At 40.2% G+C, this 51630-nt stretch overlaps 2 protein-coding genes across 2 annotated transcripts; both read left to right on the top strand.

Moving 5' to 3' along the window:
* Window positions 1-23257: 23257 nt before the first annotated feature.
* On the top strand, window positions 23258-32119 carry LOC130186554 (aquaporin-3-like). The gene is made up of 6 exons (XM_056403744.1): window positions 23258-23365; window positions 25011-25137; window positions 26594-26731; window positions 28600-28718; window positions 30495-30712; window positions 31388-32119. The coding sequence occupies exons 1-6, from the start codon at window positions 23258-23260 to the stop codon at window positions 31572-31574; spliced, it is 897 nt and encodes a 298-aa protein (XP_056259719.1). The 3' UTR covers window positions 31575-32119.
* A 13581-nt stretch (window positions 32120-45700) lies between these two features.
* On the top strand, window positions 45701-49645 carry arid6 (AT-rich interaction domain 6). The gene is made up of 6 exons (XM_056402751.1): window positions 45701-45862; window positions 46528-46684; window positions 47074-47126; window positions 47447-47544; window positions 47640-47796; window positions 48113-49645. Exons 1-6 carry the CDS (start codon window positions 45848-45850, stop codon window positions 49457-49459), a joined length of 1827 nt encoding a protein of 608 aa, XP_056258726.1. The 5' UTR covers window positions 45701-45847; the 3' UTR covers window positions 49460-49645.
* Window positions 49646-51630: the final 1985 nt, after the last annotated feature.

Below are 51630 nucleotides of genomic sequence, written 5' to 3'. Positions count from 1 at the left end.
GTCAAGGGGTGATTTGAGGAATCAATATGTAGGTTTGTTAGATTTTTTTATGCATGCTACACAACTCTAGGGGTGTCAGCGTCAAATGGTCCGGACTCAAATGTCTCAACAACTCAAATCAAGTTTAAAACAACCGGAGTTCACCAAAGTGCTGTACAATAAAATAAAAAGAAATAACGTAACATGTTATCAGCCAATAGGAAACAAAAGCAAGGAGATAACATGTGAGATGAATTAACAAACTATCCCATAAGCATCGACAGACAGGAAACAGTTTCAGATATAAAAATACTGAAGGCTAAAAGAGAAAAATAAAACCTTAAGGGCACTCAAAAGTCTGAGAAAACATGTGGGTTTTCAGTTTAGCCTTAAAAGCGTCCACAGAGGGGGAACATTTAATTAAAAGAGGTAAACAGTTCTAAAGCTTTGGGGCGGCTACAGTGAACGCATGATCACCCTTTCCTTTAGCCTCGACCAAGGGACAGCCAGGAGCAGCTGGTCTTGGATGCATTACCATGACATTTGGTGCAGATGCTCATGGTCCCCATAGGCTGAACCCTAATGACTTTGGAGATCCTGAGATTTGATCTAGTCATCATGAGGTCAAAATTTCAACTGTCCAGTGCTTTGACTTATGTCCAAATACCTGCAAACCTAATGACATTCCCATTAGCATAAACTCTGCTATGTGTTTACTTTTATGTTGCAAATGTTAGCATGGTAACACACTAAACTAAGATGGTAAATATTACACCAGATTAATATCAGCATATCAGTGTTGTCATTTTGAGAATGTTGAGCATGCTAACGTTAGCCAATGCTATGGCTAAGTGCAGCCTCACAGAGCTGCTGACATAGCCATAGTCTCTTGCATGTGGGCTTTTGGAAATGCCATGTGGACACTGGACAATAATCTACTGTATACCTCTCACAGAAGGAGGTGCTGTTGGCAGAATGCTTTTCCATGGAGTGCAACTATAGGGAAATTTGTCATTCAAATTGTACATCATCTCTGCTGATTTTTGATGGAGGAAACTGGAAGCAACAGAATAGAGGAAGCCATCATTGCATGAGTCACACATAACCACAACATCGCCATGTTTCTGTAGTACCATCTATTATGTAAATGTCAGTGTCTGAAGTGACCAGGCACTAGTTTCAGTAAAAGTTCCCAAAGCATGAGATAAATAATTCTGATAAGCTTTTGCTGAAACAAAATATAGAGCACATTTGCTGTTTCTAAACATGGATCTAAATAGTTTTAGTTGGGTAGTTATTCATGTGCATGAGAAGTGTGAGTGCACAGTGTGGCACACTGCAAAGATCAAAGCCAAATGTGGAGCTTCTTTTTGGCACTTACAAAACCTGCCATATTTCATTTTGGAGGGTATTTCAGTGCCCACAGGTGGAGGCTGAGGTGTCAGTGGGGCTGATAGGGTGGAGTGCAGCAGAAGTGAGGGTAGCAGCGGTGGTTGCAGCGTGAGCAGTAAAGTAGCAACAATGGCTTTGAGAGTGATTTACTGCTACTACTTTATTATAGTGTGAGTGTTGGGTGTGTGATACAGTAGGTGCAGAGTGTATAAGTTGTCTGCATAAACTACCATATCCTCACAGGCCTTTTTTAAAGCATATAACAGAAATTTGTCAGACATTTATAACATCTCCTCTGAGCAAAGAATACAATGGCATCCAATGATGGCTTTTGAGCGATAATGAGAAAAACCACACCTGCGACAGCACCACAGGTTTGATTGTAAGTTATACTTTTTTATTGTCTTTTAAGAGTGCATTGTGCCCTTCTAAAAAGTCCTGTTGCAGCTTGTAAAGCCTGGAGCCACAGATCTTTCATAGGAGAAATCACTTGACATTGATAAAACATCTGGAGCAAATGAAAGAGGAAAAGGGTGGGGTGGAGGGTGGGGGGGGTGAGGCAACAGAAGCAATTTTATAGCTGAAGTGCAAAGAAAAACACAATTACTGTGGGAGGAGAGCTGGGAAACAGGTGAGTGATGTGCATGAGTGAGGATGTTTGACCCCTCTGCATTGACTGAGGCTGAGGTTCCACCTCACAGGACTGATTACAGCAACAGAAAATGTATTGAACACCCATTTCACGGCAAGGACTGTTGAGTCACTGCTATTTCACACAGTTATTATAATTGTCAATGCCACTCTGGAGGCACAATCATGCTAAATGGTCCTTGAGCCATTATACAATCTGACTTACTGTATGTCAGGCTTGTAACATGAAAGTGTGTATGTCACTTGGCATTTTGCACGGTATGGATCACTGACATTTGAGCTGGGTTCAGTAAAAATTGTTTAAATTATGAAAATAAATAACTGGAATGTGAATGTATATGGAGGTGAGAGATACAGAACATTTCAGACAACACAGCAGAGGTGTGGATGTAAAGGTGGAGTCTGGCTCACAGCCTCTCTTCTGATTGGCTCACTGACCTATTATTGCTAGAGCTCCACAGAGAAGCCTGTTACTGGTACTTATAACCATAAATATATCTTCTAATGGATATCAAATCCTCGAATAAAACACCTAAGAAGTGTAAAATATGGGACCTTTAAACATTTGATACTTCTGTGCATTTATATGCACATTAGATCCACTGCACTAGACATCCATACCCTTTAACATATTAAAGATGTAATCTGTTAGATGGTTTTTGGTTTAGATCTTTGATCAGTCATGATTCATCCCTGTCAACATTTTGTGCTTGGCAAGTTAACTGGAGTAAGACGAGGTTCAAAAGGTTGCTGAAAAACACTGTGGCAGCTGAGATCAGCTGCTGGATCACGTTCCTCGGCTTTCTCAGGGCAAGCTCCACAATATTCATCTCTATTACAAAAAAGAAAATAACAGCATCTGTTACAGCTTTAATGCAAGCTCCACCTCCAAATTACTGACTTATTATTGTGTACAGCAGTGAGTTACAGTTTTCCTGGTGTGGATTAGATTATTCTATAAGGGCTGTTGTCCAAAATATTTTTTTTTCCCCATTCATGACCAGATTGTCATGTTTTCTGAGAAAAAAAATATTTCAGCATTTTCAGCCTTTTCACTAAATTAGACCACAGGTCAAACTGGCTGCATTTGCTGTCTGAATTGCTTTGCTTTGATTGCCCTCATTCAGAGCATTCACTCAGAGTGCTTTGAATGCCCTGAAGTATTGATTGAATTAGACAAAGAACCCTCGTGAGGAGGAGAAAAAAAAAAAAAAAAGACCGAATGCAATCATATTCCCATTACCGCCAGGCTGGGTGTGAGAAGCGTGTGCTGGCCTTTATTCTATAGCCTTCCTTATTCAACATTAATTACTGTTCATTTCACACATTCTCTTCTTCTACTCCACACCATTGTCAGCCCAGCTCCTCTGGTTGGTTTCCCCTAACTCCTTTGAATTAAACGCAGAATATGGTCGATGGTCAGATTATTTGGCTTTTGAACCCCCCCACCACCACCACCACCACCACCACCACCAAGTCAGAAATGAAATTCATAAGTGTGAAATAAATTTGATGTCTGCTATGCACACGGAATCAAACACTGCAGAGAAACAGCGGCTTCAAAGAGCCATTGAAGGGGACTACAGTGAGAAATACTTGGTGTTACACAAGTGCTTATGTAAGGATGGAGAGAATTGTGTCCTTTCTTTCTGCCAATAGCACCTACAGCTTTTGTCTCTGAGCAATTGTCTGGCTGTGTTTTCATCACTGTCACGTACCCTGCAGATTTCACTTCAGCCTCTGTCTTCACATGTGTGACTCATATTCCAAATGTTGCAGCAAAACTCTGTGGCTTGGCGGTTTAACCTTGATGGAGTGCTGACGTGCTTGAGGTTTATTCAGCTGAGAGGGTTGAGGTGGAAAACAGCTTAAACATAGATAATATATAAAAATACTAGGTGGTCTGATTTTGAAGTATTTAAGAACAAAGTGTAGACATTGTCAGGAAATGTGCTGCTTCCATCAAAGATTGTTTCATAGTGCAACAGTTTTACTCTAGCACAGGCATTGGACAAAGGGAAACTCTTTTCTTTCACATCAAAGTCTGTTTACAGGTCTTGAGATGGGCTGTACCAGTGCACAGGTGAAAAAAAAAGTGAAATTCTCTTGTGGCTTCAAAGGGAGATCTGTAAAATCTAATAATTGCCTCAAGTGAGGCTACATTAGCTGTTATTAGTTTAACACACCTACATCTCTGACCGAGATGCAAGAGGTGGAGTTGTGTTGTGGGTAACGCAGGCGTCACGCTGTGATAAGGAAGAGAAATGCAAGGAATAAAAAAAAAGACAATATCTTTTGTTCTGCTGTATCAATTTTGATCCTTTTTTTTTTTTAATATTGACAATACTAAATTGGTGGAGTACTGTTAAAGGTGTGGGGTTTTCATTGTAAACAGCCATGTGCTTCTATGGTGTTAAGATCTCTCACCAAAAAGCTTTGTGTGTTTCCTTAAAGTGAGATTTCAACTTTTGCTTAACAGCAGTCATTGTTATCAAAGTGCCATTTAGCCTACAGGATGATGGTAAATGTAAAAATGTAGAGTAACAGTACCACAAGCAGAAAAAAATTATTAAGTCACCAAACAGGCTCAGTAGTTTCAGTTATGTCTACTGTCTTAAAAGAGCAGTATGTACCAAAAGAAGTTCAGCTCCAGTTGTGGTCCACAGAGTAGCTTTAAAATATATTAATTTACTGTTCTTTTGCATAAGGTGTCGCTGGTAGCATGACTCTTACAAGGGCTACGTCCACACATTCTCATTTTATACCAGATTTCTAAACCTAACACGATTTCCGTCCATTCTAACACCACTGCATGACCATCAATGTACACTGAGCATTCGCATGCTGGTGTAAACAAGAAGCAGCTTGTCTACTCTGTAGTAGTATCCATGTTGCATTCCCTTCTGGTAGTTGAGGCTGTTAAGACCCGATCAGGGAGCGAAAGTGGGTGTCTGTGTCATCGTTTCCAGAGGTCTATATTTTTGCCTGTCCATATTACAACGCAATCCCAGAGTTTTCAAACTAAAAAAGAGTCAGCATGTTTCTGAAAGTCTCTGTTATAGCGGCTTGAAAACTTCAGCGCAGTGTGGACGTCAGGCGCAAACAACAGAAAAGTGATGCGTTTTAAAACTAAAATGTATTCATGTGGATGTAGTCTAGGAAACTGAAGACCCATGGGTATAAAATACTTCAGAAGACAGCACGTATTTCCTGAGCCTTCATCAAGGACACTCATTAGCAATAGAAATAAAATACAATCCAACCCATCAGATCACTCACTGAGTGAGAGAGACAGGGCTGTCACACAGCTCAACTAACTACAATGTAAGATGTTACATGCAAACTTGTAGTGAGTCGTAGATTACATTTTTATTTAAGCTGGCTAAAATTGCATGAGTTGATGACTGAGGATACACGCTTGGAGTGTTCAAGGAAAGGTTCACATTTTTTAGAGTCAGTCTTAAAACAATAGTCACGTACATACACAGTGATCATCGTAATTTTCCTCTGGCCCGTACTGGCAGTGAAGAGATCCCCTCCTGATGCAATTTCAGTTTAAGAGATGAAATCCACAAAAAATCCACAGTCGTTGAAAAAAATATGAACCTGTCCTTTAAATAACACATTCAAGTTTTCTTCTCATCACAGAGCAAAGGTAAGTCACTAATGAAGTGCAACACAATGCCACTTCTGGCTGAACCAAACACATTTCCTTTCTTTAAAAGCTTCAGTAATCATATAAACACACAGCAGACGCACGCACGACCGCGATGGCTGATGTTAATGTCACATTTAGTGACTGAAAACCTTCTTCCTGACAATCTGGAAACACCTGTCTCCTGATGGACCTTTGCTTTGTTGTTATGATAATGTAGCAAGTGAGCGCTAATTGGCATCTACAACCCTTCCACTAGAAGAAGCTAACTACCTTCAAAACAGATTTTGTGTGTGTGTGTATGTGTGTTTCTTTCTTTCTATTTTCTTTTTCTTTTTTCCTCCCTAGGTTTATATTCATTATCATAGCCATGAGGCTTTCTGTCTCGGGGACGAAACATCTGCTGTTTGGGCTTTTTGTTCAACTGACAATTATCCACGCAAAGATGTTGTGCACAAATATTTTTCATGCTAATCCTTTTCCCCATCATCGCACATTCATCATTCCTTGGAGTCTATTGGTGCAATATTTCAGTGTGATGCCAAAAATGTCAGTAATAAAATGCATATGTGAGTTTGATTGTTTTATTTTTCTTTTTAATGAACTATTTGGCACTCTTCCACAACTTAAGCAGCTCTGATGTTTTGCGTGACATTTTTATATGGTAAACAACAGTATGATTTGCAGCAAACTGTAATGACTGAGGGCTCCATAACAGTAAACTAGGACTGACATAAGCAAGGAGGGACAGACCGGCAATTACATCATTACTTTGTGTGCGGAAAAAAAAGAAAACACTCATTTGCAATGTGTCCTATTTTCACTTGATTGTGTACAAACAGATGCCACCAAGGTTTTCAGCCAAAACAGAAATCGTAATGTAGCTGTGTGTAGACGTGTCAAACATATATACCCAACATAATCACACAAAAACATTTCAACCAACCTCCTTCGAGTTATATTCTACTCCTTGGAAAGGAAGGGGGAAAAAAGTGTTGCTTGAACTGTTGATAGGAAGAGAATTACTTTTGACAATTCGTCCGTGCTTTGAGAGGAGTGTGACTTTTCTTAATGAACACAGCTTAGGCCTTACACAGCAGGGTAGCACTGGGCAGACGCTCTTTGAAGAGGTTTTTACTGAAAAGCTTGCATCACTGCTTTGCCTACAGCAGGGACGGTTTGTAACAGAAAACCTGGACTAGCATATTCTAGTGTATTCCATACAAGGCAGAGTGCTCTGTCTGCTGGAGGTCAAAGTGACACTCAAGAGGAAAGTAAAGTTACTGTATGTGTCTTGTGGGCTTTAGATGATATAGCACAGAGCATTTCTGCTTCATTCAGTGAATATAATACTATTTCAAAAAATCTGATCAGCGGTGTGGACACAAATATGCACACAGACTGAAGATAGAGAGGTCAACACACTCCTTCAAGGTAGGTTCCTTTAGAAGGTAAAGCTCAGGAGTAATTAGTGACAATAATAATGGCTTCATTCAATTTATGTGAGCCAGTCGCAGGGCCCTGATATACTGTATATCCTGGCTCACTGACATGGCTTGAGTACTATGCGTGATACTGGAGGATACCTCTAGGGGGCATTGTAGAGCACTCAGACTCTAAAGAACTACCAGCTTTGCATGATGTAAACAATAAACATGGCGACACTCGAGTAGGTTACCAGTTTGTTAGTTCTGAGATCACAGCGACGGTGCCCTAAAACTAGCACGTCATGACTACGGTGAGTACGTTTCTCTTGTTTTGCCCGAGTGAGAACTCGACTACTAGAAAAACAACTTTTCCAATGTCTGTTAAGGCATTTGATGATTTCCTCCGTCGAATTAGCCCGCTCATTATACACCACAACACACACACTGAGCCTGTCACTTAAGCAGAGCTGCTTGCCATCATCAAACAGTAGCTTCTAAGTCACATCCTGCCCCTACACTGCCTCTAGAGTTCATGTGCATATTGTATAATGAATATTGCATACGCATATCATTAATGTCTGAGGATGTGCACTATGTCGCTCCAACTGGACACAGAATACGTGCCACCATTAGCATGCAAACTTAAAAGCAGCTTTTCTAGGACACATCAATGGAACGGAGCCATCGTTAATGTTATTAGTTACACCTGTGCTTGATTAGCCACAAGTTACAACAGGCTTTGAAAAGGACCCATAAACAACTTTCCAAGCAGCGCCACCGTGAGCTGTGCACTTGAATACGGGGAAGAAAACACACCAGAATGACTGAGAGTTTATGGGTGATCAGCACAAGATGTTTTTGTGCTATGAGCAAAAGTAAAGGGTGAAAATTGTTTAATGAAGAGTGTAGATGTTTGTCGGGCTCTATGACCAAAGCTGTGGTGATCAGTTTGACATGCTTTTTATGAGTATCAGTGTGAGACAGAGGTGGCAGACTGGCTCTGGATGGAAAATATGTCCTATTGTTACCTTTATAATTTCTCAGAGGGAAGAAGATGTCCAGAATTTTTTATTCCATGATGCAGCAAAGGAATAAAACTTTCTGTATCCTGTACTGTTTTGCTGTCTTCTGTTTCTTCTGCATGAACCTAACACTATAAGTTTTTGCGTGTTTTTGTCCAGTGTTGTGTATAATTCGATGATAAACTCAAGGAATTTCACAAATTCTGACATCACCAATATCCAGAATCGGGGGGGGGGGGTCTCTGCTCGTGACTTGGGCAGGCAAACAGTAAAGCTGGATATGTACCTGACACAAGGGGTTAACAGAATTGCTGCTGAAAGCTAAGGCGTAGGTTTTGATTTATAATTCAGCATCAGATTTCACTTGATATCACCACTGGGTTGTATCGTGTTTCATGATGCGAGCGACAGTGGGAAGCTCTGCCACCTCCTCACTGAATATGAATTCTTACACAAGTGTTTTCACTTACTTTTTTTACTGATTAGATCCTCTCAGGAATGTGTGGGTGTGTACAGATTGAGCTCAACTGACATCTCTATCACCTTCCTGACAGTTGTGACACTTTTTAGGGTGGAACAAATTACACCTTTATCAACTCTGATTAGTATGTTGAGTCTGATGACCACACCTAATTCCATGCACAGCTGATTATGTAAGACAATGTTTATTATTAACAGAGTTGTGACTCTTGTATCTCAACAACAGATGTAAAGCTGAAGACTGTTGCTCTTGCTGGATGATTAACTATCGTACTGTAGGTCTATAATAAATTTTACACTTTTATCACACAATTTACCATGATGGATCATTTTAAATTATATAGAGCTAAAAACCGTCACAGGAGACATTAATGTCTTCACCTTGTTTTAAAGATGCCTCAGGTAGAAAGTGACCTCTCTCTCTCTCTCTCTCTCTCTCTCTCTCTCTCTCTCTCTCTCTCTCTCTCTCCAGTGTCAGAGCTGAAAGCTCTATTACACCCTGCTGGGCCTTATAATGTAATTTCTCACAAGGCAAAAGCTTATAATGTATCCTCATATTCGCTGAGGTCAGTTTAACACAATAGAGTTTTTCATTTGCACCCTTCTTCTGTTTGGTCGCAGTAATAGCTTCTGAAACTGTTCATGATGGAGCCACAGTGAAAGTATTTAATGCACAGGCATTGACTCTGGGTTATGGTCTTTATTCCAAATGCCAGATGAGGTTATGAAAGGTTATTCATAGCTTTTCTCCATTTTGATAAACAGACTACCCATAATTTACTTTTATCGATTGCTATTCACAAATATGATATTGTGATATTAAATGTTTTAAACACAAATGTATGGTATTTTTTTCAATTTATTATAATTTTGTTTTTCATTTTTGAAAATATATTGTTTTCATTTAGATTATTTCTTCCCCCCTTTTTAAATTTTTTTTTTCGTTTTCTAAATCTAGTGGAATCTTTCACTCTATTGTGTGCCTTTACTGAGACTCATTAAAGTCAACACCCAGATGTTGTTTTATATTATGGTAATAATGGCAATGTACTTGACTAACTGATTATTTCATTCAACCTCACCCTCTCCAACATTAACTTAAATCTTAACTTTAGCCGTAATTAAGTATTTTATTTGAAGCCTGTGCACTCTTTGATCTCCAGATATGCACATCAGAAAACACAATTATATTCAAATACTATAGGCATTAACCTTTTGTGGGTTGGGTACAACATCCAAATAAATGTAGTTGGGGCTGAACTCGTACTGTAATTTCAATCTGAGCTAAATTTGGGAAGTGCTGCTCCCAACACATTTTTGTTTCCATACTGTTTTCTATCATCTGCCCTGGGCATAAGCCTGCGACAGCGATGGCTGACAGTGATGGATTGACATGGACAGATTAAACACCAGCTGTCAGACAGTCTCCTTCCTCTGCAGAAGAGCATCTATCCGGTGTTCTGCCTCTCTGCCTCACTCGATTCCACAGGTTAGAAAGAATCAAACCTCTAAGTGACTTCAGTTAGTGCGCAGCCATGTTCAGACAGTGTTTGATCATTAGAAGGCAGACAGGGCTCTGACACTCAGAGACTTAGTAGTCTGGTAAAATTATTCAAATGGGGTTCAGAAACAGGTCACTCTCAGGCACCATGCCATTGGCGAAGAGTTGGACGTTCAAAGAGGAATCATGCGCTCAGTTCACCTGCTGCACTTTCCTTATGCAAAAGTACTGGGTGAATGTTCTAGTAGCATAACATACAGACTGGAGTAGTGTGTGGTGCGCCCAAAGGGTTGTCTAAAGATAGGAGGCTATTAGAATTTAATCCACGACAAGCTGTGCTGTTATCAAAAAATAATGCACCATGCCAGGGCAGGGTTTGCATCCATTGTGTCATTTGAACCTTCTTTTTATCAGAAAAAACATAATCTATATTTTATTCCAGAATTTACGTTTACGATGAAAATGGAACTATTTAATGATGAATAAATACTGCGCTACTTGCTCAATGTGCAGACACAGTCTTTGTGAAATATTCCCAAGAAAATTCTAAAAGAATACAACAACCAATCCTCCAACCTGAACAACTATATAGGTCATTTTTTTCTGATACAACCCATAGGAGTTGTCTCTTGAAATAGCCCCCCTACAGCAGCAGGCGTACCAGACCTAAGCTGTCGGTTGGCCACTAGATGTTGATAACAAACATAACAGAACTATGGGTCATCATAACTTGCTGCACAAAACAAAACAAAAAAGATTGTTCTCTTAGAGACCAAATTTTTTCATGATTTTTTTTTTTTTTTGTATATCATTCAACCCTATTTTAGAGTTAGATGAGATGATTGATACAACTCTCTGTGATGAATATGAAGCTACAGCCACAAGTCGGCTATTTAAACTTAGCAAGAAGATTGAAAACAGGGGGAAACAGCTAGCCTAGGTCTGTCAAAAAAAAAAGCACCTCAAAAAAAACACCTCACTAATTAACATGTCATACCTTCTTTGTTTTGTCCATTAAAAAAAGTCACTCAAAAACTTCTGCTAACTTGTAATTTTGTAAACCATCACATTATCTCCTATTATTTAAATAAGCTGGTTTCTGAAATGTGCGAGTTAGTTGTGATATGATTCAGAACTCAAGCACAATGTGTACGTACTGTGTATATTGTTCATGTTTCTCTGACGGTGGCCTTTTGTGGCAGTTTCCACTCGACCTAAAGACTTGACAATATCATCAGTAAAGTGTTGCACACCAGCCTATGAGGCATCGAAACCACAATCTCCCACAGAGAAAATGATAATACATGGCTTCAAGGCAGACTGGAGCAAATTCTGAAGATAATTCGTGATGCCTGCCAAGCAGCAAAACAATATGGCGGGACACTGCTAAGCATCACAATGACAGTGAGCCTTGCAAACAGCCAAACATTATTATATACAGTAGCTTCTCGACAGCTTAAAGAATGCTAAGCAATAAGCATTGTCTGCCAGGAGGCAAAGCTGCTGTGCAAGTGGCAGTCAGACAAGTGGTTCTTGATCCTTTTAGGCAGCAAAGTGGCTTGACGTGTCATTTTGTTGCCCAGTGCACTGCCCCAGCATGCTTTGCAGCCTGGAAATGTCGTGGCCATTATCTGGTTTTCTTTAAGCTGTGCAGAAGCTGTCTGCAGTTACACAGATCTCTGTGCAGCTGCAACAGTGACTTTCAGGGGCACAGGGTTTCTAGGAATTTTTAATGGTAGTATGATGATGTTAATCATAACAATTTTGTATAGTTTTTATTTTTAGAAAAACAAGACACTGTAAAATGTGTTTGTTGATTTACAGTAACACTGTTATGCCTCTCTTGCCCCTGCTCCTACTTCTTTATTCCATAGCTCTAATGGATTTAAATTCCAATCCAATTAATATCAATGTATTCATCCCCTCAGGGGTGATTAATAGGTAGACAAAGTTAAACATAAAAAGAATAGATGACTTTCTGCAGACAGAAAGGTTTATTGCAATTTGGGAAAAACATAAACCTTTAACATCACATCAGGATTAGCAACATGCTCAAAGTGATGCATATCCCGCATGTAGTGAATGGCCTCTGGTGTGATGTTTGACTGAAAGCAGTGGCGGCACCAGAGTATTTTTTCTGGTTAAATGACAGTGGGGCTAACCCATACATCGGTGAGGCTCAAATCAATGTCATAATTTCAATGTGAATGCATAGCCGATATAATAGCACCCCACCCCACAGCGACAGACGGAGCCAGAGAGCATGAGACCAATAAAAGATCAGAATGGACCAATAAGGCAAACTTTGATAAACAGATCACCCAATTCAACCCCACACATTTCTCTAAGTTGTTCTGAAACTACATGTTGTCTACCCACACCACAACAGCCACAACAGAGTCAACACTATAGACCGTAAATAAAGATTGACGTTGCCTCTGTGACTTCACTCAGAGGTTTCTGAAGAGCAGTTTTGAAGCTCAGAGTGAACAATTTAAAGGAGTGAGTTCTATAAAAATTCACCCTAGAGTTGTCATGAAGGACGAAATTAGCCATAGGGACCAAAACTGTTTGGTACCAGGCTGTAAACATGGTCATTTCTTTTGTTTAGTTGGGCATTTTAACATGGGCGTCTATGGGGATTGTCTTAATTTTGGAGCCGGCCTCAAGCGGCCATTAGAGGAAGTGCAGTTTTTGGTACATCAATGTTAGCTTCATTTTTCAAACTGGAGGTTGCCTTGGTCAACACATCACCAACAAAACAAATATGCAAATTAAGCAAACAAGACCTCAGCGAGAGAGAGCGACAGAGAGAGAGAGAGAGAGAGAGAGAGACAACACACAAAACGCAATAACAAAGCCAGCACAGTTTCCATAAGTAATAAAAACTATATTCACTCACCATTGAAGTTTTCAAAGGAGTACAATCTGCCGGTTGTTGTGACTGGAGGCAAAAGTGTCAATGATGGGCTGGACATCCGAAGCCTTTATCTTCCGTTTGTTGATGGCCAACAGGGCCAAGTTGCAGTTTCGGGCATTACCGTTGCTGCTCCGTGGAAACTTCTTCATGCGACGGAAGCAGGAGAAACTGGCTTCCACGAAGCAGAGGTCCTAGGCAGGGTCAATGAAATACAGATGAGTCGGTATAAATCCATAAAAGCATCCCCGTACGATCTCATTAAAGCGATAAATGCACCCAAACATGTCGGCAAGCGAAACAAAAAGCTGCATCCATCTCAACCGAATATTCAAGCCAGCTGAGTGTGTCAAACCAGGCAGCATTAAAAGATCCCTGCTGGTTACCTATTAGCCGTGAATGGTAATTTTTCCCGATTGGGCGCCGAGGTCCATCTCCAGATCGTTGGCTAATGTCAGTGGTAGCATTAGCATCATGGCTAGTGCCCGAGTTTACTGGCGGTGGCTGGCAGTGCTAGTTCCTTCCCTGCTCCTCCTGCTGCTGCTCCGTCTCCTCTTCCCCTGGCTTTTCCTCGTCTTCCTCCGCCTGAGCCAGGCAGGCGGGAAAAGCGGGGCCCGGGCGTTCCTCTTTCCCCGCCGGTGTCAATGACGTGTCGGACTCGGTAGTGACCGTGACTTTGTCCAAACGTCCACCAGTCGCGGCCGCTACCGGCATCTCTTCTTCCGTCCGATGGCGTTTGAAAATAAATTTATCCATGATACAATTTCAAAGCATGGTAACGCTAACTGAATACGACTATAGGCTAGCTCACTTGCTACAACAGCCAGATAGCTTCTAGCCTCTAGCGTACTCGTAAAGCGCGTCACAAGAGTGACGTACGAACGTCACGCATGACAGGTTCCCCACTGTCACTGATCCCAGGACAGTGACGGCCTACGTTGATTAATAATGGGGATGCTGGAGGTGAACCTAATGAACCATAGACGGAGCGAGGGGGCGACTTATGGGGCTCCAGCCCTGGATGTTTTCTCACTGGACCAACAAATCAATGGAGCTCTATTAGTACTGTACTGGGGAATTAACCATTTATTTTATCATTTATTTTTTTACACTTTCATAGAATTGATTAAAACTGAGTGACACACATTGATATTGTGGACAATGGCAAACTGAGAAATAGAATTATTGAGCACAGAATATAGTTTAGTTTGCTCATGTTACGTTATTATTTGCTCAAAAATATTTTTTCTTCAAAATATAATTTCTGTGTTTGCAAAATGTATTTGTCTGTGCACAAAAAGTCCCACTGTGCACTCAGAAATGAGGCACCAAAATAACTCAACACTTTTACAATAATTACGATAAATGTATGCTTAGAATATAAACTACAATCATGGTTTCCCTTTACTGATATTCAGTTTGTGATATGCAAACGTTTGTGTTTGCCTATTTTACATTCAGGTCAGTAAATGTGACACTTTTCACATCAAGAAATGAACATTTTCTAACCACCAAAGTAAATTCAAAGCCTCAGACGCTGACGAACTTACCTCCGGTACCAGGCAGTTGATTTCTTCGTGTAGACAGCATCTACAGCCTGGTGGACGCTTCAGCGTGTTTTGACCTCGGACTGTTCTCAGAGCCAGACATGGGCCAACTGCGACCTTCTTGCTTTTCCTCTTCCGTATTTAAAGCAAAGTTGGCGCCTTTCGGCCGAAATGCCCCTATATGCGCAGTCCATTAAAGCAGGCAGATGTGCGCACCTGTCACAGGTACGAAAGGTTTCTGCGTTTGTTTGTTCCCCAGTCTACTTTTCTGATGCTGTTATTCATATTACTCTGGCGAAGACTCGGCCCAGGTCTGGGCCCAGAGATCCGGGTGAAGTGCGGTCCGACTGGTTTGAGTCCAACAACCCACAACCAGGCCTGAAGCACGCCAAACATGCCGGGCGGCAATTACTCTTCTGGCGGTGGGCCTCAAAGGCGTTTGTTAATTTCCTACTATTTTCCCCACGCCAGCCCTTCCCTTAGATGCAGCATGGAATCAGACTACATAACATGTTGTTTAATTAAAAGACTCATTTACACAACACAAGAACTCCCATTCTCATGGACACAGAGTAAACCAGCATTAAGTCCACGAGCAGCGGCAAAAATCAATAAACAGGAGTGGTAAGTAAAGGTAAAATGCAAGTATAAGTCCAACAGCAGCTGTGCACGAAGTTCAAGCTATTAATAAATAATAATCACAATGTTTTTAAACAAACAGTTCATTAATATGAAAGTAGTTTTGACTAGATGAAAGGCTTAAATGTCATATGTTATTCCTGGGCACAAGGAGAGTTAAGTCTGAATTATCTGTCCTAGAGCTAGAAATTGGAGAGAATCCATAGATTAACAGAAGGGGCACTGACTATGTGAAGAATCAACAGATGTGTATTCCAGTAAAATATTGATTAAATATCAGGAGAAAAAATTTGAAACACTCATTTTAGTGTAAGAAATTACACAAATATTTTAAGGCCTCACAGCATCAGAGCCCCATTCATTGTTGCAGAGCAAACAGGGATGATATTGCACATTTAAAGGTTCTCCCTTCGTTTCTTACATTAGAGGAGAGTGCAGCGTGTTCACAAATATTCACCACAGGAATAATGTGAATCCTTAAAAAGGGTTGGATTCTCCTTTAAACGCACAATCCATGATTATGATATAGTGCTCCATCCTCAAAGCATCTGGAAAAATAACAGGCTATAATTATGAATATTAAAGTCATTATAGAAGCCTATTTGGGACCATTAAGATGATCATGTAAACTTGAAAATGAAAATGTGATTCCATGGTAGCAATGTAATTTTTCACACGTGTTCTAGGATTATACTGGACTTTACTTGATGAATATGAGCAAAGCAGCAGAAGCAGTCAGCAGGACATTTCCTGGGACAGATGAGATGAGAGATTGAAAGAAGAAGAAAAGAGGAGGGAATGAGAACAGACTGATCAGGAGTAGATCAAATAAAATATTGTCTGATAATATTACAGTACATGTCCTTGTTGTTTATCCTATGATGCTATTCTTTAAAGAAATTTAATATCATTACAGTAAATGTTCTTCTGTTGGCTTAATATTCAGTTCAGAGTTGTGAAGACATTCACTTGGCCTTGTTGTGGTTCCATGTCTGCTCAGTTAGCACAGCACATATTATTATGGTCTGGATTTAAATGTAGATTTGTCTTCTAAACATTAAATCCGCAAACTCTCCTCCAGCATAGTGTGACAAAAATAGGTGTCAAGATTAGTGATGCTGTTTATGCCAAGTTCATTCCCCACCTATGTCATGTAAATTCAAAATAGTCACATCAGACAATCTTTGCCTCTTTTTATGTGAAAATTGTCAAAATCTGTTGTGTTGTGGTTTCAGAATGATGGAGACAGAGAACAATTAGATTCAAAATATGATGCAGGCTCTGGATGATTTTTTTTCCAGGGCAACTTTTATGTTTTTCCCAAATGATGTAAAAATGGCTTGATACAGTAAACAGTGCATGTAGCTGCTGTGAATAGGGAAAAAAATCCCCGGGGGGAGCATGTCCCCTAAATATAGACTTAAGTTGGGGCTAAGCCCTGAAAGTTAACAATGTCTGGCTCCGCCCATGAACCCAGATCAGTGTAGTGTGATTCTGACAGTTGTCACTCCCTCATGCTGTTGCAACGTGGAGGTGCTGTTGGACGCCATACATTTCATGGTTGTTTTTCAGTGGGGCTAAGACAACTCAAGGTGGGGCTATAGCTCAACAAAGCCATACCCTGGCGCCACCCATGACTGGAAGTATTTGTTTGTTTATCCTTTTAGCCTTGTGGTTGTGGATGGTGACCAAATATGTCTTATTCATTTGTTTTTTGATCACATTCTGGGGGTTCCTATTATTCTGAACAAAACAAATACAATACAAGCTGTATGTAAAAGTTGTGATGATTCAGGAGCTTCTCTGAGTTCACGCTGCTCTGTATTCCTGCAAAGCAAAGCTGTGCTACTGCAGCATGTTTAAAATGCTACATGAATGTTTTTGTTTTATTACATGGACCATAATAAATCTGCTCCCATATAACTCTAACACGCTGAACAGGCTTTATATTTGTATGGCATATACGTCTTAGAGTTAATTATTTGTTTGCATTGCATTCAGCTGAATTGCAAATGATTATCTGCATGTTACATAAATAATATGCAGCATAAGGGAAAGTTGTAGGAATTAGTTGGTCACTTACTGCAGAACATGCTCTATATAAACTGGAGTTTTGTTTTATATGAGCCATGATAAAACACCAACACTAACCTTCATGTTCATTCCAAACATCATTACCTCTGACTGTTTCTGCCAGGCACCTATTAGTTAAATAAAAGAATACATAGTCATTATGTCTGACAGGCTGAAAGGATGACTGGGGAGTCTGTGAATGTGCTGCTTTCTTATCTTGCCTTTACATAAAACACTTAAATGAAATATTATTGTTGGTCCATTTAGAGCTTCATTATGAAGACTCTAGAAAGGCCAGGAAAGTGTTGATCACAAACCGCACTGAAGCACTGCGGAGTGAAATATAACTTCACTTCACAGAGAGAGTATAGACGACTCTCTGGTGGTTTTATTAGTCCATGCTGAAAGCTCAGGGAGTTTACGGCTCTGTATATGCATTACGTCTCAGCATTCATGTTTCTGCATACAGAATCAGCTGAGGAGGGTTTTTTTTCCCCTCCAGTTTTATTGCCTTTTGCTTCACAGTTTCCCTCACTGTCATATACATGCATCTCCAAAACACCAACTTTTTTCATGGGCTAAGAAGTTTTTAGCTGTTAAAAAAGCAAGAGAATTCCACTTTAAAATTCATGGTTTCCTTGGATGGCAACTGCATTTCTTTCCTGTCTCTGTGGACCCTTTCTCCATTAACAAGATGGCAGCAAAGTTTAGAACGTGGTGAATGACAACTGCAAATTGCCACATCGTAGAGTTTAGACATCAGCTTTTCTCCATAAATGGTTTGTCAGCTAACCAACTGAAATCAAATTAACTGCAGATATGAATTCTTTTACAACAAAGGTTAAGTGCTGGCAAAAAAATAAACCAAATCTGGACCCATTTCTAGCTAATTGTATTGTATTGTTAATTGTTTCAGTTTAACTATTTGTCTGCTCGTTTTTGCTGTTGTTTCTTTTTAGACCGTACATCTGTATATTCTTAGCTAATTATATGATGTTATCGATTGTTTTATTTGTTTTATTTTTGCTGTTGTTGTTGTTGTTGTTGTCTCTTCTTAGACTATACATCACAATCATTTTTTTCTGTATAGTACTACACTTTCATACATTTTTCTTTCTATTGTTTTTTTTGTTTTTTTGCCTGGCTATTTTATTTTAATTTTTATTTTATTTTATTTTATTTTTTTTTATAGACAACTCCCGAGAGGCAATTGATTTTGTTTTCTTTGGCCAGGTTCATTTTTCTAAAGTTTAGTTTTTTTATAAACCACTCCAGAGAGGCGAGTGATTCTTTTTTCCTGGGAAGAAATTAAAAAAAAAATTAATAAAAAAAGTTTTTTTGTTAACTATTATTGATTTACTTAACTTCTTTTTAGTTTTTCTTTATTTCTATTTCAAACCTTTCATTTTTTAAAAAAAATCTAAAAACAAACCTTGAGAGGCAAGTGAAAAAATATGATCCCATGAACCCATGATAAAAAAAAAAATTTTAAAAATCACATGCCTCTCAGGGCTTGTTTTCACAGATGAAAAAACAAAAACTTAGAAAAAGGAAAACGTTAAATAAATAAACGAAAACTAAAAAAAGTGAACTTGTCCTACTGGTCCTGTAACCACAGTCATACCTGCACCACATGTTGCTGGAGCTCTCATATGATAACACTAGAAGATACCTAACCATTGTCCCACTCACCACAGTAGAGATAATGCGCACTCTCGTTACAGTCCATCACCTTTTCCAGCCTTTTGCTCGATCATATTTTACCCTTGTGGGCTGCAGAGTTGCATTTTCTTTTCTTTTTTTCTTTCTTTTTTTTTTTTGAAATTCCATTAGAGTGTGACTGCAGCCTATATAGACATGGCTGATTGGTGATATTACCAGATACCTCTGTGTTTGAGATTCTGAGTGCCACACTAATATGACAGTAGGAATACTGATTAGCTCGATTCAGGGATGTAAGCTTGACATTGATGTTATGCTAATGCAGTGCCACTCTCCTGACCGTGTCCACACACACTGAGCACCTTCCAGCATTAGCCGTGAATTTTCATACGATCCACCGATAATGGAAACTCATTTTATTCAGAGGAAGCTGTGGAGTGCACGAGGCATAATCATGGCTATGTAAATAATAAGCTTATACCCATTCATCTTCGTCTCTTACCTTTTGTCTACTCTAACTCAACCACATAAACACGCAGCTGTCCCACTGAAGCACATTACATGTTCTTTTATAAATAACAATATACAACCTTTGATTTTTCAACACAGAACACAACATAATGCAATTTGAATCCAGCTCAGGAATATGAAATATAAAGCAGGAGTATGTGTGTTTAATTTTTGAAGTGCGAAGACGGGATTAACCCTGCACTGGCTGTGGTTGACAGTGGTGGGTCACTGGGGTAAGCGGAGCGAGCGTCTGTGTGATCTTTTATTTTCAAAATCAGTTTATCTTTCACGCATAAAGCTTGGGCTAAACAAACCCAGTGTTTTAGCGGAGGTGGCAGCCTGCTGGTTGGAGCATGCTGTGTCTTACATGTCCTGACGGAAGAAGGCGTGCATGTGTTTCTGTGTGTTTGTGAGTGAGCTGCAGCAAGAATTACACTTTTTTTTATATTTGATGTGAGAATGCAATTACTTTTAATGACTAGAACTATTATTTGTTTGAGTTGTGTACTTTCTGAATGTGTGTGTGTGTGTGTGAGAACTTTGAGAAATCTGAGAAATTTTATTTATTGACTTTTTATTTTCTTATATTTAATTTTAAGCCACATACACTTTTTACACCTTGGTTGTTTTCAACTTTATATTTTAACCAAAGGCCCTTCCATGACGCCTCGTGTCCACTGTAGCGTCGACCAAATACTGACTTTAAACGTGAAACTGCTTTTTTTAGTGTTTTTAACGGTTTGATTTCCTGAATGACAGACACTGAAAAAATCCAAACTGAGAGAAGCTTACAGGAAAGACAACAACTCCCATGATCCCATGCTATTTCGTAATGTCACCCAACGCTGTCTTTGGTTCTTGTTTTGATTGAGAGACCCCCTAGTAGCAGAAGTTACATTCTGTGTGATTAAGGTGTATTTTTCATAATAAAAACACAACAATACCAAACATATTTAGATCTCATTATAATTGAATATCATCTTCTCCAACATATACTGCAGGTGTTGTGGCTCACTGAACTTCACCCAGGATATCATTTTGCTTTGATTCTCGTACCCTTGCACCTTTCTTCCTCAGCAAGGTGAGTCGACAACACAAAAATACACAAACAGCAAAAATAAAGGCAGCGGCCTCATGAGAGAATATTGTGAAAACAGTGGTGGAAAAAAAAAAGTCAGATAAATACTTAGATCAGTAAATTAAGCAGTATTTGAATGAATATGTTAATTGGGGTTATCACGGGGGGGTGTTTTCTGCATTGTGCCGAAACAGCAAGTCAGACCAATTTGAACAAATATCAGAGATAAACCATCACAGCTGTCTCCTCCGTCCGTTCCCATCGCACTAATACGCTGAACAAAGCAGGAGATGTGAGCGTCTTAATTACTCTCAGAGAATGATAACAGTTGCATTAGCCTGCTCGAAGAGTAGTATACACACACACACACACACACACACACACACACACACCTTTGAGTAAACGCCTCTTTGTGTTTTTTTCTTGCTTCCCTCATAGATTGACACTCACAAGGTGATTTAGTAACTGAAGGTTCAACACTTCAGTTAAATTTAAACAAGTTAGTTGCAAGCTCAAGCTCTTCATCACCGGTCCACAGATAATCGGGATACTGGCCGCTGGGTTAGTTTGTTTGTGGAAATTTGATTATGCACACTTTTATTCAGGAATATGTGAGCTCAACATAACCTACAATCATTAAAAGGACACTTAGCTTTGCACATTTTCGATGCATCAGCTGCAGCAGCAGCAGATGTATTGTCGTTTTTATTCCTCACATTCCTCCTGGCATCTACATTACAGAGTTTCTCTAATTATCACTACTGGTGCACAGTATTCAAACAGTAATCATATCTGGAAGAGACAGAATAGCTGTATCCTGTATACTTGAAAGTGAAACTCTATGGCTCAGCCTCATCGTGGCGCCTGTAACCTCATCCCATTGATCCGGAAGATTTGTGGAGGCTTAACTAAATTAAAGATTGTCCTAAACTGGCTACAGGCTGGTGTCAGTGGACTATAAAACACACAGTCACGCTCCACTGGCCCTGATGGATGCACACGTGTCACAGGATGGAGTAAAGATCCTACAAGGTTTTTTTTGCAAACATTAGTTTGGCCACATGAAGCTTAGCTAAACCTCAGTCTGGAAGTCTGCCTTTCTAAGTCACAAGCATGTTTCTTCCTCTCGTCTTCATCCAATCACAACCTGACACGCTGGCCTTTAGCCAATCACCAAGCTGTCAAACTTCTTCTCTCTCTCTCTCTCTCTCTCTCTCTCTCTCTCTCTCTCTCTCTCTCTGCCGTCATTTCAGCACTGCAAAGAATCTGTGACCCACCTCAGTCGTGGATGCCTGACCATCTCTAATCAAACCATCCGATCAGAAGTTTCCCTCTCATGAAGTCTTATTCCTCTTGTTCACAATAAATTTCTCACACACTTTTGTTCTTCGTATTAGTCTCTCCTGGTTGAAATAACCTTTCTTATATTTCTCTTGCATGTTTTCATGTTGACTTTGGACAACAATAAAAAAAAATAAAAAAAACATTACTCTTTTTCAAAATGTATTCAATTTATTGGAATTCAGTCATGTTTTGAGGATGTTTTGCTGTCTAGTGTTTTGCACACTGTCAGACATGACAGACAAGCTGAAGGACACGAGGACACACAGCACCGTGAGATGCTCCCCTCAAAATAACAACACAATGTTGAACCCACACCGACTCTTAGTCTCTCAGTTAAGAGCCAACGTGGATCTGAACATTGTTAGGTAGCGAGGAATTAGTGCGTTTACACTGAAACACCACACAATAGCTCCAACAGTTGGACGAGCACAGGATCTATCAGTATCCATGGCGACTAGCTCTTCCCACTTACGGTGGAGGGTATTGTGTGCATCCCACAGTTTACCTGTTTATTTATACATGACCCCTTAATGTGGAGAGCCCTCCACAGCTGTGAGTGTGAAGTGCTGGTGAAGAGAGATCAATCTGGGAGAAAGCCTTTTGTCATCTCATGTCCCTCAGGATCAACTGCTTTGCTTGATAAATCTGCACGACTGTTTCTAAAAAGACTTACATTTTAATTGGGGTTGGGTATCATTTAAAAGTGGGGAAAGGGAGCTTGAAGCCCTGAGAGAAGAGGTTCCTAACCTGCGGGCCGGAGCCCACTGGTGGGCCGCAAAGGTATTGCAAGTGGGCCGACAAATCGTATGCAAAACAGTATAATTTCAGTGAAAAGATCTAATTATATTTAAAAAAAAAAATGAAAATTGAAGAAATGAAATGAATAATTTTAAATGTTTTACAGTGAAATGATCTCTGAAAGAGTCAAGAGACAGATGGTGACTCCCCCCTCATCAAACAAAAAAGAAAAATTGAGCCTCCTCTGCTTTCAGTTCAGTCCTGAATGTTCAATCTGTATCTTTATAATGAAAAGGCTCTGAGGAGGTATTATCTGGCCTCCATAATGTTATGAAGTTGGATGTGTGCCGCCAACAGAGGTTGGGAACCACTGTTCTGGAGCAAATGTGCAACTTCATAGCTTTATTTTCATATTTGGCAGTAGTGTGGAGAGATAAATGCTGAAAGTAAGTCAAATCAGAAGTTCAGAAGCCACAAAAACTCTGAGGCAGAGATGGGGCAGGCGGTCTGAAGGAGATCTTTTTTTTCTCACTAAGGGAGGGATCCTCAGGAGACCCCTAAAAGCTGATGCACAGCCCCCTGACACACATTCGTTATTAGACCACAGAGCCTACCTCAAGATAATCTTATTATAACAGCATCATGGGGAAACAAAAAGACATTTTGGAGAAGCTGGCAGGGATCTTTCAGATCCGACATGTGCTCCTCTGCCAGGCCCTGGCTGAATGCCTGGGAACCCTCATTCTGGTGGTGAGTACAGAGTATGTTTGCATTCATCTTGCAGGATGCTGAGAGGATCAGGTTGTTGGTGTAAAACAGAGAAAAGGCCAAATTACTGAATGTTTATTATGCTCAGAATAAAGTAGTTAGAATTTAATGCAGAGGATTACCTTCTGATTATTCAGATTATCCTCTGCTACTGTTAAATAATTGGAATGTATGCTGTGCTAGTGGATTATTTAGTTAATGGAGGAAATTAAATATTAACTAGTCATGTGAAATATTAATGAAAAGTGGCTTTTAGAAACCTGTATAATCTAGACTTGAATCTACACCGAGAGCTGTGATTGGCTTGTTCTTGGTAGCCTATCAATGAAAGTTATCTAATTCACGTAGAACATACATACAATATGAAGCATATAGAGATATGATCAAAAGGAAATTGAAGTAGCACTGCTGAATGTGCCTGAGATAAATTAATTTATCCATCAATTAAAGATGATAGATGGTGAGCAATATAATTATTGTCTACAATTTATCGGCACATCATGATAAACGGCTAACGAGATGCAAGAGGTAATTTTCCCCACCAAGAACATATTCTAAAGTCTTTTCTGTTCAACATGAGTAAAGAGTAAAAGATCTTTTGAAAATGCCTCCAGGGATTCTGCATCCTCCTTGTCTAACATGTTTGTGTAGAGGAAGAGGTGAGGATGTTATCGTGTCTAGCAGAAGTTTTAGTCGTCTGATGACAAAGTAGGGAATAATTTGGGTTTTTTGTAAGGTTCTCTGGGTCTCCTCTTTAAGACTGATTTGATGTTCAAAGGCTGCTTTTACATTATGCTAAAAGGTAAAGAAACTTTAACTGCTGCTCCCCTCACATTAAATTTCTGCTCTCATAGATGAAACGGTGAATAATTTTAACTTTATCCGTAAGAGCTTTAAAGCTGAAGCCTCCTCCATCAATTATCCCCTGCATTCATTTTCTCCTAAATTACACACAGAGAGCCCTATTGTTTTATATCCATATTCTAATGATAGACTTCATACAACGTCTGTAGTCCCCACTGAAACCTGTGTCCACACATGAGGAAGCCACAAGATTCTCTCAAAATATTTTTAGCCAGTGCAAAACAACTTGGAATCCCTCTGTTTCTCATGGTGACCCACGGGCAACAAAAATATCAGGAGAGGTCGCCGACGGTGAAGCGCCAGGCCATTTGTTGTGCAGCTCCCCGGGTGTGACTGATCTGTTAATTCCGCAATACCTTTTGCTCCGCTGGCGGCCGGGCCCCTTCGGCGGTCAGAGCCGGCCTGCTGTGGAGGAGGGCTCCGCGGGTGGAGTCAGATTGCTGTCTGCATCAATAGTCCCACACAAAGCCCACCCATAACATACGCATGACCTCTGAGGTCACAGAGACACACCCTGGATAAGACAAAAAGCAAGACTCAGCTGGACACCTGACTCCAGGTCAGGCCACTGCAGGGCTTTATTATTCTCTTTGAAGTTTTTCTACCACTGTCTGTCTACAAAAATAACTTCATCTCCAGGTTGTTTCTTCAGTTGACAACATATTGTCAAGTCTGTGTTCAAAAGGCAGATGTAAAAAAGGTATATGTGGTCATTAAATGACTCCAGATTGTTTGTCTGAATTGATTTCTCTCTTCTATCCAGATGTTTGGTTGTGGTGCAGTGGCACAGCTGGTGCTAAGCCGAGGATCCCATGGCACATTCCTCTCTGTTAACTTTGCTTTTGGATTTGCTGCAACATTGGGCATCCTTGTGAGTGGACAGGTCTCAGGTGAGGATGTATTACTGTATATCAGTTTTCTTTAAAAAAAAAAATCTTTTCTTCTCTTTAACAGCTAATAAAACAAGCTGAATGTTGTTGTTTTTTTTTGTTTTTTTTACTAATTTTATGAGAATTGCATATAAACATGAAAATGTCACTGTGCATTTTACACAGCACTATCCCAAATCCATAGAGTGTAAATAAAGGATGGACGTAGCCTTTGTGGCGTCACCCATAAGTTTCTTACAAGCGGGTTTGATGCTCAGAGTGAGCTGCTCTACCGTCGCCACCTTGGCAGTGCCTGACTCTGCCTAACTACCGGCTAATCCAGCTGTGTGAAGCCAAAACTTTGGTGCATGACAGTTTGTGGCAAGCATACGCTCACCCGCCTGTCGTTCAAAGCAGCCACACCCTCAACTATGCATAATTTTAATTTTAAGCCTTAATAAAATTTAAACGGGTAAGTTTAAATTCACCCCCGTACAATTGTCATGGAGAATGAAATTAGCTGTAGAGACCAAAACTGGGGTTTCTTTGTACCAGGCTGTAAAGTTTTTGTCAACAAAACATATCAGTTAACTTTGGAAAAGAAAGGAAACTCTTATTTTAATCAAGATAACCACAGTCATTTGCATCACTGCCACTTAGTGTTTCCGAAAGACTCAGCATTTTGACATCAGCTTTCAAAGGCAAAACGAGGTGTCATTATGACTGATAGCTTGAACTAAAGGTAAACTGGCAGTTATCTGAAGTGCAGTATTTACCACCGCCGCTGTGTTAGCCATAACGAATGACAGCTCGAGGCAGCAGGGATGCAGAAGAGGAAGCGATGGCCAAAAGAATGCAAAGTTGAAAGGAGACGCACACACACACACTCACAGCCACAGAAGGAGGGGACACTCACCCCTTAACTTGAAAACGACGTGGTCTGTAATTGAAAGGAAAGTGAGCGAGTCAATCCTCAATGCCGGTATCTTCTGTCAAAAGCAGCAACACTACAAAGGGTTCTGTAGTTTGCTCCTGCTCACTTCTTTATAATGAGGCTGTCCCCCCTCTAATACACATTGCAGCTGAGAAAATAAGCTCTTATAATTAGATAGCTCCTATCCTGACACGATTAAGATATGAATGCAAGTGCGACACCCACATGAGTGTGCCATCAGAGCAGCTCCTTCCCCCTTCAAGGTTAGAAAAAAAAGAATACTTTTCTGAATCTTTTCATCTTTCCAATTTAATTTGTGTCACAGAGACACTCCATCCTTATAGGACTTTACCGAGGCCGCAATTACTGAATAGCCTATATGGTACGCTCAGAACTCTGTCTACCTGAGAAAAAGGGGGCCCTACTGTACGCAGTGGAGATAAAACAGCCTCCATCTGTTTGGTTTCTCACTGTGAATAAGAAAGGATCTGATACATGTACAAAAAAAAGTACCATGGTTTCTATATTTTTTCTCATCTTCAGGTGGTCATCTGAACCCGGCGGTCACCTTCACACTGTGCTTACTGGGGAGAGAGCCCTGGAGGAAGTTCCCGTTGTTCTTCCTCTTCCAGACGCTCGGGGCCTTCCTGGGTGCAGCGATCGTATTTGGCATGTATTCCGGTACGTGAAACTGAAGAGGGAGTGTTAGTCTTTAACCAGCTGTCCGCCTCTTGTCCTTAAACAAATCAAAATTGTTGACAGGTGTCAGCGCACTCAGTAGTTTTATGCGGGGTCGTGGGATGGGACAAAAGCTGGATGGACCCCCGGGGAGCCAGAATACAGAACTGAACTTTCAAGAATACAGTAGCTTGATGGTGACATTTAAAGATTTACTTCATGTTGTAACTTCCTGCTTGACAGATTGAACAAAGCCAAATGGTTGTTTGCTCTGAGCAAACACATCAGGGAACAAAGGAGCAACAAAAAAAAAAGCTTAAACTTAAACTTAAAAAAAACACCACAAGTCTCTGCTTTTTAGGAAGAGCAGAGGAACAAGACTGAGAGTCTACAGCCATGATAACAGCTCCGTGAGATGCATATCACAGACATACATCCTCTGGATATTTGAAGATATAAGTTTATGACATGTATGAAATACACATAATGTATGTATATATGGTAAAATAAATACCTATGTGATGAATTTTTATACACTATATAATATCAACATTTACTCACAGGCTTTAAGGAAGGGTTTGGGATATATATTTATGTAACATATGTCTACAATGTGAGCACACATACATAAACATACATATTTGTACGGGCTAGACGTATGTCAATATATGAAATTGTTCAAATCTTTTTAATTTTATATGTAGATATATTACAGCAGTGCTCACTGTAGCTAAATGCTAATAACAGGATGCTAACACGCTCACAATTACAATGCTAACATTTGAACAGATACACTGTGTATTGTGTTAAACATTTTAGTTCAGCGTGTTACAGGGATTGACATCTTTCCATGAATGTCTGTACCAAGTTTCATGGCACCCTGTGAGTCCGAGGACATTTCAATCAGAACAACAAAATGTCAACCTCATGGTGGCGCTAGAGGAAAAACAAAAGATCGTCAAAGTCATTAGGATGCATCATCTGGGAACCATGAATGTTTCTACAAAATTTTATGTCCTTCCATCCAACAGTTGTTGAGATACTTCAGTCTCAAAGAGGGAGACCGACCTACAGAGCCATCCTTACCGCCATGCAGCTAGCATGGCTTCAAATCGACTGTGGTTATACCTTTATCAAGTTGTTCAGATTTTATTCTGAAAAACAACAGTGGAAGCCCATTGAGCTTATATAAGACTCCAGGTCCCATTTGCTTTTTTAGAAAGAGGGAAAAATACACTGTGAATCACATGACGACTGAAGAAAGTCGGGACTCATAGTGAAGCATATCTTTGGCTCTCTTTGGGGCATTGGGTTCATACATGAATTCATGGATTCCTGTTCGTATTGTGTCATGTGTGCAGTACTGTGCAGCTGTGTTATTTGTGTGACAAGCTAAGTATCACAGTTTGTACATGTTGTTTTGACCTCTGTATGCAGGAGCTGCCTGCATGCCTGTATAGCCATACCTCTCTATATGTTTGTGCATCCTTGGCTCCCATTCAGTGCTGACAGCAACTATGTGACCGAGCAGAGAGGAAGAAGAAGAAACGGAAACACCTAGTTTATTACTGTTTGCAGTAGCTGTCAAAAATAAACTTTATTAAAAGTTAAGAATATTTATGGGGCGTCGTGTAGCGCAGTGGTTTAAGCAGGCGCCCCATGTGTAGAGGCTACAGTCCTCGCTGCAGTTGGCCCCGGTTCGAATCCCGCATCGGACGGCCTTTCGCTGCATGTCATTCCCCCTCTCTCTGCCTCCCTGTTTCCTGTCACTCTCCACTGTGCTGTCCATTAAAGGCATAAAAGCCCAAAAAAATATACTTAAAAAAAAAAGTTAAGAATATTTTTTGATGATTTGCACAATGTTTCACCAGATGCATTATGGGACTTTGGCAAGGGGGAGTTGATTGTGGTGGGGAAGAATGCCACAGCTGGAATTTTTGCCACATATCCTTCCAAACACCTCACCCTGCTTAATGGAGTCTTTGATCAGGTAACAATGACTTGATTTTCTTTTTTAAGTATTTCACCTCTAAGAAGTGAAAATTTTTCTCTACACATCTAAAGCTTTCTGATTTCTTTAGACATCTAAACCTGAGCTTTAAACAAAAAAAGCAATCATAGACTTGAATTGATACTTGAGGTCACAATGGTGCACGTCAGGTTGAGCTGAACTGACTGCAGCACTGACTCAAGTAAAAGTTTAGTTTTCAAGCGGTGGATGAATGAAGAGCTTAGTCACGTCCTCTGAAGACAAAGTGCACTCAGACATCAGTGTGGAGGACTTTGCATTGCTTCACTCCTGGAGACCAAAGGTCTTATCAGTCAGAAGTACTCTGTGGAAAATCTGGCAATTCAGTAATGGTCTAATAGCCAATCACATCACTTCAGCTCCTCTCATCCTCTTTAACCTGTTAAAAGCAGCCGTTAAGTGTAATGAGCAGGTCAGTGCCACTATTCAAATGATCTCATCGCCTAAACTCTCAATCCCATGGAGCAGCGTCGTGAGTGGGAACAAAAAGGAAGTTCAATGGTGTGTCGGAAGATAACGCGCATAATCCTGCTGCTGCAGCTGCTGCTGGCGACACATATGTATCTCAGAGAGAACTTACGTTTCTAAGACAGGCATGAGTGACATTTTTATTTCAGAGCCCACGAGGCAGGGAGTTGTTTGATAGGTGGTTTGAGCAGACAGAAGCAAAAGCCAGGGTGTTGATATTCCACATTGTCAGCATGTACTGTGAGGGGCCTTTTGCCTGTGCAATTTGCCTGTATTTGTTACCGGCGCTACACCTGAGGGAAATCTGGACCGGCGGCAAGTGGAACAGAAGCTGAGGAACGCACCGTGAAGTCAACATACCAACTGTGTATGGGTAGAGAAAGCATGTTGCCCAGGCCAGAGCGTGTTCATTTCTGTACACAGTTTCATCTTAATACTAATTTACATCAAATAAAGAACACACTAACCAAACTTACAAAAGAATATTAGAATAGTTTCAGTTTTCAACAGGATGTCAAACTTCAAATTGTGCTCTGGCAACAACCGTTAGCAGGTATACATTAACCGTGCTTAACGATCATCGGAAAATGTTATAACATTACATTTCTGCCACACACTCACTTACTAAACAGCTTCTCTTCTCCTGACTGGTTTTGTTTTTCACTTTATCTTTGAGGAAAATTTCCAAGACCCCTGTTGTCACTGAAATGGGACTTCCTCTGTGCTGGTGTCGGCCATGCGGTCTCTCTCTTCTTGCAGCTCTGTTACATTATTTAGCAGTGCTGCCCCTGCTGGCTACTAGCTGCTGCAGCACTCGTATAGATCCTTGACATGTCGCAGCATGTGCAGTAATCTATAACATATCCATCCATATGCTGTGAAAGCTGACTGTTCAGCCGGGCTCTCCTTGAGCTGCCTCCGCTGTCCACTGATGCCGGGATACTTCAGTGGACAGTGGAAGTTATATGAAGTTCTAAGTTGTCTAAGATGTTTCTCAGTCTTTCTCAGTCTCAGAGTCTGTCAACTGTTTTAGAATAATTCCACTCTGAATATCACAAATTAAAAAAAAAGAAAAAAAGAAAAGGTGATTAAACCACACAGGAATCACAAGACAAATAAATGTGCAATATTGAGGTGTGTGTGAGTATTTAACATCTTTTGATTGCTCATGCAACAGCAGAACTATTTTGTCTCTGATGAAAGAAATTAAGGATCATATCGAACTATTTAAAGTATGAATCGATTCACTGCACCTGCTCTCTGTCTCAGATTATTGGAACAGCTGCATTGATCGTGTGCATCCTGGCCATAGTTGATCCACACAACAACCCAGTCCCTCGAGGTCTGGAGGCCTTCACTGTCGGCTTTTTGGTGTTGGTCATCGGCCTGTCAATGGGCTTCAACTCTGGGTATGCTGTCAACCCAGCCAGGGACCTGGGACCGCGCATCTTCACGGCTCTTGCAGGCTGGGGTGGAGAGGTTTTCACGTGAGTAAAGCAATATTTTAGTCTGTTAAGGGATGTAATAAAGCTTGGATGTGATGATTTTTAGCATTTACAACCCTTCACCTGTCAGTTACCAGAGCCAATAATTCAAATGTGCTCAAAGTGGAGGGAGTCTGGGTGGAGCAGAGGAGGAGCTGGCTAACAGCAAGCCACCGTGGCTGCGTTTGATGGGCTGAGACACGTCGATGAAAATAACCAGAACTTTTCTTTATGCCACAAAAATCTGTTTTCTCACAATTCCCACCAAACACCACATAAGAAATTAATGGTTTGAAATTTTTAAATAAAACCCAAAGCAAATATTACTGTATTACAAAATAGAATTACACATTTAGATATATTTTTGTCCTTCACAAACACAGCTCCCTCCAGAGCCGCAGAAGACATTATTTAACAGTTTTTAAAGGCTGATTAGCCTTGAAATGTTTCTTTAAACACGTTAAACCATATCATGATTTACATATTAGTATGTCACCTGCATTACTGACATGACTCACATGCTGTCAGACCTACAACACGGCATCTTTGCCACTTCTGACACGCACACAAATACTTTATTCAAGTCTGTAGTCAGTCAGTAAAATACATTGAATAGAGATTCTGAAACAACATCTTGCACCTTGTTTTTGTTTTTTTTCTTCAATTCTTCTCTTATAGTGCAAACACCTACTGGTTCTTCGTGCCCATCTGTGCCCCCTTCTTGGGCGCAGTGGTGGGTGTGCTGATGTACCAGCTAATGATTGGACACCATTTAGAAGGAGAAGTGCAAGAGAAGCAGAAGGAAGAGGAGGAGGAGGAGGAAAGGTTCAAACTTTCCAACATGGCAACCAATGAAGATGCATGAGCTCATCTCTTTTTTTAACAACGATGTTGCAGTTGGTAACATTCCTGCCTAACACCTATATCTTCTGACGTTTAGGATGTTTCACATATCGCTTTAATTAACATCACTTTTTGGAAAACACACATCAGCGATCACAGAGGCATCTCTGATGGCACCTCGTCATAGGCAGGAACTGTTTCTGAGGAAATGATGACACCTGCTTTTGAACTCATTTTCACTTAACTCTTGTGAGTTCTCTCATTTCTGCGTGAAGCACAAAACATTTTCTTTCATGTTTCGTTTCTGACAAAAGAATATCAGCTCAGAGAGGGAAAAAAAAAACACAGCTAAACAAAAAGGCAGTTTAAGTTGAAGAGGTATTTGAAAGGGGGACTTGTTTATTTCTGTCTAAGGCGGAGGAAACTTTCAAATCACCATCAAATCAAAAAGCATTCACATTCATTTTTATCCAGTCGAATTTCTTTCCATTTAAAAAGAAGCGTGAATGGCACTTTGGCAGGGCCCCTCAGCCGGACGCACACTTTTCTTCTTGCACAAACCCAAATACAGACGCATGTTGTAAATCAATAAAAGCATTGTTAAAGACGCTGTCGATAATGGCTGCATAAAAACTCAGATATTTGTGTCACATTCTTCAAAGTGTTGCAGCTTGTCTTCTTGTGTGCTCCCGTCACTTATAAACCCTGTTACAAGTATTGCTTGGTGTTTGCCCAATTAAAAAATTGGTTTGTAAAAAATGAATGTCTGCAGAAGTGTCTAATACTGTGACTTACAGTGAGCTTTGGCAATAATCACATGCATTTCTTTTTTATAGGGGAAACTGTTGCACAAAATCTACACAGATTCAGCACTATGCATACGCTACACAGAATTAATGCAAGGTAAATACAGTATAATGATTTAACCATAGGTTATGTCCTGAATAAAATTAAATATGTGCATCAAGTGCATCAAGCTTCATCAAGCTTAAAATCCCGCTCCTGAATTTTATTCCAGGACATTTTCAGATTCCCAGACCTGAAAGTGATGATTCAACAGTTCAGGAAAATATGCTTAGTCGTTATTTTGCCGAGACTTAGGCGAGAAGATCAATACCACTCCCATATCTGTTCATTAAATATGAAGCTGGAGCCAGGAGACTGTTAGCTTAGCCTAGCATTCAGACTCGAACCGGGGGGTGGCGGGGGGCCCACCTATCAGAACCTGTCAAGCTCGTTCATTAACAATGGCGATCCTAGACGCTAGGGGGCTCCCAGTAAAGAAGCCCATTGTAGAAAACCTCATGCTACAATTTACAGATGTTCCCTGAATGCCTTACATGCATCTGATGGGTAGATGCTAGCTCTTACAGGGGTTTTGGGGGCAGCAGCAGTGCACTGTTTAATGTCTGTATGGGAGGTTTAAGGGGATTTATAGTTGTCATTGCAAAATGCGCCAATATGAGGGGCCATGGGGGGGGGGGGGGGGGGGGGGGGGGGCTTTTCCCCTTAGGTCCCCGAGCATTTGCCTTGTTTGCGTCCCCTGACAGTGCACCTCTGCTCATTAACACGTTGCATGTCGTTTGTTTAATGCAAACAAAAACCGAAGAGCAGAAACGACAGATTGTGTGTTTGGTTTATGTGTCGGACCGTTTATAGCAGCGCAGTGACTTCCTTGTTGTCACATTGAGTTTGCCAGGCAGCAGAGACTAAACAAGGATTAAACACATGCAAACACAGAATTACTGGTAAGTTGATTTCTTTAGTTTAGGACAGAGCTGGGTGTTTCCCCCCTGTTTCAAGTCTTTATGTTATGCTAAGCTAAGCTAACCTAAGCTAAGCTAACTATCTCCTTGCTCCAGCTTTGTATTTATCATATCTGCTCTACTGTCACCATTTCACCGCATCATGCCGTAAGTGTTACAGAGCGAACTTTTCATGATCTTCACTATGTGTGGAAAATATGTAAATGTCCTACTTTGGCGCCCCTCGGTGGCGACATCAAAGAGGACACTGTGGCAGATGGCCTCGCCCCGCTCCCTCTCTCTCTTTCCCTCTGAGACACCCAGAATAAAAACAACACACCAGGACTTTCTTTTCATTTTACTACCTTCAGAAACTCTTTTTTACAGACAAAGGTTTTAAAATAAAATCAATTTTTTGATTTGGAACTTCAACAGTGCATACCTCTTCCAAACCCATTTGCTTCTCTAGTTTCCCAGCATGCTCCTGGCACACAAATGTTGCATGCTCTCTCTGGACCTAATTTAAAGATTGTTTCAGCTTGCAGATGGCATCTACTTACCTGTGTTTAATCATTTGTATCTTAAGGATGACTGTATCACTTCAATCAGACACGTCCTTAGAGAAAATGTTACAAAAATATGAAAAAGGTTGTTGCGTGTTCAAATGAAAAAACCTCAAGAATGTAGTTTTATTGGTTTGGTTTGTGAGCAGTAGCTTTCCTTAGAGAATCACTGACATGCAAATAGTGACATTTGCTACATTACATCCTCCAAACTGTTAATATGCCCCTTCTGGTTTTTAGAGCCTCAGGTGGTTATCGCTGTTTGAGATTCGATCTTGGTTTGAAAGGGCACTAAGGACAAAAAAAGGTCAGGGGTGTTTGCGCAAAATAACGCTCCCAGTACAATTTACAGAACAAAGCACAAACTCACACATGCGCATCAGGATCATATCACTGAAGCAGTGTCTTTCACAGATGACCGTCAGTGCACAATTAGCATTATCGGAGAAGCAAAAGTATATTCTGCATCAAAATATCAGTAATGACATTTTTCGAGTCTGGAACAGAATATCAATCCGTCAGATCTTACAAAGGCTTAAACTTCAGAGACGGGTGTTTGACATTTGGAGTCTCTCTTTGGCATGACCTTTGCAAGCAGTTCACCAAACATATCTAGTGTCAATCTAACCATTTGCCTCTGAAATTATAATTTACCTTCCTGTTGACTTCCACAAGAGAAGCAGAGGAAGCAGCAGCAGCAGTTAAAGATGTCACAGCAAAAAAACAACAAAAACGAGATTCAACCATGTTTTCACAAGAAAAAGTTTACAAGGCATAACAAGGTCTGTTGATTTGAAACAGCAGCATAACTGCTTAGTTAAGCCAGATATGCTCTTCCATTTCCTATGCACTGGAGTCGGATGCTGGGGCAGGAAAAAAAGATGACAGAAATCCAAAATGTTATCTATGACCAGAAAATAAAATCAGCAACATGAACTGCCAGAGTAATAAGAACCCTCTCTATGGTTGACACGTTTGTTTGTTGCCTACCTCAGATAACTACCAACATATACAGGGCGCACTATGAAATATAAAGACAAACATGCACACGAACCGGTGGCAGGTTTTCAATTAAGATTAAACATGTGGAATATTATATGTCACATCCAGCCCTAATCTTAAATGTCATGTCTCACAGGCGTGTCAGTGCAGCAGAGAATGAGCAACATGAAAGCTTTAGCCACAGCTCCACCGTGTGGTGAAGTGATGAACTTGTGTTGTGTTTTTCTACGTCTCTCTTGACTAATTCAGTGCATGTGCTCAATTAAAACTAAACTGATATTTAGTCATGGTTTAACCAGTGTGTGGGACAAAGTTTATTTAAGTAAATTCTAATGAATTTGCCTGGCTCGAAGTTTAATTCATGTTCAGTCATGAGTAACGACAAAGTTATGCACACCCCCTCAGATATATCACTATCTAAACAAAAATCTGTCCTTCACTGTTACTTACCCTTGGAACAAATCACATTACAATCCGGGGCAACAGGTTCATCCAGCAACTGTCTGCACAGGTGTATACACAGACTTAATGACAAAAATGTGAAAATGAAAAGAAAATTTAAACAAAAAAGGGCTGATTGTCTTCACCTCACTGTAATTTCCCAGGTGCACTAAATGCCACCATCTCCACTGTCTTGCAATGCAACAGGGTTATCATGTTGCACGGACGGTGAAGGTTTCAATGTGAAGTGCTACACTAAGGTTCTGTACTGAGATACTGCCACAGTAAACACATTAAATGCTCCAGGAAGCTTTGAGTTAAATGCATTCTAGGTGATTACCCTGATTATCACCTGCTGTGGTGGCGGTTTATGTGTAAGTCACAAGTCACTCTCAGCTGGTCAGTCTCTTCCTTTCTAAAAATGTCTAAAATCCACAAGTGCCACAGCCCGACACTGGCAGTATTACTGACAGCATTACTAATGCTATCGGGGAAAAAAACTCAGCAACATGTAGGTCCACATCTCAGTTCTCCATCCTTTACATCTCATCTTTATATCACAAGAATCTTTAAGTAGAAGATAAAAAGGTTCTTGTAGATTTTTTTTTTTGATGTTTTTGTTGTTTTGTTCTTCCTGTTAATTTATTTAAATTGTTCCGATTATTTTCATTTTCTTTTCAAGGCTGGACAAAGGAGGGAGAAGACCACACATGAGTTATAACTTAAAAATAAGTTAATTGCACACAACTGGAAAGGAAATTAATCTAAAGACGAACAAAACAAAGTGGATGCCAGAGTGGAGAGAGAGAGAGCCTGGCTGACTGCCAACAGTTTATATAGTGCAGCCAAACCAGGTGAGCTGAATCTCCCCGACGACCGGACTCCACCCATCAGGCTCCTGCAGCAAGAGGCCTGCTCACACGGGGTCATCGTCGTTTTGACATCATTTCATTGTCAGCGTTTTAATACCGACCCCAGGAAAAGTAGCTGTTGCCAAGTTTCCTATTTACTACTACTATTAGTAATATGGAGCAATGCTTGTAAAGGAGCGTCCGGATTTAGTTTTTCCTCATGCACCTGGGGATACACACGTTACACATATTTGTGCAATCAGAGTCATCGCAGGAGGGGTGCGAGGTCCTGTGCAAACTTTGAATGGGACGCTCTTATCATCCCTTTTACTGAGGCGTTGTCATTCTAGTTCAAGGTCAACTGTGGAGCACAATTTAGTAGATATGTATCGTGCAGAAATTTTTGCTGCATATCAGTGATTTATTACAAAACAACAGGTATAAGAGCACAAGTAACACAGTTTTTTTACAATTATGTTTTCAATTAGTGTGGTAGCAAAATGAGAAAATGTGTTCGCTTCAAATATTTTTATCATCTATAATTACAGGAAGCGTTTCAAAAATAAGTTTTTAGATGAATGAACTTGAAATTGAAGTTTAATTTACACCACTGACATTTATTCATTAGTAAAATCTTGTTTTTATTTGTGGATCATCATGCATTTGTGGCCTGTTCAGAGACTCATTCCTCTCCACAGAAATTCCCCTGTTGCATACTGCGTGTGCACCAGTGCCAAGACACTGTCACAACTATCCTTTGTCAACATCAGTCGCTCGTTCTTTGTTTTCATAAACCACTGAAACAACAGCCTCTTTGCAGGCCTGTTACACATATATCTGATTCTGTAAATGGCGCATGTGAATACCAATACCAACATAACATACCACACAGTGTTGTTCTATTTCTGTAGATTATATGGTACACTACACTCCTCTATCTGATAATGATGTCACCATGCTTGACTGTGGTTACGCTCCATTGTCCTGTCTGTACCCCACCCACACATGCAAGCCTGTCATTTTCTTCAGCCAGCGAAAAAGAACAAAACAATAAAAGACTGATTAGTAAGTGTGCAGCAGTAGTCCTTGTAAATGCTATGAATCTTTTCATAAACAAACAAGTCACAATAGTGAAATTGTGAATGTGAAAAATGTTTAATTGGCTCTATACTTGCATATTTGATAATAAAGTTTGAGCCTAACTAAAGCAGTGATTTGATTAATTCTCAAATTCCCTCAGACTATAAATAAAGTAATTAATCTACTGTTGGGACACGTGTTGCAGCTGATGATACTGATATTCTCATAAAGTGAGCTTAATTTTTGGCATGTTGTTTAAGGGTACAAAAAAAAAATCTAAAAAACCATTAGCTGAATTTTAATTTCTGTTTCAGCATATAAAGATGATTACGCTACATAAATGTATAATTGTTGTGACATGTTTCATTTGCATTGTTGGCCAGACTCCACCAACAGTCAGCTAAACAGGTAAAGCAAGCTTGCTATCAAGTGGTGAGATAGCCACGGCTAACGTTAGCTAAAATTTATCCTCTATTTGTTGAATGTAATTGAAATAAAAAAAAACCAAACAGCCATTTTGTGAATCAACTGTTATTCTATATAACTAAAAGAGGCTAGTTGCTAAATCCACTATGCTAGTGCTAATTAGCTTAGCAGAGTAGAAGTAACCACCATCGCAGCTTTTACAAATAGAGGAATTCATGTGATACATTGTCATTAAACTATATTTTAACGTATAAAATTGTAATTCATAATGGTTTCAATCTGAATATTGATAGTAGACGGACAGACACTAACAAAACAACTGTAAATGATCTAAATACTAGCTAGTCAAATGGAAAGGAAAGCTAAAAGAGCACATTTCATAACCATTAGCCAAAGGCAGAGTGCAGCACATTTTCAAGGTATGTCGGCTCTATGGCAATGATTTTTTGGAGGTAACATATTCAGCCTTAAAAAAGGGATGAAATGGAAATCCTTACAACCTCTCTATCTGAAAACTTAAAACACTTTTTTTTTTTTTTTCAACTTCCCCCGCCTCTGTAGTGAAGGACAGTTATGTTGAGGAGAGATGAAAAGGAACTATTCCCACAGCTCGAAATATTAAAAGCACAGGATTTTAAGACGCCTGCATGTGAACATTATTAAAGCTGTCCAGATACATAATTATGTAATTTCTCTTTCCCTTCATGTGACAAATCCCAAAACTACTGTTCAGAAACACTGTGCTCCCCAATCGCAGTACAAAACATAATTAAAATAATTAAACAACGAGGCCCACGTCTGCTGAGGGACACTTACACCTTTTTTTTTTTTTTGTCCTGGTCACTGAAGCTTGTCATGGAGTTTCAGTGTATTGCAGAAGGAGCAGAAAGGAAGACCACACCCTTGGGTGAATCTCAAATCTTCCATTATGGGAGCAGCTCAGTTTCGTAGGCATCTGAATACGTGATCAGCAATCTGATGCATGAAAGGCAGAAATATATTTAAACACTTATAATACGTTTGAGCTGACAAACAAGGCAAGTAGGTCTATTTCAACACGTAATGCTAATTTGATTATGTTGCAGGACAAGGCGTACATCAATATAAAAGGACAGAAAGAGAAAACATGAATTTTGTTTTCATACAAAACAGTGATCCCTTTATTTACCTTTTTATTTTCCTTCAAAATCTCAAATGAAAAGTATTGCGAAAAAGGTCATAAGATTTTTTTTCCCACAAAGTAATTCCAAATGTCTATTTTGTTTGAAGTTGCCTTTTTCATCAGGAAATAAGAGTGTCATCAACAAGTACCATTTGTCATTTATCAGCTGCACGATCTATGTGCTTTCGATCGCTCAGCACTGAACAAGCCTTCATTGTTCAACAGGTTCAACCGTGGAGAAAGAGCAAAGTTGAGGAACAGGAAGACAGTTACTGAGAGTTAGAGGAAAGCACTGAGAACATTAATCAGATAACATTTTAAAGACAAAGAAAAAAGTAATATAAGGCAAATTGTTTCTTATGTCTGAGGAAAAATGGCCCGTTGATGTGTGATACAAATCAAAAGTTATGAGCATATTGTCTCATTCAGTGAACATCGTTGTGTGAAGCTGATTTAAACCTAAAGATCCCTGTGTGCAGATGCATTCAGGCACACAATCACTGGCTATAGGACCAAAAAGGTGCAGTGGTATCCCTGAAAAAGGCTGTATAAGTCTATTTGACTTACTTACCACACGTGGCAACTCGGGGGTTCAAACCTTGTTGAACTCAACAGAAGGAAGCAGGTCAATCGCCCTGTACTGAAGCCGCGAGCAGCAAAAGGAAACAATAAAAGATTGGTAGGGGAACGTCACACCTCAAATAGTTTGTTTGGTATGTGAAACCACATATTGTGGGGTTGGGACACACATTTCCTGTTCCAGTTTATTTTGGATTAGGGAGCTTTGTATTCATAAAACATTGCGTATGGCTGAAAGCAAAAGTGTTTTCAGAGCTTTGAATAAAAAAAAGGAACGTTCAAGAGAGTCGAATGCTTTAACAAAATACGGAGACAAGACAAGACCATCATGAAGGACCATCAGCGAGGACTACTCACGTCTGATTGCCTTTAATCAAAGCTGACTGGTATTCCCCAATAATATCAAAGGCTCATGTTGGTGAATTTACACTCAGACATGGGAAGAATTTTTCTCACATGTATTCAAAAATATGTATTGCAATTACTTTTCAGCATTATTTATTTGTCAAAACTCACTTTAAATCGTTGATACTTCAGAGAACAGTAGTTGTGTATGGATGTTAACAAAACTTGGTGTGATACATCGAGGAGTTTGAGTGATCCTGCTAAAGCCCACTATTTGACATGGTGTTGATTGATGGCGGCCATGTTTTTGGACTGAACTTGCCCATTTGTAGTAAAATTGTGTAGTTCAGTCCCACGAGGCTGTGCACCAAATCTGGTATTACTACAGGCGAAATCTAAAAAAGGTGGATGTAATGTTACTGTTAAGTATGAATTAAGGATTTGGACCGAGCTGTAGTATTCAGGCAGACGTTCACAGCAGAAAAGACATCATTTGTAGTAAATTATTCAGGTGTTTGGGTCGGGGTACGGGCTGATTTGGCTTGGGAGCGGGACAGGCAGCTGAGCCAGAAACAGAGACCAGGATCAACGGTTGAGAATGAGGCGGGCGGCAAGAGAGGTAAAAGGACCAGGAATTTGCTTTTGCAGCTGAACCTGTGAGCTAAGGCGAGGCAAGACACGGGATGGGACGGGACGGGACGGGACGGGACGGGGGTGGACCGGAAGCACAGGTAAACAGCCATTAGTGAGGTATGACAGAAAACAAGCCAAAGCATCTTACCTCATGGGTAAACTCTGGTGAGGAGTGGAGTGAAGTGAAGAGCTGGTCTTTTGACCCGCAGAGTCATGATGAGTTGATGAGCTGATCAGGAGCGGGGGGGGGGGGGGCTAACACAAAGGAGGGGGGGGGGGGGGGGGGGGGGGACACAGCAGAAACACCACGGGGTAAAAGCAGGTGCCCTAACAGTGTATTTCACATCATGCAAAGTAGCTTAAAACCCATTATGGTGGTCTATATTACCCGCGACGCTTTGTGTTATTGAGTCGTAGATGTGAGTTGAATTTGGGGTCAATAAAGTTTCTCAGGATCTTGTGATCCTCCCACATCTGTCTCCCACAGGACAACTGAACTGATGCAACTCTGTGGTATGAAGACAGGTGTGCATGTGCATGTAACAGCTGTTTACATGATAGGATATTTGAATGTCAGCAATTACTTTCGTTACATTACCTGTCATAGCATGATAAAGATGCAGTCAATAAGCAACCTGCTCATTACCCAGTCTGCGTTAGCAGCTGTAAAACTACATTCTTCTCAGGGATGCTGTCGCCTTTTTGTGAGGCAGCTACTTCTGTGTTCCTGCAATAAGAACAATGCGGGAACTGTGTGATGAAGAGACGCCTCATGAGAAGTGATGAACTGCTCTTTCTAAAAATAATGCGCAAAGTTCACTTTCTGCTGTGTGATTCATCTGTTTTAGGATGAGATGTCTGTGTTTTTTATTATTTTTATTAATATTATTATTACATTTTTATCACAGCTGACTTCAGTGTTGTGTTTTTGTGTTTTATCACTGTGTGAAGAAAGAAAAAATATTAAGTGTAAACCTCCACTGAGCACCTGTGAAGCTAAATCTTAAAATAAATGTACCTAGGCTCACTCACATGTAATATTTATTCCAGTGATTCATGCACAGTTAAATAAACAGATTTCTGAACTCGATCCATGTGATTTAGACTTATCAGTGTTTGATCTCTTATGCACTCTTACAGGATTACATTGCTGTTATTTGTTTTCTTTTTCTACTACTAATGCCAAGCTGAAATATGACATCAGAGTCTATTTTTTTCTCTCTGGATCTTTATAAAGAAACTCCTTATAAAACCAACTGCAACTATTATTCTCATACATTCCTTTGATGTCACAGACACACCTTCCCATCTAAAGTGTTTTGCATATGATCCCAGTATTAATTAAACAACAAAGAAAGCCATAATTGACATCATTACTGATAATTCATACCATTTCCATTCACTGTAAATTCTCACTGTAGACATGTGTCACAGCTGGAGAAGCACAGGTGCAACTAATATAATCAGTAGATGGATACATTGAACTCAGGTGTGTCAGCTGCAGGGATGCCATCACTAATGTAATTAGGTACACCTGTTCTTCTCCTGCTGTGACATGACAAGATGTCTCCACAATGGATGTAGTTTAACCTGGATTAATAATATTTATATATTAATTACTGGTTGGCTGCAGTACAGCATATTTTATTACACTTAAAGAAATGATTTAATGTATTTACACATTATGTGCATACATATCTCCCCGCTATACACATGTTAGCATCAGATAGAGATGGGGCAAATAGCAGAGCTTTCAATGTTGTTTCAATGAGCTTTATGTTTTTACAACAAAACAAATACATACCTATTTATAAATTTGTCGTGATTCTTTTGTTTCATCTGATAAGAAGTGTCATCTTACTCCCAGAAATTCCTCTTCAGCGAGTAAACCTGAAGGGTCTCATACTTGTGATTGCACAATGCGCGTGATGACTCGGTGAGGAGATGAGGTATTGTAGTATCAAATTTTCGATTTTAGAAGGATTTAGCTGTCTCGTTTCAACGGACCGTGTGTATCATAGACACTGATGAAGAGAAATCCTGTCGGTTTCCACACAGCGCATGTGGATTTCATATCATGGTGGAAATATCACTGTTACTACATGATGTTAAAGGCCTGTTTTTTACTCAGCAAACTTACTCGAATTGAGGAACACAATTCAAGGACACATCTTCCTTTGCACTTGCTGCCAAGTAAATGTGTGTATTGTGATTCTGAAACAGACAGCAACCTCCCTTCCCTTTACTTTTGTATCTTATAGTCACAGAAAATGGCGGGTTTTTTTCGGCTGTCACTTGTAAGGATCTGACCGTGGCTGGATGTCTCTGTTGTGTTTTGGAGATGACCTCGGATTTTTCAATCAGAGAGAAACAATGCATAAATACGATGATGGTTTTCTTCAGACCAACCAGCAGCAGATATTTTCATAAATAACATATTTTACGATGAGGAAAAAAAGTGGATTCCAACAATACTGTTGTTTTGTCTTGTGTGTGGCCCAGTCAGAAGTGGTGTTCATCTGGTATGAAGAGGCTGTTCCAACTCTATGAAATGTGTGTGTTATGCTGCTCATACCCTCTGAATTACACTCCTTTGCTGAGGTCCGTCCTCTGACTGGCGGGTGTTTTACCTGCCAGGAGTGAGGTACTTCAGAGGAACTACTGTAGCATGTTACATGTGGTGTTTTTACCTGGGTGGGGCTGCAGGTGCAGAGGGTATATCTGCTCACATAATGTTGTTGTCAAGCTTTGGGCCAGAGGACTGATGCATTTACTCAGTAAACTGAATCAGAAAAGAAAAACACAGTTCATCTTGGTTATTTAATCTGACTGTCTCTTTTGTCACCAAGCAACAAAAATCTCTAAAACACAAAATCAACCTTGGATTTAAATGAACAAAAAACATTTCACCATAAATACTAACTATATAATCTTTTTATAAACATAATAAAATACTGTCTCAACCTGGTGTCATATTCTGTTTTTCTGCTTAATGTTTAAAAACCTTCTGCTTCAACACAATAAGGCGTAAAGAAAAGTAGCAGCAGCCAATAATAATCTAGTACTGTATTTCTTCAAAGGGAGCAATAGACTGGCTAAAAGTCTCTGCTTCTCTAACAAAAAGATACAGTTATTTACAGCGCGAGAAATAAACAAGCACAGCTTCCCTGGTGTGACGTGTTAACCGCCATTTTTACACCCTTTTACCTGCATTAGCTGGAGGTGGGATCAACATCAGTGTGTGGCACGGCTGGGACGGCGGGAAAGAGAATTAAAAATAGTCTTATTTTGTGGTTAATTTGGCAGACAGTATGTTGTACGTCAAAGGTCCAGGTATTTCTAGGTGGGACTGTGACGATGGGCCATACCTCAGCACTGCCTGTACGGCTACAGCCTGACGAGCTGCATAATTAATGGGTGGAATTGAAGGTAATGACCAATAAAAACAGCCCTGTCATACACTGGACTTGCACCAGTGCCAAAAACATGTAAAGTAACTTCATCATATACTGCACAGGGCGGGGCTCAGTACATTGTGTATTCAAGGAAGGGTTCACAGCAGTTCACACAAAGGTTCAGGTGCCCATATGAACATGCTTGATGTCATCTTTCCTTGTGTTCATACGAAGAGATCTATACATTGTATTTCAAAAGACACGTCCACGGCAGTCAGGTGCCTATATCAAGATGACAACAGGTTTAACTTGCTGTAATCTTTCCTCCTCCTCATAGGGGCCTGGGTTTATCTGAAGATAATATGAGGCTTTCGCAATATGAATTCAACAAATCAAGCGAATATCTTCCAAAGCTTCTGCTTATCCAGGTCTGTTTCTTCTTTTACTTCTTCTCCCCACCTATAGTCTATTTTTTTCTATAGGTCGGAATCCATTCATCTCTTCTCCCTTTATCTTCTGGACCTCTTTACCTTGACAGCAGCGACTCATGGAGCAGTTTCTTCCAAGCAGAAAGTCAAAACCAAACCACTTTTGAGTTCCTGTACATGCATCAGGATTCAACTTCTACCATATATTCATATTTTACGTATTATCCATGGGGAAATTACTGCGTTGCTGTGCTGTTTCAGTATGTGTACTGTTTGTAGGTGAAATCAAATTAGACAAATCTGAAAAACATCCATCATCACCACAGGAGCATTTCACAACATAATAATGCCAGTAATCCCGAGAGGAAGAGGATTAATTGACTTTTAAATTTCACCAACTCTCTTCCAACTGCCATGCCAGGTTTCTATATTTGTGCCCTTGTAACTTTAATACACTGAATACACAAACATCGCGTTGTGTTTTGATAAGGGCCCCGCCACACCCAGAGAACTACATCTGAACAATGCTGTCTGTCAGAGGAGAGACTTCAGGCTTCATCGTAGACAGGTGTCATATTCCTACAAAAACACACGCTTTGGCATCCAAGAATTCCTTCTCAGTGACCACATTCACTATTCAACAATAATTCAGCAGCAGTTCCTGTTTGGTATTAATTCTTTTCTGGTAGTGTTATAAAGCACCACCCTTGTTTATTTATTCTAATTTTTTTTTTTTACTTTAAACTTTTCTTTGTGTGACACACATTATTTGTTTTGAAAGATGCATTCAAACTAAAAGAATTAACTGGCTCTTATGCAATGTGTCCCAACCGCAAGGTCCAACTGGTGGATAGTGATCAAAAATCTCACATTCATGAGATGCACCTCTCTCGAGAGGCTAGAACCAACAAGTAGTTCCTGATAAGTGATGACTGAAAAAATATTTTACATTTCAGAACATTTTTTCTTTTCTTTTTTTTTTAACACCAATACAACTGTAAATAAATGTTTGTAAAATAAAATCTGGACTACGTGGAAACTTGTTTTTCATCACTGATAATTTCCAAACCACAATTACCAAAAATGATGGGCCCTACCTTTGCATGGCATGTGCGACAGCATTATGATACAGAATCATAACACCCACACTCACATTTTCTATGCTGTTGTGTTTGCAGTGAAAAAAAATCTGCTGTTCATATTTGAAATCCATCTATTTATGAATGAACAGAGACTGATTCTATTCTATTGACCCTCATTCGTCCTTGTTTGTAAACCCCTAAACTATTCAAACAGACTTCCTGTTACTCGACACACAGTCCCACCGGTTTCCTTGTAATTCTGCCAATATCGTGTGGACCTTGTCAGTGCATCGCTTTTCTTTTCTCTCTCTTTTTTTTTTTTAAGGAACATGCTTGAGAGCAGGTCGAACTGGTTTGATGAATCTCAGCAGGAAGACGTTAGAGTGAACACCCCCCACCCCCACCCCACCTGTGTCAGGTGTGGGACTGACACGACGTTGATGACTGGCAGCAGTGATTCCTAGTCAGTCGTACTTCACTGGAGGGAACAGCAACGTACACAACAGAGTAGCTTGTTCTCTGATCACCAGGGCAATGAGATAATATGATCCATCCTTCTCTCAATGGAAACAACACAGGTGAGGAACCGTGTTTCTGATACGATCCAGAACATGGTGACATTTCCTTAAGTAGAATTTAAAGAAAAAATAACTATGGTGCCAGGATTCACTAGTCTCTGGTCACTTGCTGCTGTCGCTAGTTATTTTTGGGTAACATGCAGTTGACCTGCAGTAACTCTCTTGTAACTCTTATTGTTTTAATACGCACAAAAAGTAATAGCATAAAAATCAGGGAAGTGTTTGCTTAATGTCCTTATTAATATCATATTCACATCATTATAATCACGTGTTTAAAAAGCATGAATATGATTTATAATATAATATGATAAATGTATATATTCTAAGTCTAAGTGAGCATGTGTTTGTTGACATGTTACAGGGAGTATAAGATAATATAATACATTGACACCATCTCTGAGTCTCATATCAATGGGACATTGTCTTGTATAAACATGTGTGTATAATTTGATATATGGACGAAACCTGGACATGTTTGATGATCATCAGTCACGATGATGCATGGGACCTCAAAACAGTGAGGCATTGTTCCCGGAGCAGCTCAGGTTTAGAGTGTGTGTGTGTGTGTGTGTGTGTGTGTGTGTGTGTGTGTGTGTGTGTTTTGTGCAAGTGGGTCGTGTTATCACAGTTCTGTTACATGTGAACCTTCCCCGTCTGTCAACCAGGCACACGCGGACATGGCGCACGGAGAGACCCGAGAGGAGAGGGGCAAAGAGCTGGCAGAGGACGTCACGGAGGACCAGTTCCTTAAAGATCTCTACCTTTTCATGAGGAAGAGAGACACACCGATAGAGAGGATCCCGCACCTGGGCTTCAAACAAAGTACTTCTACTAAACAGTATTCATTTTTTATCACGTTTTAAAACACGAGTTCTGAGGTCGAACTGGTCTGAAGAAACACACACATAGCAAAAGATGTCATTCAGCATTCTTTACTAATAGACTTCAGTATTTAAGTCAAATAATTAATTAGTTCATTGACATTAAATAAATGCACATGCTATCTAATAATCAATTTGTCATTTAAATATTTTTAAATCCAAATTTTCTCTAATGGCAGATTTTCAAATGTGAGGATTTGTTGTGTTTCTTGTAAACTAAATATTCTTTGGCCTCAGTAATCGTGAAACCAGCAGATCCAAAGTTCCACTAACCCTAAATTCAACTTTTGAAGTGTATTTGATTGTGTGTATTTTTCCACTATTTTTCAGTTGATTTATTTGTGATGTTCAAGACCGTCAGAGACTTGGGTGGATACCACCAGGTAATCAAACATTTCGGATTTAAGTTTTACTATTACTATATTTATAACTTAACTTACTTAATAATTTATTTGTTTAATAAGTTATTATTTATAAGTAAGAGTGAACACTTCTTATATTTACATTTAATCACGTTTATACAAAGGTGACGTAGTGACGTGCATTGCAAATTAGCTTCGGCTGTAAATGCTGTGGGATTTGACATTGGTCCATGCTATGTATTTATTCCTGTACCAATAAACATGGAATAAAATAAATAATTGTCTTATAAATAATTCATAATTATGCAATTATAAGTAAATCATGTGCTGCACTCCTCCAGGTGACTGCTCAGCAGATGTGGAAGCAAGTTTACAACAGGCTTGGAGGAAACCCTCGAAGCACGAGCGCAGCCACGTGCACCCGCAGACACTACGAGAAGTGAGTTTTAACGATACGTTTTACATTAGTCAGGGCGAGACTGGACGGTTTGTTTCCTTAACGGTTTTAATTTCATCTATGCGTTACTCTTGCAGGCTGCTGCTGCCGTATGAATGCAATATGAAAGGCATATTAATGAGTGCCGTACCTCAACATCAGTCAAAGCACTTCCTCTACGCCGACTACAACAAAGAGGACAATGACGGCCAGAGACCAGCCAAACGCAAACTGTTATCGATACGGATGCACCAGGTTGGTTTTACTTTATACACAAGAAAAGCTGCACAGCACTTCTGCAGAAACACAAATGTGATTACAATTAAATAATAATAGATTTTTCAAATCTAGATTTATTTTTCTGAGCAAATTATTCTTGTAGAGTGCACTGAACAATAGATTTGCTTTCATGTCAAGAATTAGATAAGAAGATCAACGCTGTTCTCATGTCTGAATGGTAAACATGTAGCTGAAGCAGCAGCTTGTTAGCTTAGCAACAAAGCAAAGAGTTATTTGCCAAAATGTCAAACTATTCCTTCAGCCTCTGACCGAACACTCATCTTTCCAACAGAGCCCCAACAACCTCCAGTCAGATCCACATGGGAGCATCTTCCCTCAACCGCTCCACTACCCTCCCTACTACCCCCTGAGCCACAAAGTCCTGCCCCCGTACATCCCCGTCTCCTCCTCAGTGCTGACATCCCCCAGGCTTTCTGCCCCCGAGTCCAATTTCACTTTCCATACGCCTAACCTGAGCCCAACGGACAGGGTTAAGGAGCCGCTGGAGCACCTGCGCCACCTGGCAGAACAATACAAGACCTCATCTGGATTGGCGGAGCCCCTGAACCTTAGCGTTAAAGCACCAAGTCAGGAGACCAACAGAAGCCCCGTGTCATCTTTCGCTCCACCTTCATCCAGCAAGAACCCAAAGTTTTTGAACAAACCCTTCCCTCTGTACACCCCTCGTCGCCCAGAGGTGGTGAGAAGTGAAGGATGTGAGACGCAGGACGGTGAGGCAGACGCTGGAGTCACAGCGTATCCATATCCTGCGAAAGCAAGGGAGGCATATGTCATTGATGTCAAAGCCATAACAGCCTCAAGCAGCCCTGAGTATGACTCTGCTCCCACGCCAAGGACAGATGAAGGCGCCACAGCGACGGCACAAAAACCCAGCTCTCCAAAAACAGACTTTACAATCTGGCCAAAAGAGGAGAGGGAGGGCAGTCCAGAGGGAAGGGGGTTCAATCTCAGTCACATTCTGCCCAGCCTCCCTCAAGCCAACGGAGGCAAGATGGAAATCCAGATACCACTGTCCGTGCTTCACAGCTGGCTCAAGCTTTATGGGTCCTCAGCCACGATGCACGGAGCTAAGCAGCTACATGCCCTCCCTACTGAGGAGGAACAGTCTGGACAGAGAAACTGCTCCGACCCCACCAACCGGTCGATCCACACCAGTCCCCAACACTGGAGCCCGGCCGCTGAGGACCTACGGCTGAGGCACAGGGACGCGCCGAGCCCCACAGCAACCATCCAGACGAGTGGTAATCACCGCGACACGAGCCAAAATCATTTCACCAGCTACAAGCCTTCAGGTGGCATTCTGAAAAACGCATCCAGCCGGGACGTCTGTCCAGTTGACCAGCAGGATTTTATTAGGAATTACAGCTGCAAACCCCAAAGCTACTGGGATGCCTACGACACAGTGGCCCATGTGAAAACTGACTCTAGTCCCCTCACACTTCAGCAAGACTTTACAGCCACTAAGTCCTACTGTGAAGATGCACCCAGGGGAGGGAAGGAGAGGTCAGAGGTCGGACCCTCCTCTGTGCTAATGGTGAATTCCAGCTCCACGTCTCTGTTGCAGCTCACCACTGAAGAGGTGATGAAGCTGAAGAAAATCATCTCCAGCTCGTCGTGAAAGATCAGTTCATGAACACTGATGCTCCAACACCACATTAAAGCTTTTTCCTGTCCCACATCTTCTCTAAGTTCTGTAATATGTATATAATCAAAATGACAATGTGTCAAATTAACAAGAAAATTATAATTTAATTGATAATAATAATCCACCAGAAGCAGAGCTTGATTTAAGTACAATGTGCCTTTTTATTACTTTTGTACAGAAATGTCTTAACTGTATGTTAATGTACATTTTAAAGTTTTTATGCTAATTATAATGTAAATCTAAATAAATTCACATAAACAAATGAATGTTTCACGACTCATTTGTCATCCTGTTGGCCTCACGTTATTACTACGTTATTACTACGTTATTACTAAGTGTTTTAACATGAATCCATTCAAACAGTTTATTACTTTTTGTCAAACTTTAAAAATTCATACATAGACGTGTCTCAAGCGTAACTGCCATTGCTTCATTTTCATGCCTTGAAACCAGTTGGTGGCCTGAAGCTATAATCAGTAAGAGGTGTGGTAAAGATTGTCAGAATGGCATCGTTATTTTATTAACACCACAATCTTCCAGTATAATTTTTGATAGGCTGTGCACACCTGTCTGTCAAGTTGCACCAGTTTGTTTTTTTTCCACTGGTTAAATAGCCAGTAAAAAATATTATATAACACTAGTAGTTTCCTCCATGCGGTAAATCACTGGCAAATATTCAGTCTCCTGAGGGAAGGGAGTGTGTGTTGTTTGTCTTAATAAGCACAGAGAATCCTTGGTTCTGAACGCTCAAATTCAAACCTGGTATCTGCCGCTTCTGGCCTTTATCATTTCATAGACTCACTGTGTGAAAGCACCGGAAAGTGTGTTAATTTGAAAAGAGACGACACGTCCATTGTGCTTCAGTAATCTTTGTGTTTTATTTGTTTTGTCATACCTGCGTGTGTGGAGCTTACATAAGCAGGCTGCTTTTATGTTGTTGTTGCTGTTATTGCTGTAATTAGCACTCGCAGATTCTCACAGATGTGTAATGTGAGGAATTTTTAGGTGTGACAAAAAACTTGGAGAACCGACACGCCCATTACTGTAACTGAAGACAGTAATTAGCTATTGGATGAAAAATTTAGTTATTAACAACACAAAGGAGTGATATCTCTTATGTTTAACCATTCTAAAAATATATTTAATTTGAATAGAACTTTAAACCAGAAGGACGATAGTGACTAAACCATCAGCTTAGAAACTGATTCCACCGTCCCTTTGTTGTTTGCTTTGTTCACCTTGATACCGACTTTTTATTGCATTAGATGCATCATTGAAGTTTAAAAATGCTTGGGAAAAAAAATTGATACTGAAGATTTGAGAAATCCAGTATGAACATGTTAAGGCAAGAATTTTGCTGCTGTTCTGTGGCCAAGTTTCCTGATTCCCTGAGCTTTTGGTTTTCAACAGCAAGAAATACTTTTGTTTTGAGTTCCACAAGTCACAGAGACAGCTCAGTATATGCACCAGACCTTACACAATATGGCGCTTGCACGTTGTAGGCCTACACATTTCCGAGCAAAGGTTGAATAGTCGGACATTGTTCTCATTTCATTGGCTCAAATTTAAGAATAATAATCAGAAAATTTAAGAAGCACTTGACACAGTATACAGTGGTGTGTGTGTTTATGGAGTTATCAGTCATTTTAAATAAATAAGACAATAAAAATGAGTACATAGTATTTTGAAAGTGTTCAAATCCCTTCAACTATTCCAGATTTATGATGTAAAAGATTCAAAAATGTTTCAATTTATTTGTTTTTTGCCATCAGTTTACACACGATAACTGAACCCAGGCAGCGTGTCGCTATTGGACTGAATCTGAACGAGCTGAAGATTCAGAAAATTAATCGAAACGAACCACCTTTGTTGTTAAAAGTCACTTATTGACTTTTAATTGCTCCGCCTTCCTTTATATTGCTGAGAGGTAGCTGTTTGTGTCAGGTAAAACTACAGGAAGCTACATATGATGTATGAAGTTGAAAGGCGTGGCTACAAGGTCCGTGCCCATCATTGTGTCTGGGGCGAACCCACTGCTGGATCCTGTGACGGGTGCTGCCAGTCTAAAGACTCAGCCAAAAGATACAAAGCAGGCCAAACTGCTTCTGTGGGTTCAGTGTCAGTATGACTGCCTGGCTGTCAAA

Source organism: Seriola aureovittata, chromosome 18 (assembly GCF_021018895.1).
Source record: "Seriola aureovittata isolate HTS-2021-v1 ecotype China chromosome 18, ASM2101889v1, whole genome shotgun sequence".
NCBI lineage: Eukaryota > Metazoa > Chordata > Actinopteri > Carangiformes > Carangidae > Seriola > Seriola aureovittata.
Note: the sequence above shows the minus strand (reverse complement) of the source record. Positions and strands in the feature narration are given on the sequence as shown.

Excerpts from the sequence above, each read along its gene's own strand:
- LOC130186554 (XM_056403744.1), top strand. The coding sequence starts at position 23,258 with ATGGGGAAACAAAAAGACATTTTGGAGAAGCTGGCAGGGATCTTTCAG. Across the intron at positions 23,366-25,010 it reads TGGGAACCCTCATTCTGGTG|ATGTTTGGTTGTGGTGCAGT; the intron begins GTGAGTACAGAG and ends TCTTCTATCCAG. Across the intron at positions 30,713-31,387 it reads TGGGGTGGAGAGGTTTTCAC|TGCAAACACCTACTGGTTCT; the intron begins GTGAGTAAAGCA and ends CTTCTCTTATAG.
- arid6 (XM_056402751.1), top strand. Across the intron at positions 46,685-47,073 it reads GCACCTGGGCTTCAAACAAA|TTGATTTATTTGTGATGTTC; the intron begins GTACTTCTACTA and ends ACTATTTTTCAG. Across the intron at positions 47,545-47,639 it reads ACCCGCAGACACTACGAGAA|GCTGCTGCTGCCGTATGAAT; the intron begins GTGAGTTTTAAC and ends TTACTCTTGCAG.